Genomic DNA, 66387 nt, shown 5'->3' on the forward strand with positions numbered 1-66387 from the left:
CTCAGGCTCCTACCCAGAGCTCAATCTGCTTCTCAATTTGCAGGTAGCAAACTGGGCTATGTGGACCAGATGTATTCCTCAACGTTTTGGAAAGCAGCAAATGAGGTAGAAATGTGCATCACCCAGAGACAGCACGTTTTTCAGTTCCCCTGAAGTTCCTAGATAGAGCTTAAAAACTAACTAGCAAAAAAACCCCCACAAACAAACAAAACAAAACAAAAAAGATAAAAGAAAAAAGAATGTAAAACTATGCACAGAATGATAAATGTGGCTGGAACCAGTGAACAAATAGAGAATGAGGAATATTGTAGGATTTTTGGGCAAAGGTATGTAACAAGAAGTAACAGTGGATGCCCAAAAAATGTTCAAGGGAGGTTCATGTGTAATATTGGGACACTCAGTGAGTGTGACCATCAGAGACCCCTTTAGACAACTGTCTAGGACCATAAAAGGACTTCCAACAGGAGGCAGACTAGTGATGTTTATATATGTTATAAATGGATGTGCTACCTAATTATCTAACCCAAAGAAATACCCAAACAAAGTTAAATATAGCAGTAATTTTTAATTTGAGCAGCTTAGAAGTTACAATAATTCGCAAACAGTAAATAATATATATTGGTTCTTAAAAATAATACAAGAGCAAAAGATTTACTGCGGTGTACGGAGCAGGACCTTGATCTCCTGTAAATGACCAATCTGGACTCTTTTATCATGAGTGTTAACACCTCTTCCCACCTATTTTCGATTGGTAAGATTTACATCAGTGCCCTTATCTCCACCCATCACCACCTCTACTGCGCATCCTCCTCATCCCCTTTCCGGGGGCCGTAGGGGAGGAAGGTTTGTTGTCTTCTTCACCGTCCTTTCCGTGACCCCTCGGGTTACACACGCCTATTAAGCTTATATTACATACGGGAACACTCTGTTGAGAATACGTGGCCCATAAATCTCATATAATTAAGACTTATTTGGAATTTCCCAAAATTTCCAGTCTCACAGATAATTTTAGATATTCTTAAGTTTTTTTTTTCCTGTGTTCCACTCATCACTAAACATCTGCTGAGAAGGGGGGGCCGTTCCCCCTCCCTCTCCTCAAAGTTACATTTTAACTCTTATTTTACTACCTTAAAATACTGATCACTGTTTCAATTTCATCAGCACGACTCACATCCATTTATCACATGTATTAGCTAGGAAGTAAGTTGTAATGAATATGTATAATCCCGATGGAATAAATGCCCTGCTGTAGCTTCATGACACACATCCGGTTAGAGGAGATATCCTCCCAAAGTGTGATAAAGAATACCGGCTTTCTAATACCTGGATTTGTGTTAGTTTATTTTCCGGCCGGTTCCGGTATCACCGAGGCCAATGTTGGGTGATGGGGCGGCCCCGGAAAGGGGAAACAAGCTGCCCCAACTCGCGCCTGCTCCAAGACCGTACCAGTTCCCGTACCAGAAGTCCCCACAGCTAAAAGAATATAAAATAATCGTACTGCTAGAAGGGCGTGGCTGAGACCGTGCCTTTCAGTCGCTGTTCACTAGTTGCTTTCAACGCTTAGTCTCTGCAGAGAGCACTCTTTGCTGTCTTTGCTGGTCAGGCAGCGGTGGACACCACTCTCGAGGAGGCGAAGGCGAGCGGGGTCCTTGTGCGGCGGCGGCGCGGGTGTGACGCGTTGTGTCGGCGCCGCTGCCGGGCGGCCGGAGGGAGGCGTGGGCAGGATGATGCCCGGGGAGACGCCGCCGGCCCCGGCCGGGACTGCGGCCGTCGGCGGGCCCTGCGCCAACTGCGGTGTTCTCCAGCAGGTAGGCGCGGACCGCCGTCCCTGGGGCGCTGCAGCTGGTGTTTTGCTCAGGGAGGAGGCGGCGGCGGGCGCCGGGCCGGTGGCGGGTGGAGTGCCGGATGCCGCAGTCCCCGTTCCCCGTGCCCCCGGCAGCGCGGGCAGCGGGCGGGATAACGGGCGCTGTGAAGCAGCACTGGTGTCGAGCTCCAGCCAGGAATTATGTTCAAAAGCAGCGCGTGTCTGTGCGGTGTGCCTGGCTGCAGCTGTCAGGGAATTCCCAGTCGTGTCCTTTCGGCTTCGCTGCGGTGCAGTGTCAGGACTTACTTAGGATTTACTTCCTTGAAGGCTCTTGAGCGAGCGTGTATCTTTATGGTATTATGCTTCGGGTAGTTCTTGTTTCTCCTTTAAATGAAGAGAAGGTCCTGTTGAGAGTTCACAGGGCACATTTAGAATGAGTGTGGATGAGAAACTGGAAAATCTGTAGAGTCAAGTGAGCTGATGTTTATTGTGGATATTCTGCCAAAGGGCAATTGGATTTTGAGGGTTGTAGCGGTTTAGTGTAGAATCTATTGCAAAGGCAAAGATTGAAGAGTTTTTGTAGTAACCTGTCATTTAAAGATGCATAGTTCCTTGTGGAGCCTGCATTCTCTGCATGTATTTAAATGAATGTACTATGGGTGATTTAGTAACTTGCTTGAGAGAACTGAAAAGAGTAGGACAATTTATTATATTTTCTATAACATTAACAATCAGATTAGGGGTTATTTTTGGGGTGTAAATTCTTTACTGACTTGAGACTCTTCTTTACAGAATATAAATGAATATGTAGCTGCATTAATTGCACTGAAGCAAAAAATGATTGATGGAGAGTAAGTACAATTGCACACGTTTTTTATTTGTTGGAGTTTTATTGTTCTTAAGTACTTACAGCAATGCAGGAAATACAATTTGTGAATATGGATATTCATTAATGCACTACACTAAATGATCCTCAAAATGAAAATAAGTTATTCACAAGCACGTTCTAAATCTAGACTGTAAGACTAATTTATTCTGTAAAACATCCGTGTATAATGACACTAAACAGGGCTATTTTGTGTACCTGTAATATTATTAGAAATACGGGCAGAAGCAGCTCTTTGAAGAGACTTTTTTTTTTTTTATTTAAGGCAGAAGCAGATATTTGATATTTATTTATATTTCATTCATTTAATTATGGTCGCTTATTTCATTTGTCTGTAGTGAAGAATATGAGAACTGAAAGTTGAGTACAGGTGTATATGAACTTTTTCAGCAGAATTTAGTCTGACCATTAAGTTCTGAAATTCTGTTGGGATTAAATATCAGAATATGAAAAGTGAAGCTGAACATTGTTCAGAATGCTATGATTATGAAATCCTTATTACAGTTTGCTTTCTTTTCTGTGCTTGCTTCCAATTCTTCTCAACACCCATCACCATATGATTGTTTGGAATAACATATCAAGATATGTTATGTAGACTTCCATACTATGGCCTAATATCCATTCTAACTCTCCTAATTGTAGTGGTTTGTTTCTTATGTAGCCTTTCCTAGATATGTGTCAATCTGGCTTTAGCAAATCTAAATGCCAGTCCTGCATTCTGGTGCATTCCCAGAGGGTATTTCAGCCAGCACACAGTGGGTCTCTTAACTAGTACCCTTTTTTCAAAGCTCCTTTACACTGTTATGATTTTTTTTTTCTGACCTCTAAACTTTGTGTCCCTCTTCTTGCTGCCAGTCATATTTCTTGTGGAAATTGCATTTTCTTTAACTACTTGCAGCTCAGCCTTTCTTTTTTGTTTTACTGGATTACTCTTAACTATTGCAATAGAAAGTAATGTAGCCATCTTCCTTTCAAGTTTGGAAATATATTATATATTTTTTGTATATGTATATATATATATATATATATATATATATATACACATGTTCTAGTATATATATATATATCATGTCTTTTATTTAAGCATTTTTTTAAGCTGCCATTAGTTAACGGCTACAACTTCATGTGATTGCCAGTTGTATTTTTTTTCCTACTTAAAGCAGTTTGATTTGAAGTTTGAATGGTTTAATGAAATAAAACTACTATATTGACTACTATCAGAAAATGTAAACCAATGTTACACTTTCTCTATTTTTCAATCAAGTAAAAGGAAAAATACTCTTAACACACTATTGTCAAAATCAGGTGAGAAAATGAGTAATGTCTGGATTTTTTCTTTTCTTACAGTCGTTTGCTGACAGAGTACGAACAGAAGTGCACTGATATCCTTTCGTTTTCTATTTGTGTTCTTACAGGATTAGTATACTTAAACCATTTCTTATAAAAGGGCTTGAGGCTTGAGGTGATGCCTCTAATAAAGAACAAACTGGGTAGATTTTGTAAAGAAAATAGGCTTTTGGAATTAAGACTATCCATTGAAGATCTGCTTGTTTCTGGTATATTGTTTAAGGTGGTCTATTTGAAATCTGAGTTGCTGGGAGTTACTCAGTCTTTTTCATGTAACAGAAGAAGCTCTTCTTATTCATTCTTCAAATCTATTGAAATACACATATTAAACACTTAGTTTTGCAAGTCTTCAGGAGGGGTTGTTTTTGTGTGTGTGTGTGTGAGGAAGTCTTCACTGTATGTTTCTTTGCAAGTGGAAGTTGGATTGAAATATACTTAAGGACTTTTGATAAACTGTTTTTAATTTCTACCTTAACAAGAGATTACAGCTTCGGTTTGCTGAACGGTAAGTTTGATTTATATTGTTTACTAAAGATACACTACTGTATTCCCTGTGTTGTGGTTTTAGGAGTCTGATGGTGTCATAGCAACAGCCATGGGTCTAAGCTGCTCTTTAAGTATGGTACTTTTACCATGCTTCCTAGGCCATAGTTAGCAAAGGTATGATGAGGAGAGAAATCTGTCCTTCCTCTTCATGAAATACCTGTGTGAGATTCTTTCCTGGCCCTGGACCAGTGATAGTCTTAAGTGACCAAGTGGAGATGTGAAGCTCATCTTTTGGTGGTGATTAAACGTAAGACAATTTGGGACGTCCATATTTGTGTGAAGCATTTTGACTTAAAGAGTTGTTTCTGTGTGTCCTTGCTTAATCTGTGATTATAGCGGAAGAGGCAGCATATAGTTTTTATGGAAAGACACTGCAGTTGGACTCTGCCCTTACTTTACAGCACTGTGTTAATTTATGTATGCAGAGACACTTATTACTGGTGCTTTAGTGTAGGCAGCATATTTCTGTGGCACATGCCATCTGCATGCATCTACCTTTGGGTTTAGGGTAGTGTTTTTAAATCACATCTTGGATTTTCTTTAAATGGTTAGAAGAATGAGAACACTGAAAATCCTAAAGTTTTTGGGTATCTCTTACAGCATTTTTTCCATAGGATAAAAGCAAAATACTCAGATGCTTGATTGAAGAATCAGAATACTGAGTTTCAAAGCATCTGTGTTTTTGGCAACTACTTTTTTAATCCCACATCGCATTTCAGAAAGATCTCTGCTCTTCGTTGCCAAGTGGAGGAGATGTTACAGAAAATTCTGCCTCTGGAAAAGTGCCAAGAAGAGTTGGGTTCCTTGAAGGCAGAATTGGAAGAAAAAAAGGTGTGCTTGTAAGGTTTAAATAACTTTAATTTCTCTGTTACAAGAAATGTATATATCTAATGCTGGTCTTAATGAAGCTGATGTTAATGAGCTCTGTTCTTATTTATTATTATTATTGGGACAGGTAGCTCTTATGAAATTAATTAAATTATTTCAGATTTCAGAGAGGCAGAAAGTTTAGGATGTTGTAGTTCGTATGATCATTGATTGGATCACTTGGTTATTTCCTCATGGAAGAAGGTAAGAGGGAAGAAGGGAGAGAAACATTCAGACTCTTTCTTGTCAGATTATTCAATATAACTTGTACCAGTGAAAAGGTGCCAAGAAAGGGCCTGTGCAGAATAGTCTTGTGCTTGTTACCTGTTTAAACATATTGTTTTACATTATTAGCTTCCTAAGTTTATTCCTAATTTCTCTCTCATTGCTTAGCAGTTTAGTCTAAGGGAAAGGAGGTTTAGATTGTTCAAATTACCTACATGTATGTATTTTCTAGACATTATTATAATTTCTGGAGTAGTACCCTACCTTCTTTCTTTTAGGTTTTTCATTATGGTATAAGACAAAATACTAACATTCATCTTGTTGCTGTATGTAGTTAGAGTTCTGTGTTAGAATGGTTTTATAATTCCTCTTCCCTCAGCAAGCATTAGTAGCTGATGTCCTGATGGCACTTTTTCAGAAAAAAATAGCATTATATGTATGGTATATAATAGTCTTGACTTCAGCTTCAAGTTCCTAACCAGCTGCGTGTTGAAGGCATGTACTCAAAAGCTAGACACATAGAGATTTATGTGTGTGTTTGCTATAACTTTAGCCTTTAAAGAAGGAAGATTACCTGATTTTCCAACTTGCTTCTTTTCTTGTTGAATATACTTTTTTGGCCAGGCACTGTTTTCAGTAGAGGAGGTAAGGTGTCTACAGTCTATTTTTTTTTTTTAATTTGCCCTCAATATGGACATATTTTAACTGTGCTTTCTTTCTTCAGAGTTCTCTCAAGATTTATCAGGAGAGTCAACTGGAATATATTAAAATTAAAGAAGAAATATCAAACAGTGATGTTATGTGAGTGATGCTTCTTTTTTTCCCCAACCTTTCTTTGCTTCTCTTACCTCTTCCAAACTTGATAGTCTACCTTATTTACTTAAGCTTTTTATTTCGCCAAAATTTTTGTACTTACAGGTTCTTAGAATAAGGAGTTGATGGAAGAATGATCTTAAGTTTTGTAGCAAATACTCTTGAGTGCAGTGTTAATTTATTTATTGTTTTGTCCTGAAGTGGGTTTATGTGATTGTTTAATGAAAGTTTTGAAAAACAGGATGAAATTGAAAAAAAGCTGTAATTTCTCCAGTTTTAAGTAGTTCTTAGTCTCAGCTTTTTGTTATTGCTATCCATTTTAGTTTTGCTGTTAACTCTGAAGCCAGTATAGGAATGATATTGCCAAAGTGGTCTGTACTAAAATCAGTCCTTAAAATAATTGTTTTAATGTAACAGCTCAGCAATTCATAGTGAACTGTCTGCCGTGTTTGGAAATGAGCAGGAGGAATTTGGCACACAAAGTGCAGAAGTAATTTTTTCTATAATACAGAATATTCTGAAGCTGTGCCTTGATAGTTCACAAAGTTTGTTTTTCCAGTAAGCAGTAACTCAAAGGTTTCCTTCTCTGGAGCATATGTGTCTGTTAACTCTGACAGCTCTTGATGGATACTCTAATGAACTTGTCTAATTGCTCTTTAATCCTTTAACTCATCTATATCTGGGAACTGTGACTTGTCAATATTGTGTGGGAAGGTACTAATGTTCTCAAAAGAGAATCAGCTAATATATAGCAAAGTGTTGTAGTTGTGGTTATTTTTATTCATGTGCATCACTTTGCATTTATGAAAAGCAATGATCACTCTCTTGGAATTCTAAGACCCTTCTGGTTTTGTAGTCAGGTTTTATTTCTGATGTTCTTCCACACATCCCAGTGGGAGTCCCGCTGGTGACTCCTTGATTTCATGTAATCTGGTTTTCATTTTTAACTTGGTGTTTCTAAGTTATTTTGGTGCTACCAGCAGGTCAAAGGAAATGATTTGTTCCCTCTGCTCAGTACTAGTGAGGCCATGCCTTGAAGTACTGTGCCCAGTTCTGGGCTTCTCTGCATAGGAGATGTGGGTATACTGGAGAGAGTCTAACAAAGGTCCACAGAGATGATCAAGTGACTGAAGCATTTCTCAAAAGAAATACCCTACTATCTTTACATGACTTGTGAAATGTACAGTATTCAGGAGCAGAGCACCAAGCCATTATTACCCAAAAGACTGCATGAGGAGACTAGCACTGTTGTCATTTCTTCAGCCAGATTGCACTTACTTCACATATATATGTACTCAATGTACCGTGAGCTTAATGAAATATTCAGCACATCGTCCTATCTAAGAGCAGCAGAGAGCAGCAACCCCATTGCTAACTGCATTTTAAGAGGGAACTGACCACTCTGATGTGCTGGCAGTTTATTTTGTCAGTACAGATACAGTGTTTGTCCCTGTCCATCACCCATAACTTCAAGGAGGAGGAGCCAGGGAACTACAGTCAGTCAGTCTCACCTTGATCCCTGGGAAGGTGATGGAGCAGGTCATCCTTGAACACATTTTTAGGCACATGAAGGACAGAAAGCTTGGGTGTAGACAGCATGGCCTCACCAAGGGGACGTTGTGCTTCCCTGACCTTATAAATGAACATGTCTGCTAGATCAGGGGAGAGCAGTGTCCAGGGTCAGACAGGCCATCAGTAAGATCTCTGACACTATCTCCTATAAAAGCCTCATGGATGGGCAGACAGTGGATCAAAAACTGGCTGAATGGCTGAGCCTTGAGTGTGGTGATGAACACTGTGCATAGTCTAGTTGGAGACCAGTAGATAATACTACCCTGAGAGAGGACGGTGAGGGCTGCATAGCGTATCTAGTCCAGTTTAACATTTTGTTAGTGATCTGCATGATGGGGCAGAGCCTGCTGTCAGCAAGCTTGCCAATGACCCAGGTGTGCCTGATGGGCTATCCAGCACAAGCTTGACAGGCTGAAGAAATGAGCTGACAGAAACCTTGGGAAGTTCAGCTAGGAGAAGTGTGAAGCCCAGCAGCTGATGAGGAACCATCACATACACCAGTACCTGCTGGGAGACACTTAGGTGGACAGCAGTCTCCTGACATGAACCAATGATACACACTTGTGGCAAAGAGGACTACCAGTATCTTGGTTTTCAATAAGCAAAGTTTTGCCAGCGGGCTGAGGGAGGTGCTACTACTTCTGCTCAGCACTGCTGATGCCATCCCTGAAATACTGTGTTAGTTCTGAGCTCCTCATTACGAGAGAGACATGGATATGTGGGAGTGAGTTACGAAAAGGACCATGAAGATGATTAAGGAATAGGAGCAGCTCTCCACTGACAGAAGGCTGAGAGGACTGGGACTGTTAAGTCTGGAGAAAAAAAGACTTATGGGTGGTATTATCAATGTCTACAAATACCTGAAAGGAGCATGTAAAGAAGACAGAGCCAGGCTCACTTCCTTGGACCCCAATGACAGAACAAGAGGCAATGGGCACAAGCTAAGACAAAGAAGGTCATTTCCTTTGAACATCAGGAAACACTACGCTGTGAGAATGACTGGGTATTTTCATAGATTGCACTGGGAGCTTGTGGCCTCACCATCCTTTGAAAAATTCAGAAGCCATCTGGAAATGGTCTTGGGCAGTGAGCTGTAGGTGACCTTGTTTGAGCAGCATGGATAACTTCCACAGAATTCTTGCAACCTCAGCCTCAATTCTGTGATGCTGTAGCTGTTTTGTATACCTTTTATACTGAGGCCATTCTAAGCAGTAGGTCATAAGAGTTCAGTAATTTGAAAGCTGGATTTTTTCAGAAGCGGAGTAATAGTGAATTGTTCATAAAATTACTGTTAATCTACCGTTACTGTTAAAAAACTTAGGTCAGAAATTATCACACATGTACTTTAGTCCAATCTGCCATTCAGAGCCAGTGTTAAAGTTAGCTTGCTCAGGATTGTCTAGTTGAAATCTGAATATTCTACAAGGATGGCAATTCCCACGGAGTACAACTTCTGTTGGCATAGCATTCTGTCAGCTGCAGTTGTGCATGTATCTTAAGGATCAGATAGGAACCTGAGTTGGGTATTATAAAAGGAGTTCTGCCCAAATGCCTCATCTGCAAATTGCTAGATTTGCTATTTTCTTAATGTAGTTGTGTGTTGATGAAATTAGTATAGTACTACATATGTAAATGTAATTATTTAACTTGTAAATATAATTGCAAGTATAATGTTGGCACTTAGGGTCTGTTTGTCTGTTTATTTATTCAGATTCATAGTTATTTGTATCATATTTTTTTATCTCAAGTTGAAAAGTACCTGTGAGGATCATTGAATCCAATTCCCTTCTCCTCACAGGACTACTTAAAACTAAGCTGTAGGACTAAGACTGTCATTCAGGTGCTTCTGGAACTCTGACAGGCTTGGTGTCAATGATTGCTTCCCTAGGGAGCATGAAGAGCCTTTTCCTAACATCCCATTTGAACTTCCACCAGTGCAGTTTCATTGCATTTCCTTCTGTCCTATCACTGGTCACCTGGGAGAGAAGATCAGCACCTTTGTCTCCACTGTCCCCCACTGAGGAAGATGTAAACTGTGATGAGGTCATCCCTTAGCCTTCTCTTTCCTAAGCTAAACAAGCCAGTCATGGTCTTCCAGCACAGCTTTCTGGGAGTCCCAGGGTCTGTCATTGATGACAGATGTGAAGAAGGGATTAAACATCTCTGCTTTGCATCCCTATTTGTGATTTGGCTAACCTCATCAAGCAATGGACTGATCTTATTTCTGATCTTCCATTTGCTGTTAAGATATTTTGAAAAGCCCTTTTGGTGTCCTTCAGAGTATTGGCAGCTTGAATTCTAATTGAGCTTTGACTGCATGAGTCTTCTCCTTGCAATGGTAAACAGCATCCCTGTGGTCTTCCTGTGTCAACTGATCTTACTTCCAATGTCCATGCATTGTAGATGTAGTACTTCTGTGTATTCTCTTGAAGATAATCTACAGAGAAACAAGTTTCTTATCTCCTGTTTACTAAAGGACAACTCCCCCCTCTCTCCATTTTTCTTTTCTGTAAAGATGTTTTATGAGGAATTTTGTTGAAATTCTCACCTATGGCTTGACTGTCAAAGCCATCATATAGGAAAGTAAGTATGAACCTCTTCAGGCTGAGAAGGCACAGAATCCTTGGTCTATTACTTTGTAGTATAAATATTTCGACTACTGAATATGCAAAAGGTGGTCAACCATGCCATTTATGAGAGGTTTTTTAAATATATTCTGGTAAATGTCTGAAGTGGTAATTAAAGCCTGAACATCCAGAAAGACTCGGATGGTAAATCTCAATCTATGACACAGGTTTTAATATGGAATATAGATTAACTGTGTTCTGTTTCATGAAAGTGATTAGTAGAATCATCTATTTATCACAACAGTTTAAAACCAATTTCTGGGATATTGGAATTTAACAGAAGAAAATAATAGAAATGTTTACTTTTACGTTTTGTTTTGTTTTGTTTTTCAGTTCTATGTTTTACATATAAGGTAGGGTTGGAAATGCTGAAGTCAAAGTCCTGGGTATAGGAAGGTGTGTTTTCTTTGAATGGCTAGATTTATTTTTTTTTCTGGCTTTTCATGCAACATAATTAAAAAAAAATAAAATTATCTATGTGTTCTTTTTAACAGGAGAAAGAAACTGGAAACAAAAGTGAAAAAACTTGAAGGTAACTTTCTACATTGAGTAAGACAACATACAGTAACATAATCTCTTTTTTGCCCTTTTCTGTCCAGAGGAATTGTGACTTTAACTTTGATGCCCAAGGACCAAGGCAGGCCAGTACTATGTGGGGGGCTTAGTCTCTGATTTACATCAGTCCTCCTGCAGAATGATTTCTGCTGAAGTGTCTTAGGCACATGACATAGATGAAGTTAGAAAGGAACTTCTGATCAGAACTTCTGATCATGAAAACTTTGAAGGATGGAGTCTTACCAGCCTCTCTAGGCAATTTGATTCAGTAACACGTTTTTCCTTATAACTAGTTGGAAACTCCCATGTTTCAGTTTATGCCTTATATCTGCCATACAGCAGTGAACAGTCTCATTCCATCTTCTTGATACCTCCTTGTACAGGAAAGCTGTTCTTGGATTCTTTCTGTGATTTGTTGTTTTCCCCTCTGGCTAATTAAATCTAGTTCAACAAGCCTGTTTTCACATGGCATGGTGCTCCATTGTTCTAAAAATCCTGGCAGGATTCTTCATTTTTATGTTAATATTTAAGTATATGGTGTTCCTGATTCATGTTTTCTGATTTTTAGATATTCTGGCACTTGTATTTTGGTTTGTTTGTTTGCTTGCTTTGTTTTTACATGGAGAGAAAGCATTGGCTTCCTGGCATTGGTTTTTCTTGTATTGCTGGTAGAAGACAGATATACGTAAGACTTTCTGAGACTTCACTTGCTGTATCATCAATTGGCAGGGCAGATATTTGCATTCACATCATGCATATTTTACCTGTGCTTACCATAATTTAAAGTACAGTGAACTGAGTGATTCTGAATCTTAGTGTAAAGTACAGGTACAAGGTGTTTATTTTGATAAGAAGTTTGGAGTTCCGTTGCAGACAGCCAGGTTTTTTTCACAGTTGCCTCCAAAATCTCAACTTTTGGCAGAACCAGAACAAAATGTTAAGAGAGAGTATGTGTTAGGTCCAATTTCAGTGACTATTTTACCTGTTCTGTTTTTTTCTATGCTCATTAAATATCTCAAACCTTGTATCTTTTGTCAGTATGCAATTTTTCCAGATTTAGTTTTTTTGTCAGCCTACCACTCAAGGGTCCTTTTTAACACTTTTTATTTTAATAGGCTCTCTTCTGATTTGATCAGCAGGAAGATTCCGTTTTTCTTTCCTATCTGTATATAATTCTCAAGAGTTCTCTCAGCTGACTCTATCACCTGAGAATTTTTCTAGGAACCTCACATTCAATTCTCACCTACCCTGTACCCTCTATTTCCACCCATTTGCACTCTTCCCAGGTGTCTGTTAGACATTAAAAGATAAGGTTCTCTTCTCTATTAGTCTTGAGTGCTGTCTGTATCTTTCTAATGCAGCTGGCTATGATGTTTTCATCTTTGAACCAGAGCTCTTTATTTAAATAAGATAATAAAATGTGTAAAAAGACCCTTGCACCTCAGTTTTATCCTTTGTCCTTTTTTCACTTGGTGTATATTGTTCTACAGTACAATATCATTACACGATGACCTACTCTTCATTCTTGTATATAATTGAGAAAACTAATAAATATTGCAGTGGTTCAAAACAGTAATTACAGTAGAAGGCAGCATACTTGTATGGATGAGTTGTTGTCTGAATAAAATATAATTTCAATAGATTTGTATTTCACACTATCTGGTTTTTTCTGATAATTTGATTTGCAAACTAGTGACCAGCACCACTTAAGTTAGAGGCTTCTTACAGTGTAGTTTCTAAATTGAATTTTGGTTCTTTTTTGAAGAGGCTGCAACAAAGCATACACAAGACTTCAGACAACTGAAATCTGAAAAGAAAAGGCTTGAAGAGGAGCTAAAAAAAGCACAAGTAAGGCTTCCTTGTCTTCAGGTGAAATTTCTTTTAGTATTTTTTGGGGAAAGAAAGAAGCTAGTAGTGTAATAGATGCTGAAATGATAAAATTACATTTTGGGGGGGATATTGAGTAAGTTAACATAGCTATTAACCGTAAGAGAGAAATTTTTCAGCTGAAGAATGACCTTTGAAATGTTGATACAGATTTCATGGTCTTTCGTAGTTGATGCTCTAAAAAATATGTATGGCATAAAAACTCTGTACTTCTTAATTTTAACAGGGGAAACTTGATGGTGTAATTAAAGAGAAGTCCAGAAAACGTGAGTGTTTGCTTTTGAATGCTTTCAGATTTGTATGTAGTATCATGCCATTTGAACATTTTCTTCCTACTTCTCTTTTTAGTAGTTAAACATGCAGAAACTCAGAGTTCAAGTGAAGTTCTTGAAACAGATATAGACAAAGGTAAGACTTTTTGCAAGTCTATTCTCTGCATGGAATCAATTGCTATGAATTTATTGCAGTTCTACTGGATTTGCATTTTTGGAAACAGAGGATACTGCCAAAGTGCTATAAGAGCAGATGTGGTTGATATAAGCAGGTTACACTGATGAAGGACCAATGTAATAGATTACTATTTTCAGTTTTTTCAGTAAGGAAAACTCTTGATTCATAAAAATAACTAGTCTGCCCTGTGCATGTGTGAAGTCAGCTGATGTGCAATTATAAAACAGAATGCAAACACGGAAAAAAACCCCTAACAATCCCTCTGCAGCTCACTGAAATAATAAAGCACCAAATAGGAGAATAATCTGCTAAAATTTTTATGTGAGACTTGGAAAAGGAAGTGGAAATACAGGAGGTATAGCTGTATCTTATCTTAATGACTTTTTTCCTCTAATGATCTAAAATATATGCTACAATTTACCTGAATCTAATTGTAATGGAGCAAACTCCTTCAAAAGTTCCTCTGAAGTACTGAGGCCAAACTTGAGGTAATTTTTTCTGTATTTTTTGCAGTCTTTTAAAGTGCTGGTACTGCTTTTGAGCTGTTTAGATATTCTGAAGGTTGTTTTGAGGCAAAAGAACTTCACTGTTCTATTTCATTTCTTGCTTTGAAATAAGTTCGTTGCAGAAATTAAATTTTTTGAAAAAGCCGCATCTTTTTAGTTTCTGTGTGTCTTGGCATAATTTTTACTTTTGGATTGTACTGAATTGGTACCTGATTTAATCCTTTGATTTTTAATTAATGGCAAAATAGGTAAATTAATATCTGAGCATTAATTTGAGCTTCAAATAGCAGCAAGGATTTATTACTAATGAGTAAATGTTAGTGTTTTTACTAGCTGTTTAGCAAAATTTGGTAGGTTTTCCTCTTACACACTGATTTTTTTTTTTTAATATGCCTCTTCATAAAATAATAGTTGTTTGCTATGGCCTTTGACTTACAATTTACGCAAAACAATCTCAGTTCCTGATTGTTGGATCTGATAATAGTTTTGGCATAAGTAGGTGAGGTACTTTTGTATTTTACTTAGATTTTGGGTTGTTCTTCCCTCTCCACCTTCCCTTCTGTCTCTGAAATAAGGTTGTTTGACATCACCCAGCAATGGTGCTGTTAGGGCTGTAGACAGTCTCCTAGTGTTGTGGCCTGGTAATTAATTCAGATACATGGTGCTATTACATGCTAAAATTAAGATGAATTATTGAGTGAGCATAAATGCGATACACATCTTCCTAGAGGATTTTCTCCTAAATTCATGTAACCTGATTTGTCTTAATGTTTTTGTGGGTATTTTGTATTTAGTTGTAGGCATGTCTGTGTTCTGAGTAAAATAAACATAATTTCTTAGTTAAATTTTATCAATGTATTTTAAATAAATAAATATTTCTATTTATTTATTTAAACAGGAAGAGTGAAGTTCTTACTAGAACAACTCTGGATGTGCATTGACAGTGCAACAGGAAAAAGAGAGAAGGAGAAAAATGATCCTGTCTTAGGTACAGTGGCATGCAAAGTCTTGAAATTTTCTTGATGCTCTCTCTTTTTCTGACTAAAAGGCAACATTGGTATTTTCTTTCAGCCTCTGTGTGGGATAAGGAATGGTCTGACAAAAGAAGACTAACTGTTACAGAAGGTAAGTTCCAGTTGGGTAGTGGCTGCATAACACTTTTGAAAGACTTAAATACTTTCATTAGTGTTTGTCTGATCAAGTACATGTGTGATTAGAGTATCTGAAAGTAATTCAAATATTAATTTGAATGGGTAAGTAAACTTGAACCATCTTCTGTTAAAAAGCTATTGTAATTTGCTGTTGCAATCGAGAAATGAAATTCTTTTACTGTTTCTAACTAGTCCAAACTCATCTCACGTTTAAATTGGAATTATTGTATCATTATAAACTCTGTAGTTAGTGTATAATGTGAATGATGTTGCATATGGGCTCTTTAGTCTGAAACAAATATGCGGTAACATAATTGAATTATAAACTTTAAGAAGATGTTTACCTCCATTTTCTTTATTGTAGAGTGATATTCAGATAATAATAGAAAATAATCTGAGTAGTTATCCACTTGCATATTCACAGCAAACTTGAACTGCTTTAACTTTACATAGCAGATATTTTCTTTCTGCACTCAAGAGTAGTAGGTGTCTCGAAACTACATTAATTTCTGTGTTGCGTCTCTGGAATGTTTTTATTAAGCTTTGTTGGTTTTTTCTGTTTCTCTACTACTTTGCTTTTTCTGTAACTAAAGGTGTAGAGATATTGCCTGGGATAGGGTACCCAGCTGCATTAAGAACTTTGAAGATAAACTTTTCAAAGACCCTGTTATGTCTGAAAATTTGCTACTAGTGTAGATCCTAATGAGTCTGGCTTCCATTCCAATGGAATCCACTTATGAGGGGCCAAAATATAAGGACCAGCTCATAAACCTGTTACTCAGCTTTACTTCCATGAGTTTAATGCAGTATATACACGGCTTCAGCTCCAAAACTGAGCTAGACACTTGTCCCCTGCAATTCTGAATGTAATGTCTTGATCAAGGGTCAATCAAATGACAAGAACAAGCACAAGAAACTGAAGAGTTTGAAATATAGTGACTTTAGGGGTATCAGGTTCCAGAGTAATCTCTTTGCCATCCACCTGAAGAGGAACTTTAGATTCCAGAAGTCCTGTCCCGTCTTTCCTATTTGTATTTCTCAAGGATGTGACAGTAATTTCATAAAAGAAAGCAATTATCTGTAACAGTCTCTTCTAGCTAGTCTTTCTTTCTGCCCACTTCAGTGTGGAGAAAATTCTAACCTTAAAACATGCTTTTGTTGGAATGGTTAGATTTCAAAGAAATACATCTTTCTTTCTCTTATTGGTTTGGGTTTTTTCCCTCTTCAAGCCTAGAACAGCCATCTTGTTATTCAGCCTGTTACGAAAGTGGCCTTTACCTTGAATTCATAATAACAAAGTGCTTATGTTTACATGTGCAATCTTCTAGGAAAAAAAGGATCTTAGTAAGTTTGCCCTGATTTATTGTCCCATATTATAATAGTTTCAAATTAGAGAGTAGATTAGCTTGATGGTAGTATCTTTTCCAGAGGATGTCAGTTCATCTGCTGCCTGGATCTAGCCTTTCAGCCTTATGACAGACATCTACCCTTATGACAGATTTCTTAGTATATTCAAATGTGCTCTAAAATACCCAAAGCTTTGCGTTATGATCAGTGTCTTCTCTGTTCTGCTAAGGTTGATACTGCTTTGAATGGTTTTCGTGAAGAATGTGTTCATATGTGAAAATTGGAAGACTCAGGAGGCTTTCCAAATGCGCTGTTGTGAAAGCCTCATATGATAATGAAGGTTTGCCAAACTTTAAAAGCATCTGGTAGTATTGTAACAAATCTACCAGTAATAAAATTGGTGATACCTGCACCTGATCATCAGACCAGTAATCTCAGGCCATAATCTAAGGTAATGAGACATCGATATTTTTTTAGTCTTCGGAAAACTTTATCTCATAGTTGGGGCATAAAATCACCTAGATTGTGAATAAACATTTAATGAAGCATTTGAAGAATCTTGCAGCTGAGTGCTGAATATTTTGGTAATTTGGGTTCTCTAGCATGCTCTGGTTAGTATGTTATGGTGAGATGAACTGAAGGAACATGCTAAGACCCTGTCTGTGAGGAGCTAAGCCTGTCCAAGAGGTATTCTGTAACTGGGGTCTGAAGTAAATTTGGCTTACTGCTGAGCTATACCCATCTTATCTGCTCATCTTTTCTGTTTGGGGATACAGGATAGGGCACAAGCTGCATGTAGATCCTAAATGTGGAGATGGAAAGCAATACGCTGGAGTTGTCTGCTTTAATATCAGATAAAATGAGATAAACACACTGGTATTATATAAAACACAAAGATGAGACTGAATCCCCAGGAATATGTGTGTTTTATGGTCTTGAGATTAAAGTCCATAACATGAGTGCTTTGAGAAGCAGACCTCTTTTCTGTCTTGAAAAACATACGAAAATCTCTCAAGATAACACCTTGAGATAACATAATGTAGCACTGCATATTTAGTTTTGGGTATGCAGTGTTCACCAAAGTTCTTTGTTTCATATCATGGAATATGTGGATTTATTGTCTCAGAAAACAGAATACTGTCTGTAGCTTCAAAGAATACCATATGAAGCATCCTGAAATTCACATAATTGGAAACAGGTTGAAAATTTCCTCCTCATTGTCAGGGCATTAAAAAATTTCTGTGGAGGAATTTTTTTCTCAGAGAAGGACCACTGTTTGTTCTTGAGATGTGTGCAGTTGCTACTGCCAGGCATCTGCAATCACTGTGCTGATGAGGTTTTGCTGTAAATCAGATGAGGTTCTATGGCTAGATTATTTATTTTTAGAAAATACCGCATCTTCATCTGTCCTTCTTGACAGGAAAAAAAACACAAGACTTGTTTCAAAAAGTTGCTTTGTTGCTTGGAGTGAGTAGAGGACAACTTGGAACAGTGAATTGCCTTGCAATATGCCCAATCAAGAGTAAAGTTTTAAGTTGTAAAATTCAGTTTGTTTAGCACTAAAGCAACCAATGTTAGCTTTGGATTACTTATTTCATCTCTACTTCTTTCTCCACTCAGCATCAAGAAGGTATTTCAAGTAGTACATGATAGATTTTGACGGTGTTTTCAGATCAGAGTAATCTTAATCTTCTCTCAGAAGTGAGAGAAGGCAGCAGTGTAAGGGTTTGAAGCTACATAAATTAGATTCCAGGTTGTAGATTTCAGAAGAAAACTTAATCATTTCACTGAGTCACATGATGAACAAGAGTGCAATTCCCTGGATAAAGTAAAATTTGTTTGCAAAATATGAAAGAGGATCCTTCCAATGAGATGGGCTCAGTATTAGTAGGGCTTTTCCTGGACCTGAGGTTCAGGTTGAGGTGCCAGGGAGTTGACACTTCAAATGAGGAAACTTACTTATGCTGAATCTTTAAAAGTTGCTCTGACAACTCTTCCTACAGATAAATGGGTTCATTATCAGAAAAGTATCTCATTCCTAAAGAAATGTGGTTATCAGGGACTGGGTTGGAAAGAGATGAATAAAGAAGTTTGGAGAATCTCTTAGTTATTCAGATATTATATCCTTGATCCATTTTTCAGGGGAAACTTTTAAATGGATGATACGTATCAATATTCTTGGACTTGATGTAGGTGCATAACTGATTTTGAGAGTATAGATAGGATATAAAGTTCCTAATAACTCAGTACTATTATGTAGTTCACTGTGAAAAGTAAACTTCCCAATTGTCTATTTGGAGTTCTTGTAGGGGCAAAATATGCAGTGGTGCCGCTGCCTGCTTCAGTGTGGGGAAAATACTGAGTTTTGAAATGGTTGGCACAAAAAACAGGGAAAAAATGTAAGAGACAACCAACTTCTGAATTTTTCTTATTTTCTTTGTTTCTGCTTGTCAAAGATCTCCTTTTCCCTTGAATTATCAAATGGAACTCAGATTGTAAAAAGAATGTAGGTTTGTCCTGAGAAAATATAGAACATCCTGGAAGCCCTATGTGACTGTGGCTTGTAAATGGTTTTATAAAATAATGTATTATCATAATACTTTTAAGATGTAAAGGAGATGGCAGAGCTTACTTATCTTTGGTGAAAATTATGTGCTAGGGCCCTTCAGGCTGATCAGTTCTCCCTCCTGGTGTCCAGTGCAGCAATTGAGATTTTTACATGGACTTGCTACATGAAGTGACTGAGATGGATCTTTGAAACAGGGTTATTGATAATTTTTTCTGATTTACTCCTTTAGTGGTTCTGATGTGTCAGAATGTGCTTAAAAGTTTTTGATTGCTGAGGAGATTCTTTTGACCTATCAAATTAAATTAATATTTTTGAATATGAATACCATTGATGTTGCTTTGGGAATATCTGTGCAAGTTCTAGTAGTGGATTAACAAAGAGAGCAGTAATGAAGCACACTCTTTTTTTCCCCAACACAATGCAAGTTGTGCCATTTAAATCAGTACATTCTCTACTCAAAACCATTTATGCATGTGCTGTTCTTTCTACTGTGGGATGATGTTGTGAGTTGTCTCTGAGCAGGGTAACCAGGTTTGTTGCTAAAGGATCCCTTGGGGTGGATTAAAGTAGAAAAACGCTAAATAATTGATATAACAACAAATTTTATTAAAACTGCTTTGAAACCATAAGTGGAAAACACTGTAATGGATTGGAAATGGGTGTATAGCTGTTCTGCAGTTTGGGGTCACTGTAAGAGAGGAAAACTGGAAAGAAAAAAGATAGAGGAGAAAAGACAAAGATAACCACCGTCTGTGACTCCAGTGACGTGTGGGTGATCGTGGTCTGTGGTTGTGATGCAGTGCCCATCCATCAGAGGTGGAGGCCTGTATAAGCATAAAAATTTGGCGGTTTTATAACCCTCATTCTTCTGGTAAGCACCCCAATACCTCCTTCCAGAGGAGTTCTGGACATGTACTATCTTCTTTCTAGAAGATCCTGGAAGGCCGGCAATGTCAAGCAGGAGGATGAGAGTGTATGTTCAGGGGCTGGACAAAGGTTCTGAGTAAACTTTCAGAGTTTTGCAGCTTATGGTGCATGAGAGAAACTGGCATTAAAAAAAACCTTACCCTGCCTCCGCAGTTAGATTGCTTAGCAGCGGTTTCTCCTCTACATCTAAACTAGCTTGTTTACAGCAAAATTTAGTCACAAAATCCAAGTGGCTCACTGCAGACAGTACTCATGTGTACACAGAATAGGCTTGATATCTTGCTTGAATACTGATTTTGTGTCCAGTAGTGTTTGTGAACTCTATAAACAAGATCACATATACAATGTCATACAAGAATTGCAAATACTAAAGATAGATTCTAGTTCCATATGACACACTGGGGTTTGGGAGTTGTTGATTTCTAGTGTCTTATTGGAGGTAATATTTTCATTTCATAAAATCATAGAATTTAAATTTCAGGAAACTGGGCCATCTTTTCCCTTTTTGAAGTATTTAGCACCATTATAATAAATTTAAATTATTTGTCTTTAGACATTCCTGGATGAAAGTGTTCTATCTTTATAATAATATAGTTGCTGTGTAATAGTTAAAACTGTGATTTGAAAAGTAACAAAGCAAAAGTACAGTGCAAAGAATCATACAGAGCATTTGGACATGCTTTCTTGTTGTTAGAATAACTGTAAAACTGTATAGTTGACATCTTGGAAAGGTTGTCAACTGTTCAGTACCTTTATCTTAGTTGTTCCGACTCCTTTGTGCATAGGATACATTGCGGTACTTTTTTATTAAGGGTTCAGCTCTGACTAAATAACATTAAAGACAAAATCTTGTGTAATTAGACTCAATATTTAAATTTAAAGAGCAAACAATTTAAAAGCATATGCAAATTAAATCATAAACTAGAAATGTAGTAAGAGCTCCCTTGTTGTATTTATGGCAGGGTATAATTGTAACTTGCTTGGAAGTACAGCTGTTGGCTCAAACCTGCAAATTGCTTTAAGCTGAGAATTACAGCCCGAGTGGGGAATGTCTGTGCATGGTTGTCCTGCTTTTACTGACTGTGAATTACTGGACAAAGACTGAAAACATATGGACCTTCAATCCTACCAAGAATGACCCTTCCTGATAGGAAAAACTGGGAATGTTTTAATGATCCAAACACAGAAAGTGTTTGGGGAGAAGCTCTTTGCACGCACATATGCCTTTGTCATGAAAAAGTAATTGTGAATAGCAGCATCACATCTCTATAAAGCAAGCATTTCTGAAAGTGACTAAGATCTTCTTTGGAAACATCACTTGAAATACATGGTATTACATTATTATTATTATTATGTATTATCTCTGTAAACAAAAATGGGAGGGGAAAAATTCTTAACATTTTTTTTCTGTCTTAGACACTGTACAAAGTCACCAAAAGATCAGGAAGTATGATGGCAAAACACTACCTTGGTGTTCTTCAGTGGAAAGTACTGTAAAGCAAAATTCTGTAACAGCAATGAATATTCAAAAAAGTACTGAGCCTTTTGGAGATGACTGTGCTGAGAACAGGACTACTGAAGAACATCTGCACAGTGGTGAGGATAAAACTGTAGATGTGATAATACAGACAGGCAGGGAGCACAGCACTTCAGGCTTCTCCGATCAGGAGCAGAGCGACCCCGGTGGAAATGTGATGGATATATTGAATTGGGCCAGACCTCTCCCTGCCCTACTTTCTCCAGTACAGCCTTCACCACTCACTACAGAGGTGAGTTTCAGGATGTGTCAGACTTGGCACTTAACTTGATCTTAAAATTACTGAAGAAATCATAATTTATATTCGTGGGTTTTTTGGGGTTTTTTGTTTGGTTGTTTTTTGGGGTTTTTTTTTTTTTTTGGTACCAATATTAGTTACTCATGGACTGAAAGGGTCTCTGGGTGTTTATATCCATATGGATACTTCTTTAACCTTGTAGCATACTGCCTGTGGAAGGGAGCAAAAACATAATCTTCAGAAGTAGATGTATCATGGTTTAACCCCAGTCAACAACTAAGTACCACACAGGTGCTTGCTAACTTCCCCACCAGCAGGATCCTGGGGAGAATCAGAAGAGTAAAAGTGAGAAAACATGTGGGTTGAGATAAAGACAGATTAGTAGGAAAAGCTGTGCACACAAGCAAAGCAGAACAAGGAATTCATTCGCTCTTTCACTTGAGCAGGCAAGTCAACAGGGCTCCATCATGCATAACAGTGATTTGGGAAGATAAATGCCATCATTCCAAATGTCCCACCCTTCCTTCTTTCCCTTTCTTTATATGCTCAGCATGATGCCATAACAGTGTTGGATGTCACTTTGGTCTGTTGGCATCAGCTGTCCTGACTGTGTCTCCTCCCAACTTCCCGTGCACCCCCAGCACCCTCACCAGTGTGGCAGTAGGAGAAGCAGAAAAGCCTTTGATGCTGTGCAAGCACTACTCAGCAATAATGAAAACATCTCTATATTATTAACACTGTTTTCAGCACAAATCCAAAATATACCCCCACAGTAGCTACAGTGAAAAAAATTAACTATCCTAGCCAAAACCAGTACACAGTCACCTATGTCTCAACTTGCTGTCATAATTTCCCAGTGGTGCAGACTTGAACTCCCCAATTTGTGTTCAATATAAGCATGGCTTTCATAGCAAAATTCCAGAGCTTGAAAGTTAAATGCTACTGAAATGCCCTCTCCCAGTAAATTTAGAATGCAAGTAGGTAGATAAAGAAGTCTCCTACTTTTTGCAGAGGTACTTTCATTTACTATGAAGAACAATGATGGAGAAGGTTATAATTTTGTTGACCAGCCTTAATCTCTCAAAACCACTGCATGTCAGGGCCTTAAGCATACTTGTTTAGAAAAGTAGGTCTTAAAACTGGTACTAGAGTTTAGATTATTAACTTTGGTTGTTTTTTTTTAATTGAAGGATATGTTGTTGGGAGATTCCAGTGATGAAGAAGATGATTGCAGTGAAGATGATTGCAGTACTTCTGCAGTGGAGGATACTTTACAAGACCAAGTTCAGCCTCTGAGTTATAATGTAATCAGCCCCGGTGATGAGTGTAACAGACAATGCAAATCACCTGAGAATGGTTTTGATGCAGAAATCTCACTTAATCTGATTTGGAATGAAAAGGATATTCCTATCAGTCCAAGCAAGGAGAAGAGAGATGCTGAAAGAAAGCAAGCTGAAGGTGCTACTCTAATTACAAACATGGAAAATAACAAAGATTGTTTGGAGGAGAATTCTGAGGATATGGAAACTGAGAACAGAGAACTAACTGGAGCAACAGCACACAAATCAGAAGACGTGGAAGAACAGAAAGGAGATGGTGAGGACATGAGAGGTGAAGAGGGAGATTCTTCAGCAGATTTCATGTTACAAAGTTTCAAGCCTCAGAATCAGATGGAAAAATGTAGTGTGGTAGAGCAAACAGAGGAGAATGTAACCTTAAGTAGTGCTGTTGATAATGAGGGTACACATGAAAAAATTGGTGAATTAGTGAATACAGAGAGAGAGAAATTAGTAACACAGAGAGAAACTCCCAGAGATGCATCCATTCTGCACAGTGTTACTCATTTGCTATCTGAGCAATATACTGTGCTTCAAAAAGAAGATGCTCAGGAGAAATCTGATGGGTTGATAGAGAATGAAGAGGTTGAAAATAAATCAAAAAATGTAATTGAATTAACTAATATGGCTGAAGCTGGTAAGGTGTCTGCACACTCTCAGTGCTCTGAAATAAAATATGACAGTGAAGAGATTCTGGAGAAACAACATATGCAAACAAAAGACAAAGTGAACAGAGAATGTGAACCAGAGACTAGGCATTACTTACCTGTATCTGCTACTGAAGGAATCAGAACTTTGTCAGTCTTTCCAAAAGATGAACTGCTCAAAATTGAAGACATTAATATAACCAGAGCTCCAGCTGTTGAACTAGCTGTGAAATTTAACACAGGAAATGTTCTAGAAGTAGCTGACTTATCAGAGCTACCTCACAGTGCAGAAAATGTAAAATCAGTAGATATAAATGAGGGGGTGTGTTTACAAAGCAAACCATATCCCAAGGAAGATGTTAGTAATTTATCTCAAAGGAAGTCAGACTTAGAAAATATACTTGCACTACCAAAGACAGCATGCATTACTGGTGCAGAAAGCAGTGTAGCCAAGTGTGAATCATCTGTGTTAGATTCTACAGAAGTGAAAGGTGAAACAAAACAACCTGAAAACTTGTGTAATACATTAGAATGTGGGCAGTCCAAATCTCAAAACCTTAGAGTGTTTGAATCTCTAGAGACTGAAGTCAAAGTTAATTCAGAAGATTGCAGAGGGGAAAGCAGTGAGTTGTTAGCAGGAGGGGATACTATTGAATCTACCTCAGTAGAAAGCAATCCTATTTCTCTGGAACAGTTTGCAAAACCCCTGACTCAGCTCTTGATAACTGAAAATGTTAAATGTGATGAAATAGAAGGGAAATTAGATAAACAAAGCAAGGAATTGGTGACTGAGACTTGTTCCAGTTCACCGAAATGGGAAAAGAATGTTGTGAAGAAAAGCAGTATTTCGGAGATCATTTGCCAGCCTACTTCAGAAATGGATTATGGAAGTGGCTTGGCTTTTTCAACTCAAAAGGACTTGGAAAAATGTGATATAAATAATGAGGAAACCAATTCTCCTGTGCAAGTGGGAATTGGCTTGGAATCCACAAGACCTCCTGATCTAAATCTCAGTCTGCAGAAAGTTGTTGGTTTCCTTGAAACTAATTTCAGAGGAAAGGCCGCTTTTTCGTGTTCTTGCGAAAATAAGGGACATACAAATTCTATTATGAATAGTACATTTAACTGTTCTTCAGAAAACTTAGAAGAGGGTGCTGAGATTCTGTCTGCTGAAAAAGTCAAAGAACTGGGCTGCCCTGAGAGAGAATATGTACACAAAAATGGAGTGAAAACTTCAGATAAGGAGCAGCCAGTAGATAAAGAACCTCAGACATCTGTTAAATCACAGATCATGTGTGCAAACTCTTACAAGAAGAATGGTTTTCTCCTCCAAAAGTTTGATTGTCAAGAATCAGGATGTAGGACTTCTACATGCAAGGTCAGAACAGATCCTTCTAGGACTGGTTTACTAACAGGTGGGGGAGAAAGTAAAGAACCTAATAGTTTTGAGAGTTCTGGGAAAAATGCCATAAGGTGTAAAAGTGATTTTGATATGCCAGAGCAGAGCAATGACTGTGAAGAGAAAGACTGTTCTATACAAAAAGTTAAGTATGTGAAGTGTTCTGAATGTGTTCCAAAGTTCAGAAACAAACTGAGAGCTTCCAGGAGAATTACTGTGGATGCTCTAGGAAGTGGTGCAATTGTTGATGCTGACTACCAAGTATGTGAGCTTCATTCAGTGATGCACCCAGGACAGACTTTCACAGTTAGTCACCTAAAAGCAGGCACTGTAGTGGATATGAATACACACTGTGAACCAAACAACTCTGGAGATGCTGCAAATGAGGGGTCAAGTGTGACTGGGGAGGGTTATCCTGAAGACTCAGTCTGTTGCAAAAAGGAATGTACATCAGTAACTTCTGAAAACAGTGAGAGTGCTAATGAACTCATGGTGGAGTCTAACATAACTGGATGCATCAGTCACCATGAGAAAAATCTATTAAAATCTGGAATATCAAAAGAAAGCCCTGTCATGCCAAATGCTTCAACAAATAGGTTACCACTATGCAAGATGTTAAACAGATTCTCAGAAAATTGCAGGCTCACTGTAAAAAATGGTAAATTAAATACAAGAACGTTATCACTTGACAGTTTCTTAGAAGAAAATGATTCTGCAAAACTTCAGTCAAATGGGGAACAAAGTCTATTACACAGTGTTGATATGGAGGTCTCAGGGTTTGAAAAATATAATAATAACCAAACTTGTACTGCTTGCAACACAGAAGAAAGCAGCACTGATATTTTCATAGACAGTGGTAGAAAAAAAAATTTACTCAAGTGTCTTCCAAATCCAACCCTCTCTGATGTAAGGTGCAGTTGTCAAACAGTTGGGCAGCTTTCTGAACCACAAAAGACAGTATTTGAGGAGTTACATATGGTGGAATCAGAGTCCTGTGCTCTCAATGAGAGCAGTAAGTTGAAGTGTAAAGAGCAAGAACTATCTGAAATCTTGACTCTTTCTACCAAGACAGCTGCCCAAGTAATGCATACCAAGCTATCAAAGAGACTGTTTCAAGGTAAAAGAAAAAGAAAGACTTCTAAAGTTACTCAGCCAGTTCTTGCAAATGCTTCTGAGGCAACAAAATGCTCATCTGAGATGATAAGTAAAATCAGGGAAGAGATAGGTCCTCCTCTGCCCCCCTTGCTACTGCCTCTGATTGCTACTCCTCCAAAAACTGCCTGTACTGTGTCCCCAGTAATGTCCTCTACAAGTCAATCCTCTTTGCTTTCCCCTCTTGATGACCTGATATCCCCACTACGCAAAACTCCTGTTCTTCCTCTCATTTCTCCATTAGCAGATACTCCAACAGTAAAATCTGCTCTTTTATTTTCTCCTCCCTCACCCTCAGAAATGGCAGTAGGTAGAAGGATTTGCTCCTCACCTTTGAAATTTTGTACTTCCATTCCAAAGCATGCACTTCCCGTTCCAGGAAGACTTCCTCTCTTTGCAGCAGTTAGTGCTGGTCCAGGTGCTCCTCAGGAGAACTCTGTGAAAATATTGGACACTATGTATCCAGAGCTGTCTGCAAGGGCAAGGACACTAAACATTCTGAAAGGCAATATTCAGCTTAACCGATGTGCTTTTCCAGACAGCCAAAGTTTGCCAGGACCTGTGTCTCAAACAGGTGGATTCAAAGCAATCGCATCTACATCGACTGCTTTTGTTAAAGCTGGAAGCAATTTGAAATCTGATTGTAGCAAAGATGAAGACAAAGATGTGCAAAATCAGCAATTATTTTCAAGGTCATCAAATCATCTTGAAAAAAGAACACTATCGCAGGGATCTATGCCAAGAAGTGCCAAAAGACTGAGGCTGGACAGTGAACCACCAAGTTTGGAGCCCAGTGATATTACTGCTGTCAGAAATACTAAAAATACCACCTCTGAAATGCAGGAGGCTTTCCATAGTAAAAGCTTTGAAATCAGTCATTCATCACAGAGCTCCAATTTAGAAGAATCACTACCAGTAAAGAACGATCCTGACTGCCAGAAGGTTTCTTTGGCATTAAAGAAAGTTGCTGAATCCTGTTTTGACTTGTTACCAGTTATTAAAGGTCACGTGCATGTTGGTAATGTCTCAAAGATTCCAGTAATGAGAGATGAAGAGAAAGAAGTTGTCTATGAATTTGGTATAAAAAACAAGGTAAGTAACATAATTTTAAATTTTATGGTTTAATAAGCACTTCTGCGCAGATGGAAGGAGTATAAGCTTGTAGTATTTGAATTCTCAGTTGTTCTGGCAATCTCCTGTGTGAAAGTGTAGTCTTGAAAGGTTATTAGAAATCTAGATTTGTATAACGTAAGAAAATACAGAACTGCACAAGAAATTACTGTTCAGTGGTATCCAAGATGCAAAACAGCATTTATAAATATATATGCTTTTCTGATATATGCATAAACCGCTTTATTTTTTCAGCACTTCTTGAAGTGGATAATATTAATAGTTGAAAGAGTTCCTCCAAAACTGCTCTATTTTTTAAAAATTAAAAAAGATATTGTATATTCTGGTATATAATTCTGTTGTATGTTTAATTTTACTATTCTACATCAGGTTATTAAATTTAATTTTATTGGAAAATACTTCCCTTATTTTATTTCTCAGAACTTCCTTAGCATCAGTGTTCAAAAATTTAGTTTCATTTGTTATCTTTCTCATAGATAATTCGTAATTTTCAGCAAAGCAATTCACCAACTGATACAGGGTAGCATTTTGTTGTGTTATAGTCCTTGGACCTAATTAAGTTCTCCTGAGAAGTTGCTAACAAGATCTCAGGTCATCTTTGTTAGGAGTTGCCAAGTCTGGTAACTTCACAGAAGCAAGGCTTGTAGCTTTATGTTTTCAGGTTCAGCCAGTAGCAAGGCCAAGCATGTACTCCTAGTAGAGAGACGTACACACAATACACACCTACTCTTATTCCCTTGTCTAGCTAATCAAATTGAAATCCTGGTAAAGGAAAATACATTCATGGATTCCTCCAACAGCTAACGTTAGGCACTCAGTCCATCCAGTAGATGACTGATATTCTTCCCACCCGTATCACATGCGCTGACAAACTTGCAGACACAGAAGTGTGGACACATTCCTCCAGCAGCTGGTCCAGACTTGTGTCTGGCACTCAGACTCGTGGTGTTTCAGATAGCTGGCTTAGACCTTCTGGTTCCTCCCAAAGCTAACACTCAGAATCCCTGCTGTCCACAGGTACCCAGTCTGAACTGTGTACTCTTCAGCACCTGGCTCCTAAACTTATCATTCTATTCCCCACTTATAGGTCTCCCTCCAAGCATCCCCTAGTAAGTCATGCACAATGTGCACAATCCCAATATTCTTTTTCTTTGCATTTCATATTGAGTCCCATGTTACTACAGGCAACATCTCCTCCCCATCTCCTGCAATGCGTACAGTGATCTGGGGAAAGACTGCTATAAGCTTATTTAGTGAATCTCACACCTGGACAACGTTTGTCCTTCTGTGGCATCTTTGGAAATAGCTAAGTCAGGGTGCTTATATTTGCTCTGATTAGGTTATTTAGGTTACTCTGCCGGTCATTCCTCTCCTCATTCCTTGTACTTGTCATTATTCTCCTTGTTCTTTGAGGAAGACTGTTGTTAATAACTAAATGATTCATATTCAAACAATAGTAGCCCTATTTTCATTTGTCTATGGCATGTTTATTCTGGGAAGTTGTTCGCTCCTCCCTCTTTTCTTTTTCCACTGGTTGCCTCTGATTTACTTTCCTGCATTTTTAAATGTATGCAGACAGTATTCTTACAAATAAGATAGTTCTTTTTACTTGTTATATTACTACAATGTTGTCAAGTATTCTTAAGTATGTAGCAGTCTAACAATATATTTTGTGTCTTACAGCATTTAGCAGAGTCCTTGCTGCATGTTATTCTCAATAAGCTGAAGGCTCAAAAGAATGCTACAAATTACAATTTCAGTCAGGCTCTGTGTCGAGTCTATGCAGGAATTTGTCGACAGTTGGGAGATTTGGAAAGAGCCCGCCTTTTCTGCTATAGCCTACTTAAAGAAGGTATAGTGTGGCTTAGTGGCCTTTTATCTTAAATATGCTGTGTGTCTTTTTGCTGTAGTGTGTCAGAATTGTTAGGTTTGTAAAAACAAACAGAAATCCTGTTAAAGGGTTGTTTCCCTTAGAACTTTTTTCTGTAACCCAGACTGTTCTAGAAAAAAATTCCCCTTCTCATAGTTCCACCACATATATGCTGTAGTTTTATGGTGACCTGGGCTTTTAGTAGTCTACTTCTTTTTCCAAGGAAATATTTCATTTAGGATACTCTGTGCTTTCATTTCCCCACCGTATCCAAAATGATAATGTGATTTCTGGGAATTTCATCCTTTTAGCCTATTAGCATTTTCTTACTTTAATTGAGTAGGTACTGATTCATAAAGTAAGTGTGATTTAAAACCAGGTGTTTAAAATAGTGTCAGGAGCTGGACAAAACCAGTGTATTCTTATATGTCCTCCTTAAAATCTTTTTATTTCCTGTTATCCAAATTCTCGCTTGGTTGAGAAGTTTTTACCATTTTGGTTCCCTTTCTTTTCCCCCTGCCTTTTGGTCAAAGGAACAAAGGTAACACATACTATTGCTAAGTTAAGAATCTTAGTTTTGGAAGATTAAAACTCACTAAGTTTGAAAATAGTATACTAGTACCTGTGTTTCACATTAAAATAAAATAAAATTCAAGAGCACAAGCAAAGTGCTACAGCTTGAAATTCTTTCAATTACTTACTAGCTTTCATATAACATTCCTGGTTTTTCTTTATTTTTTTTTTTATTAATCTTAAAAAAGTTTGTGATTTTATTTTGTTCTGAATTACCATTTTTTGAGGGGGTGTAATGTTTTTGTTTCTTTCTGGAATTCCTGTTTTCCCCTCTGTTTTTCTATCCTTCAGTCCATTATAACTACTTTTACTTCTTTCATGTTAATAGTTTTAATACTGCATCATGTTAGAAACTATTACTTGTCAGATATATTTTCTTAACCTAAATTAATAACTAAGCCTTTTGTTTTGCATTACCTTACTGCTTTTTCTTTTTGTGTGCTCTTGCAAATATTAAACATTACCCCTTTCTTCCCTTCTTTTTCTGTCTAAATCCAAACTTTTAATAGCTAAATGCAGACTTTTATTAGATGATTTTCTCTTCTATACATTGAGTTGCATAAGTTTCTATTGTCATTGTTCTCTGGTTTTATAGTTATTTTTGAATGGGAACAGCTGTAAGCATATCTTAAGTGCTGTTTAGGCTTTTTAAAATTTGTTTGGTTTTATTTGATTACTATGCAGTTATCTCAGGCTTTCCTCTTTCATGTAGTTTCACATATTCCCATCAGAATTATGACAACACAAGCTACACAATTACCAAATCCACTATAAACAGTCAGTATTACTACTTTAGACTAACATCACCTATTGTCATTGTTCTCTGGTTTTATAGTTATTTTTGAATGCCTGAAGATGTATTTTGGTGTTTTAAAATGTTAAAAACTTACTTTGTTATTTCTTTTTTTTCCTTAGACTTTCCAGACTCGGAAAAATTGATTTTATTTATCACCAATGTATGGTCTGACATATTTGTCTTCCAAGGTGCAATTAACAAAGCTATGCAATTAGTTGTCAGGCGAAGTGCAAGCAATGACATTCTGGCTTGTTTAAGTGCTTATCTCAACTGGGAACAGGTAATGTCTGATTTCATTGTCAGTATCACCTTTTGTCTGCATTGGTTGCTTGGCTGGCTGAATCAACTCAAGCAACTTAATTTTCTAATGAAGGGTGTGAATATCCCATAGAGGCTGTACAACTGCGCAACTAATGCTGCTTCATGCCTTTTTCCCCTAGTTGTCTAGACACTACTAGAATACAAAACTTCTCTTGTTTTCCCTATTAAGTACTAATACATTAAAAGTAAAGGTTGTTTTTAAACTTTTTCCTAGAGTGTTGTAGGACTAGGGAATTCTTTCCATCTGTGGAACTGTCCTTGGAGATATTTTTGCTTTTGCTTTGTATTGTTGCTTTTTAAAATATGCATTGGTTTTATCTTTTGTAGTTCTCTGTGTAACAGGTAATACATTACTACAGTTAATTTCAAGATGAGCCTGTCTCTTTTTACTCATGATCTGTTTGCAAGGTAGACTGTAAATACTTGTTTATCACAAAAAAACTTAATTTAATAAGCGGTTGGTGTGATCAGTAAAAACCAGTGATATCAGAAGAAGGATGATCAGTTTGACCTGACTTCAAGTCTTTGAGCTGTTTGGCAAATCATTTAATTTCTGTCAGTTTTCAGCATGCAGGTACTACCATCCTGAAAAGAATGTTGCAAGGAGGAAAAATTGAAATCATGGGGAGCAATTTTGTATCACGCAGATGGAAAGCCAGAGGTGCTTTGCTTCTAAAGGAGTTGGTGTAACAGGCTTGTGTGTCTGTTTAAAGGCTAGGACCCCTTATTTTTGAAAACTCCATATTAATGCCAGGCTTGCCTCCTGGAAATAAAATGATTTTGTAAATATCAAGTGAACAGAATCATACTGATTTATAGCTGTCCTGGTTCTGGCCAGGACAGGGTTAATTTTTGCAGTAGCCAAAAAGGGCCTGGCTAGGACCGGGAAGTTTATTCTGTACCACCTCACATCATTACCAGGGATGTGGGGAAGGGAGTCCCTTCCAGGTCAGCATAGTGTGGTGGAGGGAGAGGTTGGGTATGGTTGTTTCCATGTGAATTGCCGGTCTCTCTTTTGTACCCTCCATAATTTATTGCTATTACCATTTGTTTTATCTCATTGCTGTTTCCAGTAAATCATTCTTACCTGAACCTGTGATCTTTACATTTTGTGCCTCCAATTCTCCTTTCCATCTCACCACAGACAAGAGGAAGGGAGGAAGCAAGCAGTGCTTGATTTCAGTGGGAGCACTGATTTGGAGAATACAATTCCTAAACCACGACAATAGTTAATCTATTCCCTATTCTAACACACTGCTCTACAACTGCCTTGAGGAATGCAGTAGTCTCACTCTGTCATCATAGCCTTTTGGTGTTTTATGATATTTTTTTTTTTTTAACCTCTGATGCCAGCCCTGAATTCAATATGGTATCACTGAAATTACAGCTCCCTAAACTTCCTGCTTTAATGCAGGAGTGGGGTTATTTGGCATGGATTTGTATCTAGATTTTACTACTAAATCACAGTTGTGATGTAGCATTAAGCTCTAGTATTCAGAGTTAGGTTTTACTGCAGTCTCTCTTTAGCAAAGAATTGGTATTCTCCATTCTACTAGGTTACACCTTTTAGAATCATGCCAGTAGAGATGCACATAAGAATGTTCTAGTAAGCATTCCTGGAAATATTCTTTGCACTCACACTACCTACTTTATTAATGGATCTCTGAAATATGAGAGCTGCTGCAGCTGGGGACAAAGACCTCAGAATTTTCTATATTGAAGACAGGAGATGAAATCATCCTGTCTGTAAGCTGTTTTACTTGAGTAGAAATACAGGTAAAAGTTTCAAGTAGATTGTGATTGATGGTCTGTTATACATATAATTTTAGGGGAAGATTATTCTACTTCTGAAAGTGAAACTCACATGCAATGAGTATTTATTTCTTGGTCAAAGCATGTAATTTTAGTGACGTGCACCATGGCAGAACTTGCCAATTATATGAGGTTTTGTGTCATATGATGGGAAGATGTGTCAAGCACCATTCTTTTTATGTGATAAGCTTAGTCAGGTATTCAAAAACTGTTTGTTTTTTAATTTCCTTTCTTCCCTAACTACTTAACTAGCAGAATGATTTCACATGGCATATTTATTTACCTCAACTGTTGAAAGTATTTGCTTGCAAATTTCCCCCTAATGAAAAATAAAGGGTAACAAATTTTAAAATTATTTAGAAAGTGAACAATATTAGACTAATCTTCTTTTACTGGAAAAACACTCTTCTTACCTTAATGCTACTTGGAGAGAAACAAAAATCCCCAAATTGTAGAATGAGATGACAGAGTGGGTGTGAGATCTGTGGTTTTTCTTGTTTGGATATTTTTTCCCCAAACTCTCCTCTTAGTAAAGGCGTCGGGAAAAATACTAGTACTTGATGGTTTTAGTTTATGTACTCTATTTTTTTGTGTTAATTCAACCCAAAAGTTGGATTTATGGTGTAAGATGCTGTACACAGTCAGTATCAAATATTTGTAGAGTTTGGTTCTGGGCTGGTAACTTTTCATGCATTAAGGCAATTACCTTCTAAAATTTCAGAGTTCATCTTTAGATGCTGGTATTATGGTCTCAAACCTGCTTTTAGAGATGCAGTCATGTACAAAAGTAGAATTTCACTTGAGTGAGCAGTATGGAGAAGATCTGAGTGAAGATGCTTGGCAGTATATATTTGCTGTTGATCTACTCTGCTGTCACATGAAGTGGGATTGGACGCATGATAATGTTATAAGGTATTGTGGCAATTACTTCTTTCAAATGTTTTCCTTTGTGGTTTTTTTGTGTTTTGTTTTGGTGGTGTTTTTTTGTTTCCCAAATTCATCATGACTTAGCTTTTAACATAATAAAATATTGCATAGGTATTTAGAAATGAGGATGTTTCAACCTGATGAGACCTAGACTCCTGTGTATGTCTGCATTATTTTAAGATAGAAGGAGTGATCAATGAGGAAATGTAGGATTTTATGGTATTATCCTAAGAAATGAACTCTGTTAGAACTGTTCTAGTAAAGAATTGTTTTCAAAATAGCTATAAGATTTTGAGATGAATTGTCTGTTGGTGAAGCAAAGTGATTCTCTTCTTCTGAACTTACTTGTTGAATTCCTCTGCCCTCACAGTAGAAAATGAGGGTGGAATTCCTGATAGGAAAATAACACTGCTTCAGTGCTGAAAGTGAAATATATCCATACTCATTAGGGTATTATCTTGATTTCAGTCTGATTTTAGTTCTAAAATAATTATAATACTTAGATTCAATGTCTTAAATTTTCTTTGAAGCTACAATCTAGGATATGGACTGCTACACTACTTATCCTTGTTTGAAAGACTTCATTTTGATACCTACACTCATCTGACAGCCTTGATTTCCTATATAGAGGTTACATGACTTAGTAGACATTTGTTTATCTGTGACATAACATAATAAGTGATACTTATAGTCATCATTGTCTTCTATACAAGTTCCATATTTTCAGATAGTAAAGAAGTTATTTTAGGTGAAATACTTTTAAAATTAATACATATTAGCTTCAGTGAAACGTATGTAATTTTAATTAAAGCCATACCAAGGCAATTGTGAATTGTGCTGGTAATAGGTAACTAGGTCTATTAGCATAATTTTAAGGATTAAAAAGTCTTACTTTGAGTCCTTTTAGGTTTAAAAACAAGTATCACCTCCTACTTGTAACACACAAACTCAATTTTCAGTCATATAAGAAACTTACAGAATATATCAGCATGACATTTGAAAGCAACATGATTTCATATACATCTGTGAAGTCAGTCTGCCTAAAGTTAGTAATAAACAAAAGAGTCATTTGCCTTCCTTATTGTATGAATACTATAACCTCCCCTTCATGCAGTATGAGATTTTCAAATTCATTTTTCTTTCCCAGCAAAGTGCTTTGGCCTTCTATGGATAACTGGATAAAGAAGAGAAAGGGGCATGAAACAACTCAATCCATTCGTGACAGTGTTATAGCATTGATACTCAGACTAATTGGTAAGTAATCTAAATTCTTGATTGAAGTACTTTGTGTAAGTATGTCCTTATGAAAGTGTCAGGCCTGTCTGGAAAGGGAGTTGAAGTATTTTTTAATTTTACTGGATCTTTATGCAGATATTTTCTGTTTATCAGCCTGTGGAAAGCAGGTACTTCAGTTTTGAGAGATGCTATACTGATTCATGATAACAAATACCAACATGTTTTATGTATTTAAAATGAAATCATCTATAGCCACATATAGAATCATAGAAATCCTGAGTTGGAAGGGACCCACTAGGATCACTGAAGTCCAACTTCTACTGTGCACAGGACAGCCTCAGGAATCACAGCATGTGCCTGATGCATCTTGAACTCACAGGGTTGGCGCTGTGACCAGATCCCTGAGGAGCCTGTTCCAGTGCCTAACCACCCTCTGGATGAAGAACATTTTTCTAATAGCTAACCTAAACCTCCCATGACACAGCTTCATGCTCTATGGTTTCCAGCAGTATAAAATACATTTTTATGCAACTTGATACCATAATAAATTTAAATTAGATTATTTTTTGGGGATCTAGATGGCATTTGATATAAATAGCTATAGTTTGAGTTTCAAAAATATTTTTAGTATGTAGGCTGTATGATATTGTTTATTAAACAAAAATTGCATTCTTTCTCAGTTTTACACTTAAAAATTGTAAACCTATGGGAGGTTGAATCAATCTGACGAAAAATACCTCGGGGTCTTTTGTTACACAAGAAATAGAACAACTATTGTTCCCAAGACAAGATGGTAACAAGAATTACTTTTTTGTAGGTAAAATTTGTATTTTCTGTTGATACATCAACACACAACACGTTGGGAAGTATAAAAGCTGCGAAGCTGACTGTCTAAATAGTCATATGTAGTAACTCTTTTTTTTCTTTCAGGTCGATTAGGACAAATAGGTTTGAAGGAAGGCTGTCTTGCTGCAGTGAAGAATATTAGTTCAGTAATTGGACTGTTTGTACAGCATGCAAAGGAGGAAGGTAATGTTTTTTTAGAGAAACTTGAGTGTAACATCCACAATGTGAAGTTTTGCAATACCAGAACATAAATTAAGGCACATATGGCAAAACAGCCTGCTTTTGCAGTTTATGTTAGTGCATAACAGGTCAAACAGCTTTCAGTTTGAGTCCCTTTTTCTTACGAAGTTAATGAGTTATTAACAGTATTATCTTCTGTTTGAGACAGAGAAAAATTCTGAGATGGTTTCAGACATCTTGGAATTGGACTGTTTAATGTAAGAGCCTATCAGCTGCTTTAGAGATTGCTTAAGGGGTGATGGAGTTAAGATCACTTGAAGGGTAATTTGTAACTTGAGCAGTAATAGCTAGTTTTTTACCTGAGCAATTTATGCTGAAGCTTACTACTAACAAAATTGTTGTACTGGGAGAAAGACACTTCAAGATATTGATGAGACAAAACAAGGAAGCAGCAGAGATCCATGTTGCTAAGTTACTCTGAATGTTAAGTACATTTTGCAGTGAAGCAGTTAATGTTAGGGAGCTGTTTTGAACCACCTGTTTAACTTCTCTTCCTTCCAATCTCAAGTTCTTCTGACTTGGTGGTGTATGGTATACAGTGTATGTCTGTATTTGTTTCAAACTCAGTGCAAACTTTACTATTTCCTTAAGTCTAATTGTGCTTGACTAAAGTCACTAGATTCTCAACTCTTGTATGCCCTTTGAATACTGAAAAGTTGCTAAATTGGGAAAACTGGAAAATGTTAGTATAAAATGAGATGTTACGGAATTTGTGTGCAGGTTGTCATCTTTTTGTGTTACAACATTAGGCATCACAACTGTTGATGTGTTGTGTTTTCAGTTCTTGAATAACAGTTTGTATAGATTCAAGATTCTCCAAAACATTCTTGCTTATCAAAGTTTCTATAAGCTGATTTTCACTAACTTTTTGCAGGTGTTCCCTGGGGTGTGCAGCTGGCGGCTGTATATTCACTATGTGACTTGGGTTCAAGCAATCCAGAAGGTATTGTTGAGGCCATCCATGCTTGGAAAGCAGGAGCTCTTAACAACATCCCTTCTGCTGTCACAGATGGCATAGCTGAAGTCACTTCTCTGTGTGAAATGGAGCTAAACTAAAATGTAGGGAAGTGGACTGATCTGAAGGAAGAAGTGCCTTACCAATTAAGCAGTAGCTGGTTCCAGTTAAAAACCATACAAAGTAGTGCATCTTCGTGTATTTCATGTTTTTAATCAGAATGTCTGATCAGGCAAAGCAAGGTTAAGTATTTTGTTTGGCTTTTCTGTTTGAAGGAAGAGTTTATAAAAAACAAACAAAAAGACTTGCTTTTCCCAGTAGTTAATTAGCGATCTGAAAACAAGCGCATCTTGAACTCCTGAGATATTTCTGGTTTGATGACAATAAAACTTAGTAACAGTTTTCGTTCTTTTACCTACATCAGTTTGACGTATGGACTATTTGACAGAATATTCAGCGTGACTTGAAAACCTGGCTGTATTATTTTAGACTATTTTTATAAAGTAGCCATTCAAATAGTAGAACATTTCCCAGATTCTGCTTTATTTTGCTTGGGTTGTCTCATAAATCTAATTTAAAATACTTGTGGAAAACAGGTAGGAATTGACTTGTTGTGTAGCCATTATATATGGAGTAACAGAGATATTAAATCTCTGAACTTGTATATATCATGTATTCTAATGTGTCTCACATTTGGTATTGTTCCACTTGGGGAATTTTGTTTATGTACAGAGTTGGTTAAAAAAAAGTTCATGTTTCTAATGATACTGATACATGTTTCACTACACTCTGTTTTTGTATCTTTCATAATAAAAGAGAAAAACACCATTGTGTTCTTGTTGATCTTTTTAAATAACACAGTTAACTGTGTTTCTAGCTTATATAAATGCTGTTTTGGGGGGCAGCATTACCTGTTGAGGCAATTTCACTGAATGAATTGCCCATACCACTGCAGTTCTGGACATCTCTCCAAAAGCTTCTATTATGCTCTGGAGGCTTGGAAAGTAGCTTTAAAAAACTATTGAAATTTTCTATTTTCACTCTGTAGTTGTGCCCATATGAAGGTGTGAGCTTAATGCATATTCTTATTGTAACTTCTGACAGAGTTTTGTGGCGCTGATGTGCATTGTGATTTTTGTGCCTCTTCCAAGTGTGACCACCAGTGCAGTCTCCTAACTCTCTCTCAGAGTTTCTTTCCTCTGAGGTGAAGCTGTGTAGAGCAAAGTAGCCATTGATTTCAGTTACAGCTATAGCTGACAGCACTCTGGACATTGAATTGACCTCAGTGAGTCTACCACAGACAACTCAGTCAATGAAAAACAATCTAGTAGTATTGGTGATACTGGTGCACAACAGGCACTGCTACAAATGTCTGTCAGGAAGGCTTTCCAGTATGGATTCATATGAATTAATTTGCCTCAGGTTGAAGATGTATGATGTCTGGGAGCCTGGGCCTTTTGATGATTGTGAAGGCTTTGGGGATTATATGTGTAACCTTCATTCACCCTTCTTGCACTAAAAAGAGCACAGCACAAAATATCTGAAGCAGAAGAACGACAAAAGATAGCACAAGTTGACAATAAAAGTATTGATCATAAATCTGAAAACTAAAGGAAATGGGAAATAGAACAAAAAAAAAAAAGGAACTAAGTCGGTAGAGGATCATAGATGTATCGGTGCAAAAATATTGTGACCAAAAATCTTCACAGGAAATAGAAAAACCTATTTCTTTTAGAATTTATAAAACATTGGATCTGAAGCAGGTGAGACTCACGGGGGAAATATCAGATTTTTCAAAGACAAAAAAATCTACAGCTATAGTAATTTGGAACCAAATTGAAAAAACAAAAATTCAACCTACCCTCAAACCATTTTCATGAAAAATATTCTGCTTATGTAACTAAGAAAAATTTTTGTGTGTACTGGAAACATGAAACTGATTTTTATTCTGTGTTCCTCTATACTGCCCGATCAAACTGCATTGGAATAAGTAAAATTAGAATAATTAATACCCTGAAGGTGCTTGCTTCTGTTAAATACTAATCACTCGTCACTCATTAAAAAAAATACTTCTAATTACCACACTCAGTGTCAAATTTACCATATTTAAAAAATCTGTAGAATGTTGATAACCATAAAGACAATGATTCTCAGTATATAGAATGCTTTGTCCATCTTGATATGTGTTCCAAATACTAAAGTCCTATTTTGTGCATAATAGCCCATTAAAACAGGGGTTTTCAGGTTTCTATCATCATTTGTAGATTTTTTGCTTTTTTTTTTTTTTTTTTTTGTTCTTACATGTATATTGAGCATGTAGCTTGTCCAAAACTACATGTATTAGGAAATGTTCAAGTTTTCAATTTCTCCATGCCTTCTCATATTCCTGAACTAAAACATGAAAAGCTGTCTCAACTGCTAAGACATTTATGTCAACAATCTAAGGCTACTCAGTTTTAATTGACAAAACTGCATGCATGAGTGGAAACCAATCAAGAAAATCTGAAGATTTGTTATAAAGAAGCTGAAATTAGGTGGTTAAAACACCTTGGATTATCATCATTTAGCTTACATTCTTCCCACTACACCTAATTTTTCATTTCAAGAAAAGTCGGAGACTGCTCTCAAAAGACTGACAAATTAGCAGGAAGGATTTTTTCAGAGACCAGCTTTGTAATGACACTGTTACCGGCCTGAGTAGGCTGAAGTCTTGATTTGTAAAATTCTGAACCTTGCTTAACTGTTCAGGAGTTTATAAATCCATGTAATGTTTTTGATTTTGGGTGCTCTGAGCCCATCTATTACACTCAATGTAATGCAACTCACATTATGAAATTACTTTTTGGACTATTTGAGTTGAATTTTTTTTTAATTACATTCTGAAGCTTAATGAAACAAATAGGTAGGTAATGGAAGGTAGGAGGAAAAGGAGATATTTATGCAAATGCCCTGGGTTTTGATTATTTTGAATTTTAGTCTCAGATGGCTCAAATTCCTTCAGCACATCACCCTAGAGATGTCTAAATGTCTGCTACTGAAAATGGCCTGTGTTTTCTAAATAAAACCTGCATCTTGTTGCCATGCTTTGGCTAGAACAATGAATTCTGACATGATTTAAGCATCAAGTAGGAGAAAGCCCAGTACTTGGTGCATCTCATCTCCTTGAGTTTCACATACAGTCATAAGCCTGTCTCCAAAGAGTTTTTGCTGATCACAGAATCACAAAATTAACTAAGTTGGAAAAGACCTTTAAAACCATCTAGTTCAACCTATGACCTAACACCTCCTCATCAATCACAAAGTGCCATATCCAATCTTTTTAAACATGTTCAGGGACAGTGACTCCACCACCTCCCTGGGCAGATGATTCCAGTGTGCACTCTTTCAGTGAGGAATTTCTAATATCTAACCTAAACTTCCCTTGGTGCAGCTTAAGACTGTCCATTCGTTCTGTCAATTGTTGCCTGGCAGAAGAGACTGACCCCCACCTGACTACAACCACCTTTTCAGGAAGTTGTAGAGAGTGATAAGGTCACCTCTGAGTCTGCTTTTTTAGAGGCTAAACAACTCCAGCTCCCTCAGTTGTTCCTCATAGGATTTGTGTTCCAAGCCATTCTCCAGCCTTGTTGCCTCCTCTGGGCACATTCAAGCATCTCAATGTCCTTCCTAAACTGAGGGGCCCAGAACTGGACACAGCACTCAAGGTGTGGCCTCACCAGTGCTGAGTACAGGAGAAGAATGACCTCCCTGCTCCTGCATTTTTGAGAAATGTTTTTGTCTACAAGCTGGCAGGATTTCCCTCAGAGGTTTTACGTGATTCACTAAATTTAACATTAAACCCCAAAATTAAAACGGCACGTAGGCAGCATATAAACAAGGTCCATTAATTGAAAATGAATGTGAATTACTTTGCCATGAAGGTACAAAGAGGGGCAAGCACTTCCTCCCTAAGAATTATGAAAGAAAATTTATTTTAACAAAATAAACGCAACTTGTTTTAGGTAAAATTATTAAGCCAGTATGGATAGAGAACTCTGTCCATCTGTCTTCTCTCCTACAGCTATAGTAATAAATGACTCCTGCCTGGCATGAACACTTGTAGCAGATCCTGTCTGTCAGTTGACTGTGATGAAAGCACAGAGCAATATAAAGGCTTTTTTTTTTTTTTTTTTAAACTTTATTTTACACTCTTTTGGGTGTATATGTGGCATATAAGGCTTATAATAATTCATTTCTGATGCCCATCCTGGTTAATAATTCCCTGCTCTTTATTATTTAGGGCAATTTTGGAAAATTTTTGTATACATAAAGTCTGTCTTCTCATTGTGGCTTAACGTTCAGAGATTATAAAGCATTGCTAACAACAGACCATATCTAGAAAACAAGCTAGAGAATAAACTTCTGTCCAGCTGTGTTTCTTTTGCATGGCCTGGGTTTTGGTAGCACAGAGGCCACAGAGGTGGCTTCTATGAGAAGCCGCTAGAAGCTTCCACTATGTCTGGCAGAGCCAATCCCTGATGGCTCTAAAGACGGACATGCCACTGGCCAAGGCTGGGCCAATTAGGAATTACAGTAATGCCTCTCTGATAACATATTTAAGAAGAAAATCAAACCAGAGTGGTGGCACAGTTTGAATTCCAGCCAGAGAAGAGGAGGAGGCCAAAACATGTGAAGGAAACAGCATGGAGACACCAAGGTCAGTGGAGAAGGAGGGGGAGGAGGTGCTCCAGGCGCCGGAGCCGAGATTCCTCTGCAGCCCATGGGAATCTATGGGGATGCAGAGATCCACTTGCATCCGTGCGGGAGGTGCCCACGCCAGGGCAGGTGGATGCCTGGAGGAGGCTGGGATGCAGTGGAACAGCCAGTGAATAGAGAGGGACCCGTTTCCAAGCTGGAGCAGGCTGTCCTGGAAGGACTGCACCCCGTGGAGAAGTGACCCACGCCCCACTAGTTTTGGGAGGAGTGTCTGCCAGTGGGAGGGACTCACACTGCAGCAGTTTTGGGAGGACTGCTGCTCGTTAGAGTTGTTGGGAGTAAATCCCCAAAATAATCTGTTCTAAAAGTTATAAAGTTAATATGTTAGACAAAATGATGTTAAGTTAAAGTTCTAATTACCTGTTGTTCATGATTTAATTGTTAAAATCCCTTTTCGTCTGATACCGCGTCGGGTATGACTTCTGCTTCAGAGAAATGGCACCCGGAACCCTGGGGAGGAGGTGACATCAGAGCTTGTATGCAAATGACAAGATATTCGGCATGGTTCAGCAAAGGAAGCCCCTAAAATGACGAGCCACCACGGAATCAAAAGATTTAAGTAATATCTACGGGTGAGGAACTAAGTCTAGTGTGTCCCTAGACCTTTTTAACCTCTCGCCCTGACACAGTTAATTAGCTGATACTGATAAAGGCATTTAAAGAGAGCGTCGTCTCCTGGCTTTATTCTTAACAAGAGTGGATCCATGCTTGAGAAGTTCACAGAGAACTGTCTCCTGTGGGAGCAACCCCACAGTCTCACAGGGGAAGGACTCTAAGGAGGAGAAAATCTCAGGTGGTGAACTGACCAAAACCCCCCATGCTCTGTCTCCCTGCACTGTCGGCGGGAAGGAAAGAGGGGTTGGGGAAAGGTGTTTCTTAAGAGCTTATTTTACTTCTCATTATCCTTCTCTGATTTTGTTAGTAATGAATCCACTTTGTGCCTCTAAGTTGAGCCTGTTGTGCTCTTGGAATGTCTTCTCCCACTCCTTAACTCATGAACCCTTTGTTAATTTTTCCTCTCCTCTGCCCAGCTGTGGCAGGGGAGGGTGAGTGAGTGACTGCCGTGGGTGCCTGGCGTTTGGCCAGGGTCAAACCAAGAAATCATAGTCAAAGGCAGAAAAGGCAAATTATGTGGATCTGTTAAACTTTATGCAATCCACATGTGTCAGGATGCCACAACTTGAAAGAGATTAGATCAACCTTCCTTCCACAAATCCTGCTTAACCTTCATGTAGCAATCATTTCACTAAAAGCAATCTGTAACTATATCTGTGAAAGATGGAAACTATGTTGAACTGCAAATTGTAATGTGTGGGATTTCACACCATCAGAGCTTTATCTTCTGCAGCCACATTTTAAAAAAACAAAAGGCTAGTGGAGCAGTATTTAATAAAAAAGTTGGCGATAATTCTGTTAGGTATAAACTATTGTCCAAGTCTGAAGCCAAGACTGGACCTAGCTGCACCTAAGCTCTGTCAGAAGTTTAGAAAGCAAGAGGGTATGCTCTGAACTTTGTGATTCAACAGGAGTCTTCCTTAGTCTTTTTCATCTTTGGTCTCTGTGTAAATAATTCTAAAATTATTCTAATATGATTTTTTCTTTGTATGTTTCATCCACGATGGAATGAAACTTGTCATTGAACTTTATGTCACACTTTTATAAATGTATATTTAACCCCACTTTTGCTAATACCTTTGATGATGATTCTTTGAGTGATCCTAAACCACACATTTGGGACAAATTGGCATAGTTGGCAGGATCCTGGATAAGAATTTGTGACACCCTGCTGCCTGGTTTCTCCAGGGAAAATGCCAGCTTATTTCTACAAAATTTGCAAGGCCTAAGAGCTATATAGGCAGAGAATAACCTTCCAGAAACTGTCTGTGTCTGTCACTATGCAGACCGAGGTTATTTCTTTTTCATTTTCTTCACAATGACTGTATTGAAAGGGACATGAGCAATATCCCAAGAATATTTCAAAATTAAATGTGAGAGAGGCAATTTAGCTACTCTGAGGAACTTGCAGCGTGACAAAAGAACTCCAGACAATCTTGACAGACCAAAAAAGAACAACACCAGAAAACTGTTTCTGCAAATGCAGTAGTTTTGAAGGAACTTGATGGTTCTGCAAGGAACCAGAACCAACATTAACATAACCCCCCATGCCCCCGATGAGAGCCTGGTTACATGAGGTGCCCGATCTCACAGAGAATATCTTTCTCAAAACACTTTGGGCTGCCAGCCCGTTCTTGGGGGCCCGGCTAACAATGGGGCAGCGGGAAAAGCCCCTAACAAAGCTCTGTTCGCTCCATTTTCCATGAGGAGTGCTGCTCTCCCTCCTCACCACCGCCTCATGAGGGACAGTGTCGCGGCCGGGCCCTGCCAGGGGCTGGCAGTGTCTGCTGCAAGGGCCCTCTTGGGTTTGAAAAATAAATTTTTCGAGACTTTTTCACATATGTTGCGGAGGGCGCCAAGGCACTTCAGAGCCAGCCTTTCCAGCCTTTCCCGCCCGGAGTGTGACCTGAGGCGCAGGGGGAGGGAGCCCGGCCCGCCTGAGGCAGCCCCGCCCCATCCCGGGCACATCCGGGGCCAGGCTGCCGTGGCCGCCATGGCCGCTGCCCGCCCCGGGCCGCTCTGGGGGAGGCTCCTCCTGCCCTGACCGCCTTTGTAGCCGCGGCCGAGGGCCGGGAGGGCCGGCACCGCCATGCGGTTTCGGGCTAAGATCGTGGATCTCGCCTGCCTCAACCACTTCAGCCGTGAGTACTGAGCCGGGGCGGGCGGCAGGGCCTGCTGAGCGGCTGGGGCTGTCTCGGGTAGAAGAAAGAGGAAGGGAGGTGAGAATGGCATTCTGTTCCTGGGAGGAGGCGGCGTGAGGCGCTTTCCGCCGCCCCGAGGTGTTAAAGAGTTTGCTCAGCAGCACGGGCTGTGTTTGTAAACGCTGAAGGTTTTTCTGAGCCCGGCCGGGGTGCGCGGAGCCATCGACGCTGTAACACCCTCCCTCCCTTCCCTTCCTCCGGCAGGGATCGTCAACACAATCGCCAAGTTAGCCAAGACCTGCATCCTGCGCCTGACCGTCTGCAAGCTGTATTTCATCCTCTCCGATAAAGTAGCGAATGGAGGCGCCAGTATGTGGTGTGAGCTGAGCCAGGTGAGCCCGGGGAGGTTCAGTGACCGCACGCTGAAAACCAGAGCAGGCAATTGAGTTTGATGTACCAAGAGTGTCTTGTAGCCCTCGCTTTGGATTTAACAGGGCTCTCAAGGTCTGTCTGGTTGCACAGGTGGTTCAGGATGGATATTCCCTTTACCTTGGTTGTCAGTTCAGTATAAAGCTTCAGTGTGTGCTGGCCCAGGTGGGCCTGCCCAAGACTGTAAACAGGAAAGTCTCACTGTCTGATGGACTGACAGCGTTACCAGAGGACATTAATTGGTTTAGCCTGAAGCACTGAGTCTTCACTGTTGTGCAGCCTGTTGTGATTCCTCAGGTGATGCCAAGCAGAGGGAAATTTCCACTGTACACATGCAGTTCTAAGCTTAAGGTCTGATAAATAAAACTTGCCTTGTTTACTTTATTTCTCAACTTTCAAAATTTGTAGGGGAATTTCTTCGATGAATTTCAGATGGAAGGAGCAGCTGCAGAGCACAATGAAATCTATTTAGAGTTGGTGCCTGAAAACCTGTCGAGAGCATTAAAAACTGCCCAGAATGCTAAGGCAGTGAAGATCAAGTTGACTAATAAACACTGTCCTTGTCTCAGAGTTGCTGTGGAGCTAGTAAGTGCTTTCTCATTCTTAAGAAAAAGTTCTTTAAAATTTAGTGCTTTTCCTAAGATCAAAGGCTAATATTTGGTATAATTCTAGAAAACTAAACATTGTGCCATTTTCCATTTCACTAGCTTTTCTTGCCATCATGGTCTGTAGCATACAGAACCAGCTTTGTATTTTCCAAAAGGCAAGGAGGAGGAAGAAGGAAAGCTATGTTATTGAAACAACTTTTTCAAATGTCTACTTTTCTCCATTTTTTTATCCTCTGTATCTTCTGTGGATTATTTCCTTTTCATTGAAGCCAGTAGGTGAAGGAGGTTTCAGTGTTCGGCTCTGTGTTTTGCCTTTGGTTTTTCTTACATTGTATGCTGACTTCTGATACTTTTGTTGTTGCTAACTCCACTGATTCAGCTCTAAGGATAGCTTATAGATACAGTAATGACTGATACATCACAAACTCTTCCTCATTCAAAAGGGAAGCCCACTTAAAAGCATATTGATAGGAACCTAGGGAAAACTGGACCTGAGTGTCGGTCAGGTAGTTATAGCATTTCCCAGAGTGGGTCTGAAAAATCTAAATTAAGAATTCCAGTCTTGTGTTTAACTACAAGAGCATCCTCTCTTTTCCCTCAAGCCATCCTTATCAAGCAGCAGTAGGATTGTGACACATGACATTCCTGTGGGAGTTATTCCCAGAAGAATGTGGAATGACTTCAGAGAGCCCAGTGTGCCAGATTTTGATGTAAGCCTCTGATTTTATATTCACTACTGAAAGGGGGGTTTGCAAGTGGAATAATGTTGCTACAGAGTACGCTACTGGTGGGGTTTGGAAAGGAGTTGAAAGGAAAGAGGGAAGACTGGAGGCTACAGTTTTGGAGAAGTGTGGAACATGGCTTCTATCCTGACAAGAGAGCCCAGAGCCTATGGAAACAGAGTGGGTGATTGCCAATTGCTTCTGTGATGTTCATGGCAAAGGAAGGGAAGAGAAAAGGACTTGTGTGGCTTTAGTCTGGAGCACCTCTAAACCACACCAGTTTAGACTGTTTCAGCTGTTCAGGTGCCAAATGGCCCAAATAATCTGTTCTTTCTGAAATTTATGGCCTATCTGGGAGAATTAAAGTTATGTGTGTTTCCTCCTGCTTTTTATATATCCTCTCAATATCCTTTTTGACTTTTAGCAAAGTTGCAAGGAAAAGTCCTTGTACAGATGTGCTCCTGTTTGAGGTTATGGATGTCTGCTACCTCTGTAGCTAAGAGTATTTAGATTCTGAAGACATACAAGAAGAAACTTGAAGTATTTTGTTCTTTTAATTCAGATTTACACTGCTGCAGTTCCAGAAACTACTGTAGTATCATGGGAATCTTATTTCCTTTTTGGCTATTTAATTGACTATTTAGTAACTCAGATGTTCATGTGAGAGTCTGATATGCAAAAATATGCCTGTGTTTTGAACCCAGACTTGGGATATTATGTCTGGAACAATTGCTAGAATGATTGCCTGTTGGTATAATGGGAAAGAGTTCCTCTGTTCCTGAGACATTTGCTGATTTCAGGTAGATATTGTGCATCCTGAAAGCCATAGATAACACAGTCCAAATTAAGATAAAATTGAAAGTAGAAATAAATGTGTCCCAATCACATCTGAAATATTTGTGTAAATGGAGTTCTTATGTATTCCTAGGTCAGTATTTACCTTCCAGTGCTGAAAACAATGAAGAGTGTTGTGGAAAGAATGAAGAATCTCAGCAATTTCATTGTAAGTTAAAACACTTAAAGCACGTATGCTACAGATATTATTTCATGAGGGACATAACATGTTGCCTAAACTGGTGCTGCCACATTATCTTATTTTGAGATGAGTTATACATTGAAATCAAGGCACTTGAATCCTGTGTAAAGATTGAAAAGAGCGATGGGATTTATTTTAGGATTTACACTGAAGAACTTTTCCTGAGCTTCTCGGTAAATGATGGTCCTTGTGCTAAATCTATGAAAGAACATGGCACTGTGTTGCTACAAGCCACTCTTTACAGCTGATAGGAAATGACAATCCTTCAGGAAGCTAGCTGGAGACTTTCCAGGTTATTTCATTAAGGAAATGCTCATTAAGTGAGTGTCATGTTGGGTGTATGTGAATGAACTTTAGGTAAACTTGATGTAGGATTTAAAGGAAATTCTGCTAATAGCCCTATCATACTGTGCTTTAGACTGACATGTTGGGTTTGCATTTTCAGAGTATTTTCAGAGTGCTGGTGGGCCTTTTAATTGAAAGAAGCCTTCTGCAGTTGGACAAAAAAGGGCTTTGTTGTTTTTTTTTTTTTTTTAAGTCATTTTTGCTCACAGTCACCATAATTGATTGACTTGACTGTTAGTAAGTAGGTGTAGAGCTTTGGAATAGTTTGGGTTTGATGCTGTTCATACTAATTTTGATAAATAGGAAATTTTCTGTTAACTGAGAATCCTGAAATTGAACAGTCTCAGTTTTTCAAGACTTGGAAGAGTTGAGAGATTACCCTGGGTTACTGGCAGTTTGGCAAATGGCAGTCATCCTGCAAATACACATCAAACTCTTTTCTTTTGTGAAATATTTTGTGGGCTTTTTATTTTCTTTCCTGCCCCCATGACACTGAGCACAGTGAGTGCAAAATTGAGCACAGTGCTTTTGTTTCTAGAGCTGAGGCTCTTTTCTCACACAGGATAGTTGTATGATGGGATTGAACTTATACTAAGTGCCTTTCTTTCATGCTGTTAAACAACAAAAACGTTAAGTGTGACAATTAATTATTTTTGCAAGATGCATCCTGGTAATAAAACTGGTCAAGATCAGTGCTTCAAAATGGGCTTAGAAGCAATTTCTGATAGTACTTCTGATCGTTATTTGGGAGCTTGGCATCTCCATTCCATACAAGATTCTGGTTGCAGTATACAGCTTTTTTTTTTTTTTTTTTTTTTTAAATTACTGAGAATTCATCTAATCACAGAAACTAAGTGCTTAGTTGTGCCTTAGGAATCCTCTGATCTGTTTGGGATTTGTGTAAGACCACATATATAGTCTCCTTCAAATTCCTCTTTCTAGTTTTCAGGATGGAATTTGAAAGCTTTTAGCACTTTTCCAGGACTTCTGTTAGTTCAAATTTCTTCTCAGAGTTACTGATCTGATCCAGCTGTTGTCTGTTTTAAATTTTTGAAAGCAGCACTGTCAGCTCCTGGTGCATCCCATTTTCTGTGTGTGTCATATAGACTGTGTTGGTGCCTTTCTATTTGCTGAGTAACTGAATGGAAATTCAATAATCTTTGTGTTTCTTCAGATTCAGTCTCTTATTTCTGAAGCCTTTCCCTCAGAACATGGACTTCCCAAAGCTAATACTTGTTCTAAAAGTACTGGAGAGCAATTAAATTTCTTTCTTTTCATAACTTCCGAAAGTTTGGTCTAGAGTAATTCACATGGGAATGATGGGACATGTATTCTGTAGCTGAATATTCAAATGTTCAAACTATTTTCAGAAAGTGTGGTTGTCTTGCACTGAAGTACTCCTGGAAGCTTGTATCTGAACAAAACCAAACTGTATTCTTCTGTAATTCTGCAGTGTGAAAATGAATTGCCTAAAACTGAGATTGATTGCAGGTGATTGAAGCAAACTTGAATGGAGAAATGAACTTGAAAATAGAAACTGACTTAGTATCTGTAACAACGCATTTTAAAGACTTGGGAAATCCTCCCTGGGGTAAGTTTTCCTGTTACCTGTCTGTCTGATCTCATCTTATTTAAGTGTGCTGCTTATAACAGTACTTACCTTTTAGTCTTTAGAAAATAGCATAAAGTACTTTGAAGTCTTCAAATGAAACCTTAAAAGAAAAAGTGGCCAGTGGAGTGTCTGTTTCATGTTTGGGATGGTGGTGGGGAATCTCTTCCATTATTCCTGACAGTTTGGTAAGAAAACTGGGATTTCTTTTCCTTGCACTGTTCTGGAAAACAAGCCATTTGAGTTCCAGCACTTCAGCAGTTCTCAGGTGTGTCCTTATGGGTGTGGAAACTGCTTTTTATGTTTGGACTAAGTGTTGTGTCCTTATGCTTTTAGCATCAGAGGATGGATGTCCAAGTTCTGCTCAGGGCAGAGATCTGGAAAGTATGACTGAAGCATGCATAGACATCAAGAAGCTGCTACAGCTGCTTGCTGGACAGCAGGTCAATCCTACAAAAGCATTGTGCAGTAAGTTCAACAGCTCTGCTTGTTATGTACAGATGTTTGCCATACTTAGTTTCAGCAGAATTCCATATCTTCTGTTTTGTCTGTCTTAAAGCTATTTTACTGTACCCGGGATTTCTAGTATTTATATTTATATCCAGTAAGATTCAGGTGCTAGGCATTTGGGGAAGAAAAAATAACTCAGGCCCTTTTAAAAGGCTCAAGCTGAATACTCAGACTCACTAATCATGTGTGTTGTCTTTGTTTTGGAGTTGTTATTAATCTTTATTATTATTTTGAGATATTATTTTTGAAAGTCTTAAAGCCTCTGGCTTCTAGTGGAGAAATAGGAATTTACTGGCATGTTTTTTTGATTGTTCTTTCTTTTCCTTTGGATACTTTCTTACACTGAATCTAATACTAAAATGCTTTTTATACAGCTAGTGTTTCTAGCCACAGAAATGATACTTCCTTTCTAGCAGAAGTCTATGCAGGGCTTTGCATCCTATTTTTATAAGACTGTGATTTTCCTGAGAACATCTGTTTGTTGTGATTTAGTGCAGATGCTAAGAATTTCCCAAGGAAGATTTAAATAATGGATGTAGCATTATAGTATATATACTATACACTATATATTTATTTTTTGGTATCATCTTTCATAAACTGTTAATGTTTTACACTCTCAAGGATTTAAATTGTCTAGTTGCCCTTCTGTCAGAAGTGGTGGAAGCGTTGTTCTTATGGTGGCATCTTTAAAAGATGTAATTTTAAAGTATTTTTCCTGCTTTAAGGTGGATTTTTGTTTTAATTTTTTTCTCTCTTTACAGATATTGTACATAAAAGAGTTGTCCACTTCATCTTGCTCCATGAGGAGGTTTCACTTCAATATTTTATACCAGCAGTTGCCTGAGTCTTTTGAAATCTTGGTGATTTTCCAACCTGAGGCCTCTTTCATGAAGTCTGAATTCTTTTTTGAGTTGCTGGAGTATTTTGATACTGAGAGAGACACTATTAGATGTAGCCATCAAACAGGCATTTTTTCAATATTTATGGAAGTATTCAAAATACCTCCTCATCCAGACAGCAATTTTTGTGAAGAGTTATATGCTAAGACACAATGCTGGTATATCTTAGTCTTAGGAGGAGCAAAACTGAAATTTGCATTACTCACACCTCAAAGCATCCCAAAAGCACACTCAATTAAATACTTCAGTCTTCTCAAAAAAAAATAAAGGTAGACTTCACCTCTGGAGTTGCTGCTGTGTGTACTCAGAATTGAGCAATGCAATCCAAGTTGAAGGATCTCTGAGCAAGCTCTCATACCTCCATGAAACAAGAGAGCCTTCTAGAGGGTTGCCAGGTTGGTATTTGCCTGGGCAAGTATGTGCAGCCCTCCTGAAGTGGTACAGAACTAAATTCTGTTCCAGTAGAAATCTTTTGATTAGACTTGCTGGAACATATCTCAGTAGCTCTCTTTGTGCCTTACTCTTTGTTTAACTCTTGGCCTGAGAGGATGAGCAGAACAGTCTGGATTACTTTGTTAATGTGGGCACTGAAAATCCCTATGTACAGAATGAATATCACATGAGAACATCTGTGAGCACAGCAATTGGTGTGAAATAAAGAACAAGTTATCTGTGGATCACATTTTTTTTCCTTTCCAGATAGAAAACATTGTACAACCTAGGTCATCATGGTGTCAGACATGGTGAGGTTGTATCTAGGAGCCAAGAGCATGACTAAATTTCACTCATGGGAGTACTGCCCCTGCTTCTACCTCCTGGTTATTTTCTGAGGTCTTTTGCTCCTTATTCATGTGTGATTTATTTGTTATCATGGCATGTTCCATATAGCCTTTGATTGTTTTATTGATTGAGTCTATGCTGCCAGATGAAACTGAGAATTTCTTCTAGAAGGTAGCTTATCATGGTCAGAAGTTCTGGGGTTTTGATTGTTGTTTTTTTTTTCAAGGAGCATTGACATTAAGGGAGCAATGAATCTTCTGTTCATGGAGATGCAAATGCTCAAGAGAAGACTGAAGGAGAGGCAGTGAGAAAATGGAATAGACTTGCAGTGATGAGTGTGTTGACTGACTGTCTTTAGGCCTTTCTGCCTGCTCCCTCTTTGTTCCTCCCTGCTCTCCCTTGCCCTACACGTTGCCTCAATTGTCATATTTTCACCTACTGCCTGCAACATGCTGAGGTTTGCATCTTTACCATTTGCTAAGTCCCATTTTGCCTATGTTGTGAGTTGACCTTGGTAAGCAGCCAGTCACTCACTCACACCTGTTGGGACGGGGAGAGAATTGAAAGAGTAAAAGTGAAAAAATTCATGGGTTGAGATAAGGACAGCTTAATAGGCAAAGCAAAATACAGAATTCATTCACTACTTCCCATAAGCATAGGTGCTTAACCATTCCCAGGAAAGCAGGGCTCCGTTGTGCATAACACTTACTTCATAACAGAGACTGCATAACTCCAAATGCCCTTTTCTTCCTTCTTCTTTTCCCTGAGATGAACATGTTGCCGTATGATATGGATATCACTCTGGTCAGTTGGGGTCATCTATCCCAGCTGTGTCTCTACCAATTTCTTGTGAACTCCCAGCATATTTGCTAGTGGAGCAGTGTGAGAGTAATGCCTTGGCACTGTGTAAGTGCTGCTTAGAAATAACAAAAATATCACTGTGTTATCAACACTGTTTTGGTCATAAATCATATGAGCTCACCCTATGAGCTACTATGAAAAAAACTAATTCTATCACAGCCAGAAACAACGTAGCCTGCTGGTTCTTGATAGCCCAGCAATTACTGCAAACAGATATTTTTGGTTCTTTTTTTCTGGTTACTGTCTTTGTTAATACAAATCAATCAGTTTTTATATCTGTGTTTGCCTCCTTAGTTTTATTGTTATCATCCGGTATAGGATGTGATCAATCAGATAACCATGGAATAAATATTCTAACATGTCGGAGTCCAGTGCATCCCTTGGACGCTCTGGGACCCGAGCAAGAGGGTTTGAGTCCTGGACGGGGGGTCTGTCCAGGGGACCCTGGCACAGACCCAGAAAGACACTGGTTTTGATTTCAGTCCATGAGAAAAACTTCCAACACAGAGAGGAATTACAAGCCACAAAGGTGTGACAGACAATAGTGGAGTTTATCACCGGGTGAAAAATTTTGTAGTTTTGGAGTTCTTAGAATGGAAGTAAATGGGGAACAAGATGGAGGATTTAGGGTGGTACCCTGGGTTCTTCTCGTTCTCCTTTGGCATCCATCTTCTGCAGTGATGGGGGCACAGAGTAGTTCAAGAAGGTTGGGTCAGAGTAGAGATGACCCCTTTAGTACAGGTGATAGGCATTGGCACGGAATTGTAAATAATAAATACGTAATTTTCTGTATAAGAGGGCAGCGACCTCGCATCAAGAGGGGAGTCGTCCTGTGCCTGAGCAGCAGAACAGACCTTGGCTGGGCACAGGGAAAATTGTAAGATAAGAAATAATAAACAAGTGAGAAACCTTGAAAAACAAGACCTTGAAGACTCTGTTTCATTCTCGTGTCTGGCTCAGTCCTCTCAGAGGGCAAAAGACTCTTAACCACCTGAATCTTGGGTGAGCGAAAAACCCCGAGAGTAAGACACTGTGGTAAGACACCACATGGTTGTTATGCAGAAGTGTAGGAAGTGAAGTGGATTCCTGCTCTTGTGGGTCATCTGGGTCCACAGTGCCTCATTCTCAATTGCATCAGCTGTAACAGACTTCATGAGTGAAACTATCTCTTCTCTAGCCCCTTTAATGCTGCACAGTCTTCTCATTGGCTCCTGCAATTCAACACCTCTTAATACCTAAATCATCCAGAAAAGCTTTCTGGCATAATTTGAAGCTTTGGAAAGCAGGCATTCTTTATTTGGCTGGACACATTAGAAGGGTATCTCCTTTAATCTAATGTGTTTGGTGAGACTTTACGATAAGGTATTTATCCATCATAATAAAACATTCATTATAATGTGCCTCTTGTCAAATACGTGAACATTCCTTTCATAGAAGTAATTTGCATTCATCCATCTCCTGCTGGAAGTTCTTTTATGGTGGGTTGTTCAAAGGGCTCTCTGATGGTTGTATGCACTGAATGCTCTGATAGTAGAGGTGATCTTTCCTTGAACTTTTTTTGGGCATGCATTATTGCTTTTTGTTACATACCTTGCAAAAAACCCACTGTGGTCTTCTTTATCTGTTTTTACACTAGTCCCAGCAACATATGTGCATAACTTTACATCCTTTTAACTTTTTTGCTAGTTAGCCTTTAAGCTCTATCTAGCAACTTCGTCAGAACAGAAAATTTCTATTCTCTTACATGTTATTTATCACTGTTGTGACTGATCCTCCAGGCTGCTGGCATCTTTTGCAGACACTTGCTTAGACCTCAGGAGGAAGGTCTGGACGTGTATCACCACCTGAGGTTTGCACTGCTGACTCCTTCCATAGCAGCTCTCTCTGGATGGAAGCCTTCCTGCAGAAACCCCAGCTTCTACTCTGGGACCTGTGCTCACCCTGTTACTGAGAAGGAAGAAGGGAGCTGACCTGTACAGGGCAAGGAGGGGTCTGCCCCATCTCATCTTTCCCAACATGCCCCCTGGTTGAAGTGCTGCAGCACATCCTGCCCTGCAGTGCTTTTATTCCTGGGCTTGGCTGCCTTGCTTTCTCCCCAGCCATCTCAGTGTTCCCCAGATAGAGAGTGGACTCAGATACACAGCCATCTGCCCCTGGAGCCAATAGTCTTGGTGAATGTCTCCTGCAATTTCCCTGGAGTTGTCAAGGAAATAATTTCTCAAAAGGAATTTGGAAGATCTTAGAGGATATTTAGGAGATCAGATGACCTGTGTCATTGGTTCTCACTGCTTTTGCATGTATGTTTTACTATACAGCTTTATCTGGCACATTTAAATATGGAATAATTGGTCATCTGCTGTTCCACATGGAGGTTCTGGGTAGTAAAAAAGGGCACTGTTACTGAAAACTTAGAACGGAGAAGCTTAGTTTGCTTGTCTTAGTCCAAGGTGTTCTTTGTCCTAATCCTGAGGCTTGACTTTCCCCCTGCATACATAAGTGATTAGTCTTTTTATGGTTCCAAGTACCATGAAAGTGGGAGCTGGACCCACATCCCACTGCGCAACAGGACGTGTGAGATGCAGTAAAACCTGTAAGCCTCAAAGATCAAATTCCAAGGCACAGGAAAGAAAACTATGGGCCTACTAAGCAATGCAGTGAGTTGGAGGAGATCTTGTCCTTTTTCTTTCTCTGATCTCATTTCAAACCTTCGTGTCTTTACCCTTTCAACACAATAAATGGCTCTTGGATCTGTGTCTTAGTTTGAAAGTCAGGTATCTGCCAAGGGAGGCAGGAACCTTCCTTGGAAAAGATAATATGACCCCCTTCCCTCCAAATTATTACAACTTTGAAGTTAAGGGGCTTTCAGACAAAGATATGGGAAACAGAATAACAGTTCTGTCCTAGTATGTATATGTATAACAAGACAAAACAAACAACAACAATGGCAGCAATAACAAAAAAAAGCTTTGTGCTGCGGGCACTTTCCCCTTTGGTGCAGTTCCGGTCACGGCCGGCAGAGGCGCTGGTGGCTCCTGGCTGGGCAGGGCAGGTGCAATGATTCCCCCACAGCTGCAGGGGGCGCTGTGGTGTGACTTTGGTCCCTGCATGTGGAAATGGTGGATTACCTGCGCTGGCAGGAGAGATGGAAAAGGGGCTTCCTTTACAAAGGAAAGGGGTAGCCCATCCTGGTGCCCCTCTGGATAGTGAGAGGGGTGTAGCAGAAACTTCAGAAGCAGAAAGCTGGAACGACAGGGGTTGACTCACCCTGGGAGTGAAAAACAAAAAGTAGCAGAAACTCTGGGGGCGTCTGAAACTTTGGGCTGTCCCAGTGTCAAGTTACAGTGTAGCAAGGTGGCTGAGAACAGAGAGGCTGGGCAGAGTAGCTCACTGGCCATGGTTGGTCTAGGCTGTGCAGAGGGCATGGGCAGCCCCTGGAATGGAAGGAGGGTGTTCCTGGGTGTTGCACACACTGGCTCTGAGCTTCCAAGCAGCAGAACAGCAGAGAGGCAAGCTAGCAAGCCCAGTCACAGTGCTGAAGAAAAAGAAACAAAAAGAAACAGGCAAAACTCAGAAAGCAACAGTATCCTTAGGTAGAGACACCAGCAGCCTGGCCAGTCAAAAAGCCACTCCCAAAAGTGCAGGGCAGAAATCTACAGTGGCGACGATTCTTCCTGCAGCAACAGCAGCCCATCTCAGCTCTGGTCCTGAGAGGGGCAGAGAGAGAGAGGACCACTTCTTTTGTCTCTCCTAAATATCCTTATTACCATCTCTTAAGCAACAAATGAATGAGAGGAAATTCTCTCAGAGAAAGAAAAAAAAAAAAAAAAAGGAAAAATCCTAACCTGCAACACTATCCAGTAAGTAAAAAATGTAGTACTTTCACAGATGGGAAAGTGTTAGTTGTGGTGTTGCCAAGACTGCCAAGCTGTTTTTGCAAGCAGAGGGGCCCAGGCCCTGCTCTGGCTGCTTAGTAAAACCTCTTGGCAGTGTTGGGGATGGTATGATACTGCTCACAAGGGACCCAGGGAGAGCATAGTCATTTCTGTGTATCCCAGAACTAGGTCTTTGCTCAGTTCTTGGTTGTCCACAATTGACCTGTTTCTCTATTTCATGTCACCATTATATCCTTTCTTGTTTCTGATGTGGTTAAATACCACTTTCTTTCTACAAAGTGGTAGTGTCAAAATGGTGGAAATGTAATATTCATCTAACAAACCTACTTTTTTCCCCCTTAGATTTCTTCTTGAGCCCTTTTCTTTTCTAGGTACACTTCTTTTCATATTTTGATTTCTGTTGCTTTCTATAGGCTTTTACTTTTCAGTCATGCTTCATGTATTTGGCAGAGTTCTTTGGTTTTTACTGCCAAATATCTGCACAGTGCTCTTTCAGAAAGTTTAATCCAAATAAATAAAATTTATTACTTTGAGAAACTTAACTTTTGTCTTTACAAAATAATTTTTCTTCTTGTTCTCAGCTAGAATCTTTGGGGTCAACAGCATGTGAGAGTTGGATTTATGTACAATTAATGTATGTAGCTGGGCCTTGCTAAGTTATACGTTGTATTTCTGCTTAGTCTAGTCTGCTCTAAGAGATGGTTCATTGTGTTGTGAGTGACTACTTGGGCAGAGAGAGATGAAATTTCTTTTGTTGTGAAGATGCTGTCTGTCTTTTCAGAGAGACACTGCAAGCTACCACCAATATTAGACCCACAGAGGAGGATGGTCACAGGTGAATGGGAAGAGCAAAACTTCTCTGCCAAATTGTTAAGTTTCTCAACAAAAAATTATTGACATTAGCAAAAATGCTCTTCTTTTTCTTTTTTTTTTTTGTTTGTTTGTTTGTTTGTTTTTGTTTGGTTTTTTTTTGTTTGTTTTTGGGTTTTTTGGGTTTTTTGGGGTTTTTTTTGCAAAACTAATAACACATAATATAAAATATCAAGATTTGAGGAGAACTGAGTTAAAATGAAAGTATCCTGGGGAGAACATATGAGGTTTAGCCCTCTAATTATCTTGAGAGGATCCTGTTATTTACTGAGATCAGTTAACATTTAAAGCATAGAGTGAAACAACATTTCTATGTAAATTACTTCACTGTAATTGTGAAGTTGGCCAGGTGAAAAAAAAACTTGCATTGGTTTCTCTGGAAACAGTGACACACTGGATTTCCCCAAAGGATCTGAAAATCTAGATTATGCTGTACATTGAGATACAACTGTCAATATTTACAACATTCATTGTTCAGCAAATCTGGGCCATGTGGGTACTACTTTGGATTCATTGTTTAGCAGTAGACTATTATCTAATTTAATTTTATAATAAAATAAAACTTATTTCCTATGAAAGGCAAAATCACAAAGCCAAAACCTCTGTACATGAAGAAGCCTATTGTGAAGTTATTGAGGTCATGCTGTCTAAGAAACATTCTGTGATTAAGTCTGGCTTTCTGTATAAGTATCAGTTAAATCACCAGGCTGCAGCATGTTCTAAAACTTGTGGTAGGATCTCAAACAACAGAATGAGCTTCTCCAGTGTTATGTACTGATGAAAATACATCTAGCATGAGAAATGATATATGAAATCCATATCCTATATACATATCTTGTATGCATATGAGAACAGCTGTCCTTTGTAACCCAGAATGTTACTGTACTCTATATCTATCTATGCCCAAAATTGTTACTGCCTTTTAAAGACCTGGCACCATGAGCAGAAATGGGACTAAGGGTTCACTGTGGTCCCATTAGTAAGTGGGAGGCACCCAAACACAGCTCTCTTGGCTTTTGCCTTTCCCTGTCACTCTTGCTGGGAGAGCTGAGACAGCAGGGGTGGAGGGTCCCGATGGTATTCTTTTGTAGTAGCAACAGTAGCAACTCAAGAAACTGCATTTCACTGCAATCAAAGTGTTTCAGAGTGGAATCTGCAACACCTGGGCAGTGCAATTCAGAGCCAGTCCAGGGCCAGGCCACTGCATATTGATGGGGAGAGTCTGTTTTCTTCCCTCCCCCCATCGGAGAAGGGACCTGAGGCATCAGCACCAACACCAGTGAAGTCCTGTGGATGGCAGGAGGAAGTGAAGGGTGGTGGCAGTGACCCCAAACATGCTGGCAGTTCCTATCTGCCACTGGAAATGCTTTGTAAGCTCCTACATTCCTGGGAGTGTTTGTCCACGATCTTTTTCCTTTTGTCTGAGAAACAACAAAAAGACACCAAGGTCAGGAAAGAAAGAGTCAAATCCTAAATGGGAGGAGAACAAAGAGATGCCTGTAATTCTTTTGTAAGACCATGGTGATAGGCTGTGATACACTAGAATATCCTTATAAGTATTGAAAAAGGCATGTGTACGGAATGTTCAAATTGTAGATATGAGCAAAGGCATTTGTGCTGAAACAAATAAATGTTGAAGTGGCTGTGATCTCATGAGAAGCTTGAAAAGAGAGAGAGATGAGAGTGATGAAGACTCTTAGCCTCTAGGGAAAGAGGATGAAGAACTCTGTTTCCAGAGATGAAGATGATCTTAGAGATAGATGAAGAGTGCCTTTGCTTTTGAACAGCTCATCCTTAAAATAGTACCCCAGAAGTTTAACATGGCCCATGAACTCAGCTGTGGGAAGGCTGCATGAGATGGGAGAGACTTCACAATTGCAGATTTCTGGGTGGCTGCTATTTGTAGGAATTGAAGCCACAAGAGAACTGTTTTCCTGTGAAGAAGTCTCCATGACAGCAAAAGAGAGACTCCTCTCTCTAAGAAAACTGATGAAAAACTATTTTAGAGTTGGTAAACTGACCTAAATCCCAGGTTTTGTCTCTGTAGGTTGTCAGTGAGAAAGAAAAAAAGTTGTGGGAGGACAAAAAGTACTCTAAAGGTTTTATTCTGATTCTTACCTTTTTTTTTTTCTTTCAGTTTTGTTTAAATACAGTTTTCTTTATACACTTTAAAATTTGAGCCTGCTTAACTCTTCTCCTAATCCTATCTCACAGCAGAAAAAGATTAAATAATTCTAGTAAGTGCATTAGTGTTGCCCTGATTTTTTCAGCCTTCTGAAAAAGTACATTTTTGAACTTGAGTTCTCATACATCGTAACATAAACAATGTGGATTGTTTTCGCATTCCTCTCTGTGATGGACTTCTAGTTTGACCAGTGGGGTCAGAGCAGTGTCAACCTCATGGCCCAATCACTGATCAAACTCCAAAAACTATATAAATCCATGTGAAAAATAAATGTCCTTCTTTTTGCTCTCACAACCTGCTGCGTGAGTGTGGTTCTTTCGTGTCGGTCTAGCGACACATTAGCATTTAGCCAACATTACACTCACTACATTAATTGCTGTGTCAGCCAGAAAATCTCAAATTAGCAAACCAAAACCACTACACTAAAATACATGTGAAAAATTCCCTTTAAAGACTGTAGCACTACTTCTGCTTTACTGTTTTGCCTTTGGTGTTTAAATTTCTCCCACTTTCTTGATAGCTCTGCCTATATGTTTATTAAATACAAAATAAACCAGCTTAGAACATAGAGAAACCAAGCATTTAAGGTGCTGAGACCATTATTCTAAACAACTTCTTTATTTTCACTCAGAGATGGTTCAGTTTTTTTGCTGTGAATCATGCGCTGTCTTCTCTCTCTGGAAAGTGGAATGTGAATGGTGCAGTAGTGATATTCGAAAGAGATACTTTGAGACTAGAAGAGTATTTAAGATAAAAGTCATGCTGCCTCATGGGACCGCTGAAAAATAGGGTTTCTTGCTGGTCTGGCAAATCCTACATGTTATATTGTAATGTGTCTTAATACAGAGAGTTGCAGTCTCAACCAAATTTCGAAAAGTTTATGAAGTCTCAGCTGTTACACCCCTTGTTCTCCTCTTTGGCTGACCATAACTCAGTTAACTGTCAAGGGATTTTTGTCTGACTGTACTAATTTTCCTTCTGAGCAGTAACTTGGGAAGAGAAAAGACTGGTTTTAGCTGGTGTTGCAAGAAGAAAATAAAACCAGATTAAAGGCTTGAAGCAAACTTGCCCATTTATATCATTCAATGTTTTCAACTCTTTCTAATCTTTGGACTCTGAATCTTAAAAATCAATTTTTTTTTTTGTAATAGATTAGTGGTCAAATGCACTGATTGTTGGCATAACTCTGCTTTTATGATAATCAGGAGTAATAACTCCAATTGACTTCATCTGGATCAGAGGTAGAGCAGTATTAAACACTTGTGGAAAAATGTCTTGAAACTATTGTTAATGAAAAATAAATTAAAGTATAGAAGTTTGAGTACACATTTCTATTATGAGAAGTTTATTAGTGTTGCTACACCATCAACTAGAAAAATGTAGATTAAAAAATAGTGGTTTACTGGTTTAAGGAGATAACATATCCTTGTAACCTTGACTTTTCAATTGGCTTTGTAGTATGCATTTCCAAACACAAAATCGTCAGTGCAAAATTTTGGACACGACTGATAAGTTAGGTATGACCTTCAGTTTTAGAAAAATCCAAACTGTAAAACTGTCTGGATGGGAATGAACCTACAGCTGAATTCTTGCAGCTCATAGGAGATTTTTACCTGATATCATTATTCAGTAGCCAGCTGAAGCACAATTTTGTGCAAATACATCACCATGAAGTAATGCAATTTAACACTGGTACAGCATAAAATCAAACAATTGCTAAGCAGAAATATTTCACTTTATGCCAAATCACTCTAGAGCTAAAATATTTTATTCCAAGCTATGTAGCACTGGATAAAATTAGCAAAGCTGAAATACATGTGTTGTATCAGGAAATAATATAGTAGAAAAATTCTGACCTGCTCTCTTGTATTTCTACTCTATATAAAATGTGTTCTTAATATGCTAGGATACTTATGACTCTTACGGGAATTTGTAGCACCCAGATGTGGGAGTGGGCTTTAAAAATTAGCCCTATGCTTTGAAGAAATTAAAGAAATTTCTGCTTGCATCACACCTCTTGTACAGCAGCAATTGAAACAAAGACATGGCCAAAAGCTTGGTTGGGGAGGTTTTATCTTATTTCTTGTAACTCCAGAAGGGGAGGAGGTAACTGCCTTCTCTGATAACAAGCCAACTGTTAAAAACCGGGTGAGCTAGTGTTTCTTATCTCTGCTCAGTCTTTCACTATCCCCATGGGAATATCTTCTGTTAATGGACCATTAAAGCTCACCAATGGCATGGCACATTTCATCATCCTATTGTGAGATGCTCTACCAGAGAGCAGAAGGCAAACCATTTCCACCTAGATAAAAAGGAACCACAGGTGTCACCAGGCACTCCAGTGTTCCCATGGGACTCCCAAAGGAAGACTGGACCCACCTCTGGACCCCTGGCTCCACAGGATCATCTCTGCTTCCAACAGGATCACATCTGCCACTCCAAGAGGGCTGACTTTGGACTGTTTCCAACACCCTGACTAACAGGGTGCCAGGTTGTATTTCTGACTCTGTCAGGGTTTTCTAGGATTCCTCGTTTGTTTATTTGCTTGTTCTTTTGTACTGCAACATTTGTATTTTTAATATCTCTAGTAAAGAACTGCTATACCTATTCCCAAAATCTTTGCCTGACAGCCCTTTAATTGAAAATTTATAATAATTTGAAAAAAGGGAGAGGGGGCTTATGTTCCACGGGAGACTCCAATCTTCCTTGGCAGATACCTGTCTATTCAAACCAAGACAACTGCTTAGTTTACAGTGCAAGAAAAATTAAAATAAGGTAAATACTATGAAATACGTAACTGAAAATGGACTTGGTTTCTAATTAACATACAAAAAGGAAATTAAGAGTTCTGATCAGTTCTGGCATTAGTAAAAGTAATTAAATTGTGCAAGATTGGAAACACAATCCTGTTTTGAATGCAGTCAATGAAGGTTTTATCAGCCTTTTTTTTTTTATAAGGTTCCTGGCCCTAAGCCCTTTTAGTTTTATTGTCTAGAAGCTTAGGTCTGCTTTTAGTCATTTGATCATCCTTTTCTGAATTAGATTTAATGTTCTTCCTATTTATTTGTACTAAAGAAACTCCAACTATTCTTTCAAGTGCTTAATTGCTGTCTGGATGGGTGGTCTCATTCTTCTTAAAAGACAAAAGGATTGAAAAAACCCATCAAGTCTTGACATTAACAATTTATGTCTTCATATTAAATGTCAGATTGCAATTTAGTGTAGAATTTAGATCTTTAAATTTTTTATTTAGTTTATAAAGTAGATTCAGATTATATGGGACTCACACAATCCTCCCTGAAATTGCTTATTTTCTGTAGACAATTTGGCTTTAATTTTTAGGCATTTTTTTAAGTATTTGTCCATTTTGTTTATGTAAAAGAAGCCAAATAATTCTAAACAGAAAACGAAATTACTGAAAAGATATAGCTTGGTGTACAGGCCTTCAGTGATACAAGGAGATATTCTGTATCAAAAGCCTATAATTAGCAACTAATTAGATAAATTCAACCAATTAACAAGTCAACATAAATATTCGGAATATTGAATGTAAGAATGTAAGGGTGAGATTCTGCTGCCATCAATGGCAATGCAGAATGCACTAAAACTAGTGGAAATAATTAGCTACACAGATACTCAGAATCAGTATTATACTCAGAGATTCAAATGCAAATATATAAATCCCTTTTCTCCTTAGATCTTTAAAGGCTTGAGGGTTTTAGTGAAGTGCAGTGCTATTTATTTATATATAAGGAAGTTAGTAATTTTCAATAAACATTAGATTCCAAAACTAGCTGATCAAGGTGATGAGTGTGTACCCTTTGGTCTGTCAGAGATCAGGCCATCTTTTCTCCATCTCTTTTTCCAAGGAAGTGAAATACAGAGGTGAAAACTTGGCATCAGGCTGGGATTCACATGGCAATATGTGAAGGCAAGTGCTTTCCTAGCCTCTTAAATTGTCACTCTGGAGAAGGGATTGATGTCAGAGAAGACTAACACAGAGTAACACTTGCTATATTTTAGAGTATTTAAAATTTTAGATAGAAGTTTTTTTGATTTTCGGTTTAGAGTATCTAACTTTTTCAAAGGTGAAAGTTGCAGCCCTCACAGACAATCACACCCCTTTTTTTGGCAGCTTTTCTACTGTCCACACCAAGGAGCCTCCTGTCAGCTTTGCAAAAAACACATGAATACACACACAAATTAAGATACCAGATGGCTCACACTAGAACCTACTTCCAAGAGGAGCATTATGCACACATATAAACGTTTGAAGTTTGAGGCCTACAGTATAGTTAATATACTTCAGACCCCAAGCTGCATTAAAACTCCAAAAACTACTTTTGTTTCACTTTGAAATCTCACTTTTCTATCTATCCTCCTCTTATGCATTTATACTCATTATGCAAGATGCAATTACCTGTACTGATTAGCTACATATTTCATCAACTGTTCAACAACCTGTGTTCTACCATAAAGGTTAAACAGCTTTGAGTAGAACCAAATATTTTTTCTTCAAAAATAACAGCATAAACATATCAAAACGTATTTTCATTTTCTTTTGGTATAAGTAAGCAAATGTCTTTGGAAAGTGTTTTTATTTTTGTTTTTGTTTTTTATTACAGGCTTAGAAGAAAGGGTGGTTTTGATAATGCATTTAAGAGTGCGAGGACAGCCTTGCAAAGGAAGTTTTATTGGATATTTGGAGGAAGCACCTTGTATAAACTGTCTTCAGTTCTGCAAAGCTACTCTTTGCATGTTCTGATTTTTTTCTGAAGGCACACTTTAGAGACATATTTCGTTGTGAGTAACAAGTCTGGCAGAGGTCAAGCTCAAGTCACCTGCCTGCTCCTGGAATGACCAAAGCATCAGAAGGCTGGGGTAGAGGGGATGTGGAACAGTTCAAAAGCTCAGACACTGGACAAATGAAAACATTACTGCAGCTGAGGACCATTTCCTGGTATTTCACTGCTATTTTTTAGCAAGTAGAGATGGGAGGGGGGTGGGTCTGGAACATATTAAATTGGCCCCAGACAGCATTTAAAAAAAAAGTGGAATTTTGCAGGCATTAGCTGTCTGTTGTATGGTTGTGTGTTTGGAATTCCAGCACAGTTATATAGCATGTTTGGGGGTTTTTTAAAACTTCCTTTTCTTTACAAGGTGCCGCCAGAGTTTTGGCTAGTGTCTTCATCACTATAACAAAGTGAGTTTTAAGGACATGTTCCTATTTTTCATCAATAGCTAAGCTGATATAAGAACAAACACAAAACCTGAACAGTTCTCACTCAGATCTGCATTTATGTGGAGGTTTGCCTTTCTCTTTCTACTGTGGTAGCTTTTGACAAAAGATTATGCCCTTAGCTTATTTACTTTCAGGGTGAAGTTTAATTGCAGTGGGAGAGTTAAGGACGTAACTATATGGGAGCAATTTCAATGGTTTAGCCTAACCTTTTCTCTCTAATCTTTTCAGGCACATATACTAGGATTATACAACACATCTTTTCATTATGTTTCCCAGACACAGTGAAGCTGTTAAGTCTGGCACATCTGTCTATCCTTTCTCGACATCCCACTTTTCTGGCTTGGGGTGAAAGAGCAATGTTTTCCCCATAATTGGATGGCAGAGCAGGAAATTGGGTGTTCCTGCAGCTTAAGGCAGAGCTGAAGTCTTTTATCATCGTCCTCTGTGAGGGGAAATTATTTTGGTTAGGCTTTGCTGTGAGGGTATTAAAAGGAGAGATTAACAGAGGGAATGGATAGAGATAAGAGAATGGCCAGAGTGGGATTTTTGATATATGAACTTTGTTCAGTTTTTGATACATGAATTTTGCTCAGTTCTTTCTCCAAAACAATACACGAGTTACTTTATTTGTATATGATGGTCTCAGATTGTGAGTCAGGGTAGTAACACATCTTGGGTCATGGAGATTCAGTTCTTAGTTCTTGATGGGAATTACGTTCACACAGGTTTTCTCAAGGCAAAGTTCAGAACAGTATTTAAAAGTATCTCAATAATAATTATACTGATTAGAGGAAGAGAAGAATTAGAGGAGTTTTGACAGTGTAAAGGCCATGTTTTACTTAGGAAACGTTCAATTTCTGGATCTAATGTTGTGGTTTAGCCCCAGCCTTTAACTGAGAAGCACACTTGCTCACTCCCTCACAAGTGGAATGGGAAGAGAATCAGAAGGGTAAAAGTGAAAAATCTCACACATGTGGATTGAGATAAAGACAGTTTAACAGGAAAAGCAAAAGCCATGTGCACAAGCAAAGCAAAACAAGGAATTCATTCACTGCTACACACAGACAGGCAGGTGTTCAGCCATCTCCAGGACAGCTGGGCTCTATCACACCTAATGGTTACTTAGAGAGACACCATCACACTCCATTCCCCCTTTCTTCTTCTTCTTCCCCCAGCTTTTTATGCTGAGCATGACATCATATGGCATTAAATATCCCTTTGCTCAGTTGGGGTCAGCTATCTCAGCTGTGTCCCCTCCCAGCTTCTGGTGCTTTCCCAGCCCGCTCACTGCTAAGGCAGAAAAAGCCTTGAATGCTGTCCAAGCATTGCTCAGCAATGACAAAAACAGCTCTACATTATCAACCCTGCTCTCAGCACACATCCAAAACACAGTCCCATACTAGCTACTATGAACAAATTACCCCTACCTCAGCCAGAAATAGCACAAATATACACTTCATCCATATGCCTCAAGATGAAATTCAGGCTTATTTTATTTCACCTCTCTCATACTTATGCTGTATTCAGATCTAGAACTGATTCGGTTAGCCAGGATATCAGTCATTTCAGAACTCATTACTGCTATTGGTAAAAAGTGTTACTGGTACCACAGAAAATGAGTGTGATGTACAGTAACTTTGTTAAGATAAGAGATAAATACATGGGCTCTGGGGGAAAACACCCACAACTGCTGGTGTAGCTGGCAGAGAGCAAGGTACTCTCAATTATCTTTGCTCAATTAAAGGATCTGGGAGAAGTGCTCAAAACTGTAGGAGAGAAAATGTCGCACCT

General features: G+C 38.5%; 3 protein-coding genes across 7 annotated transcripts; all 3 read left to right on the top strand.

Annotated features, from left to right (window-relative positions):
• The first annotated feature begins 1710 nt into the window (after positions 1–1710).
• Positions 1711–4189, top strand: LOC310915357 (little elongation complex subunit 1-like). The gene is made up of 3 exons (XM_083872161.1): positions 1711–1808; positions 2597–2655; positions 4038–4189. Exons 1-3 carry the CDS (start codon positions 1725–1727, stop codon positions 4132–4134), a joined length of 240 nt encoding a protein of 79 aa, XP_083728287.1. The 5' UTR covers positions 1711–1724; the 3' UTR covers positions 4135–4189.
• Positions 4190–4191: 2 nt separating this feature from the next.
• ICE1 (interactor of little elongation complex ELL subunit 1) lies at positions 4192–37914 on the top strand. Of its 4 annotated transcripts, XM_083872128.1 has the most exons (17): positions 4192–4542; positions 5303–5414; positions 6400–6476; positions 11182–11219; positions 13008–13090; positions 13356–13395; positions 13478–13537; positions 14984–15073; positions 15157–15210; positions 21496–21848; positions 23045–27481; positions 29204–29372; positions 30879–31039; positions 33614–33804; positions 34967–35073; positions 35986–36084; positions 37016–37914. In XM_083872128.1, the coding sequence occupies exons 2-17, from the start codon at positions 5337–5339 to the stop codon at positions 37195–37197; spliced, it is 6219 nt and encodes a 2072-aa protein (XP_083728254.1). In that variant the 5' UTR covers positions 4192–4542; positions 5303–5336; the 3' UTR covers positions 37198–37914. The 4 variants fall into 4 exon arrangements, with proteins under 4 accessions (XP_083728254.1, XP_083728253.1, XP_083728255.1 ...); XM_083872127.1 differs by lacking the exon at positions 4192–4542 and having other exon boundaries at positions 5215–5414; XM_083872129.1 differs by lacking the exon at positions 4192–4542 and having other exon boundaries at positions 5215–5414; positions 13481–13537.
• A 6549-nt stretch (positions 37915–44463) lies between these two features.
• Positions 44464–52826, top strand: HUS1 (HUS1 checkpoint clamp component). 2 transcript variants are annotated; one of them, XM_083859370.1, is made up of 8 exons: positions 44467–44607; positions 44872–44999; positions 45445–45621; positions 46247–46354; positions 47295–47369; positions 49239–49338; positions 49693–49824; positions 50628–52824. In XM_083859370.1, the coding sequence occupies exons 1-8, from the start codon at positions 44556–44558 to the stop codon at positions 50708–50710; spliced, it is 855 nt and encodes a 284-aa protein (XP_083715496.1). In that variant the 5' UTR covers positions 44467–44555; the 3' UTR covers positions 50711–52824. The 2 variants fall into 2 exon arrangements, with proteins under 2 accessions (XP_083715497.1, XP_083715496.1); XM_083859371.1 differs by lacking the exon at positions 46247–46354 and having other exon boundaries at positions 44464–44607; positions 50628–52826.
• The last annotated feature ends 13561 nt before the right edge of the window (positions 52827–66387 follow it).

Source organism: Zosterops lateralis (assembly GCF_965231275.1).
Source record: "Zosterops lateralis genome assembly, chromosome: 1".
Taxonomy (NCBI): domain Eukaryota; kingdom Metazoa; phylum Chordata; class Aves; order Passeriformes; family Zosteropidae; genus Zosterops; species Zosterops lateralis.

What these genes read in the sequence shown, in the direction of transcription:
- ICE1 (XM_083872128.1), top strand. Translation starts at nt 5,337, where the DNA reads ATGTTACAGAAAATTCTGCCTCTGGAAAAGTGCCAAGAAGAGTTGGGT. An exon ending in GAAAAATGATCCTGTCTTAG is followed by an intron (nt 15,074 to 15,156) that starts GTACAGTGGCAT and finishes ATTTTCTTTCAG; the next exon opens with CCTCTGTGTGGGATAAGGAA. An exon ending in AATTTGGTATAAAAAACAAG is followed by an intron (nt 27,482 to 29,203) that starts GTAAGTAACATA and finishes TGTGTCTTACAG; the next exon opens with CATTTAGCAGAGTCCTTGCT.
- HUS1 (XM_083859370.1), top strand. Translation starts at nt 44,556, where the DNA reads ATGCGGTTTCGGGCTAAGATCGTGGATCTCGCCTGCCTCAACCACTTC. An exon ending in CTGCCTCAACCACTTCAGCC is followed by an intron (nt 44,608 to 44,871) that starts GTGAGTACTGAG and finishes TTCCTCCGGCAG; the next exon opens with GGATCGTCAACACAATCGCC. An exon ending in TCAGAGTTGCTGTGGAGCTA is followed by an intron (nt 45,622 to 46,246) that starts GTAAGTGCTTTC and finishes TTTTCCCTCAAG; the next exon opens with CCATCCTTATCAAGCAGCAG.
- LOC310915357 (XM_083872161.1), top strand. Translation starts at nt 1,725, where the DNA reads ATGATGCCCGGGGAGACGCCGCCGGCCCCGGCCGGGACTGCGGCCGTC. An exon ending in ACTGCGGTGTTCTCCAGCAG is followed by an intron (nt 1,809 to 2,596) that starts GTAGGCGCGGAC and finishes TCTTCTTTACAG; the next exon opens with AATATAAATGAATATGTAGC. An exon ending in CAAAAAATGATTGATGGAGA is followed by an intron (nt 2,656 to 4,037) that starts GTAAGTACAATT and finishes CTTTTCTTACAG; the next exon opens with TCGTTTGCTGACAGAGTACG.